The sequence below is a fragment of the Tasmannia lanceolata genome, unplaced genomic scaffold (assembly GCF_043159265.1).
Source record: "Tasmannia lanceolata isolate RefF3 unplaced genomic scaffold, GAP_Taslan_0.1 ptg000007l, whole genome shotgun sequence".
NCBI classification, from domain to species: Eukaryota; Viridiplantae; Streptophyta; class Magnoliopsida; order Canellales; family Winteraceae; genus Tasmannia; species Tasmannia lanceolata.
In genome coordinates this window covers 2,590,690-2,658,480 of record NW_027518684.1, presented here as the reverse complement: position 1 = coordinate 2,658,480, position 67,791 = coordinate 2,590,690, and the positions used below count along the sequence as shown (strand labels likewise).

The 67,791-nt window shown below is 38.3% G+C and overlaps 6 protein-coding genes and 1 non-coding gene across 15 annotated transcripts in view; 4 read left to right on the top strand and 3 right to left on the bottom strand.

Annotated features, from left to right (window-relative positions):
* Positions 1 to 14,679, bottom strand: part of LOC143881414 (Mitochondrial substrate carrier family protein) — a 14,925-nt gene extending 246 nt beyond the window's left edge. Inside the window, exons 1-10 of one of the 5 annotated variants that reach the window (XM_077384464.1) lie at positions 14,528 to 14,679; positions 13,728 to 13,844; positions 10,763 to 10,824; positions 10,424 to 10,660; positions 10,182 to 10,352; positions 9,948 to 9,997; positions 9,655 to 9,787; positions 8,041 to 8,078; positions 1,510 to 1,614; positions 790 to 1,123 (exon numbers count right to left, since the gene is read on the bottom strand). In XM_077384464.1, the coding sequence (XP_077240579.1) occupies positions 1,518 to 1,614; positions 8,041 to 8,078; positions 9,655 to 9,787; positions 9,948 to 9,997; positions 10,182 to 10,352; positions 10,424 to 10,660; positions 10,763 to 10,824; positions 13,728 to 13,844; positions 14,528 to 14,552 (930 nt within the window). In that variant the 5' untranslated portion in view covers positions 14,553 to 14,679 and the 3' untranslated portion in view covers positions 790 to 1,123; positions 1,510 to 1,517. Of the gene's footprint in view, positions 1 to 789; positions 1,124 to 1,509; positions 1,615 to 8,040; positions 8,079 to 9,654; positions 9,821 to 9,947; positions 9,998 to 10,181; positions 10,353 to 10,423; positions 10,661 to 10,762; positions 10,825 to 13,727; positions 13,845 to 14,527 lie in introns of those variants that run through there. The other 4 variants (XR_013251937.1, XM_077384465.1, XM_077384466.1 and 1 more) reach the window with 4 other exon arrangements.
* Positions 14,680 to 16,550: 1,871 nt separating this feature from the next.
* LOC143881413 (protein BONZAI 3-like) lies at positions 16,551 to 35,799 on the bottom strand. Of its 2 annotated transcripts, XM_077384462.1 has the most exons (16): positions 35,387 to 35,799; positions 31,706 to 31,753; positions 30,125 to 30,273; positions 29,935 to 29,983; positions 25,550 to 25,606; positions 23,426 to 23,605; positions 22,988 to 23,122; positions 22,804 to 22,865; positions 22,607 to 22,703; positions 22,403 to 22,517; positions 22,194 to 22,270; positions 21,927 to 22,064; positions 18,843 to 19,007; positions 18,649 to 18,762; positions 18,343 to 18,439; positions 16,551 to 17,053 (listed from the first exon to the last, which is right to left on the bottom strand). In XM_077384462.1, the coding sequence occupies exons 1-16, from the start codon at positions 35,528 to 35,530 to the stop codon at positions 16,935 to 16,937; spliced, it is 1,746 nt and encodes a 581-aa protein (XP_077240577.1). In that variant the 5' UTR covers positions 35,531 to 35,799; the 3' UTR covers positions 16,551 to 16,934. The 2 variants fall into 2 exon arrangements, with proteins under 2 accessions (XP_077240577.1, XP_077240578.1); XM_077384463.1 differs by lacking the exon at positions 30,125 to 30,273 and having other exon boundaries at positions 35,387 to 35,797.
* Positions 35,800 to 40,243: 4,444 nt separating this feature from the next.
* LOC143881412 (C2H2 and C2HC zinc fingers superfamily protein) lies at positions 40,244 to 48,092 on the top strand. Of its 2 annotated transcripts, XM_077384460.1 has the most exons (7): positions 40,244 to 40,359; positions 40,447 to 40,477; positions 40,605 to 40,647; positions 42,688 to 42,729; positions 42,821 to 43,091; positions 47,234 to 47,592; positions 47,770 to 48,092. In XM_077384460.1, exons 2-6 carry the CDS (start codon positions 40,470 to 40,472, stop codon positions 47,572 to 47,574), a joined length of 705 nt encoding a protein of 234 aa, XP_077240575.1. In that variant the 5' UTR covers positions 40,244 to 40,359; positions 40,447 to 40,469; the 3' UTR covers positions 47,575 to 47,592; positions 47,770 to 48,092. The 2 variants fall into 2 exon arrangements, with proteins under 2 accessions (XP_077240575.1, XP_077240574.1); XM_077384459.1 differs by having other exon boundaries at positions 40,342 to 40,477.
* A 1,436-nt stretch (positions 48,093 to 49,528) lies between these two features.
* Positions 49,529 to 51,563, top strand: CP33 (chloroplast RNA-binding protein 33). Its single transcript, XM_077384458.1, has 4 exons — positions 49,529 to 50,283; positions 50,354 to 50,455; positions 50,757 to 51,065; positions 51,146 to 51,563. The coding sequence occupies exons 1-4, from the start codon at positions 49,927 to 49,929 to the stop codon at positions 51,254 to 51,256; spliced, it is 879 nt and encodes a 292-aa protein (XP_077240573.1). The 5' UTR covers positions 49,529 to 49,926; the 3' UTR covers positions 51,257 to 51,563.
* Positions 51,564 to 54,031: 2,468 nt separating this feature from the next.
* LOC143881409 (uncharacterized) lies at positions 54,032 to 61,775 on the bottom strand. 3 transcript variants are annotated; one of them, XM_077384457.1, is made up of 11 exons: positions 61,681 to 61,775; positions 61,430 to 61,536; positions 60,668 to 60,715; positions 60,335 to 60,589; positions 59,041 to 59,097; positions 56,567 to 58,926; positions 56,133 to 56,402; positions 55,901 to 55,981; positions 54,696 to 54,807; positions 54,525 to 54,591; positions 54,032 to 54,403 (listed from the first exon to the last, which is right to left on the bottom strand). In XM_077384457.1, the coding sequence occupies exons 2-11, from the start codon at positions 61,494 to 61,496 to the stop codon at positions 54,304 to 54,306; spliced, it is 3,417 nt and encodes a 1,138-aa protein (XP_077240572.1). In that variant the 5' UTR covers positions 61,497 to 61,536; positions 61,681 to 61,775; the 3' UTR covers positions 54,032 to 54,303. The 3 variants fall into 3 exon arrangements, with proteins under 3 accessions (XP_077240572.1, XP_077240570.1, XP_077240571.1); XM_077384455.1 differs by having other exon boundaries at positions 60,335 to 60,715; XM_077384456.1 differs by having other exon boundaries at positions 60,335 to 60,715; positions 61,430 to 61,528; positions 61,681 to 61,773.
* A 131-nt stretch (positions 61,776 to 61,906) lies between these two features.
* Positions 61,907 to 61,978, top strand: TRNAP-AGG (transfer RNA proline (anticodon AGG)). Its single transcript has one exon. It is a non-coding gene; the product is annotated as a tRNA-Pro (tRNA).
* A 600-nt stretch (positions 61,979 to 62,578) lies between these two features.
* On the top strand, positions 62,579 to 66,758 carry LOC143880791 (uncharacterized). The gene has a single exon (XM_077383773.1). The coding sequence runs from the start codon at positions 62,686 to 62,688 to the stop codon at positions 66,130 to 66,132; it is 3,447 nt and encodes a 1,148-aa protein (XP_077239888.1). The 5' UTR covers positions 62,579 to 62,685; the 3' UTR covers positions 66,133 to 66,758.
* The last annotated feature ends 1,033 nt before the right edge of the window (positions 66,759 to 67,791 follow it).

Below are 67,791 nucleotides of genomic sequence, written 5' to 3'. Positions count from 1 at the left end.
GGGACTGTATCCCCGATGGGAGAGTCTTAATAGGCTGATTTTGGATACTGATCCTTTTGAAAATGAGTCACTATGGACGAAGATGATCCAATAGTTTATTTCAACCCGATCCAACGATGAAATCTCACATATTCTAACACACATGATATGTGCCACCATGCCTTGTTTTTGTTTTAGGCCTCAACTTTCTAACATTTTCAACGATAACCCTGACTTTTCGACGTAATCAAAGAGACCCCCTTAGTTTTCAATAATGCTTGTTACGTGACGGGGTGACTGAGTGGACAGGAACGAATAAATTGTCAGGGGACCTTTTTGATGGCTTTTGAACTATAGGGTGGAAAGTCAGGGGGTCTACTTCATGGACGGTGAAAAGTCAGGGGTGTCGTTGATGACTTTGAAAAGTCAGGGTTCTCGTTGAAAATGTTAGAAAGTTGAGGGGGTGTATCTGTGTTTCTCCCTAGAATTTTCCTTAGATTGCGGCAAAATCATCTAGAAAGAGAATTGATGTTGGAAATTAAATGATCTGTGATTTGGAAATTGGATTTAAACACTTCAAAATAGGTTTAAGATAATTATTACATTTAACCTTATCTATCATTATCATCCAAACCTCAACAAGATCCCCTCATCAAGCATCTAGTTCATAAGAATAAACAGATAACAAGTTTCAGTTTTTTTTTATTATTAGAGAGCTTTATTCATGAGATCCAGGATTTAAGGATCACGGTGACCAATCTTAATGACACAGACGGCATTTAAACAGTGATAATAAACTAACTTAGCAGATTTAGGAATCAGGATGATCTCCAGGATTTCTTTAAAAACTTGATACAATCTTGCACATTGAAATGTTTCCCTTTAAAAAGAGATTAAATTAGTTGAGGCAATATACCGTGATACATAATGATCTCAAAATTTTCGTAATGAATGATGATGATAACAATGTAACAATAGTTTTACCAAGAGAATGCTACAATATGACCCACCATACCTTACTGCGTGGTGACTCGCTTTCTCCACAATCTCCACCGTACATATACCGGGGCTGTGGTGATCCACCACGTTGTTGGGTCACAAAAAGTCATGCAGATCAAACTATCTCAGCTGCTAGATCAATGGCCTGTGACAATTTTAGAGAAAAAATTAGCAACCAGATGAGTAAGATCCAAGATATGATTCACCCACCACAACAATCATGATGAGGACTGCGAGTCTAAATGAAATATAATGGGGGATTATTTTACCCTTAGCATGGTGGAAAGAGTTTGGGTGTTTGGGCCGATAAAAGGGACAATTGGGTGATGGATTGGGTGTTTAGGGAGAGGTTGAACAATTTACTCTGATTTTCAGGGATATTGAAATATTAAGGGTGTTATGGGATTTCAATATCCCACCAACCGTGGTTAAAATAATCCCTTCCCCTCTCTGCCCTATCCAGGGTAAAGTAATCCCCCAAGATAACAGACCCAGTAGGAATTTGAAAATAGTCTGGTAAATAGAATAGACCTTGAGGACTAAATCGCCTTCAGTCCAGCCAATTCCCGCAGCTTTTCGCAGACAACAAAGGTGATTGTGGTTTGCGGACCTAATCTTGCAAAGATAGCTAAACCCCTGATAAATTATTTAGAATGTTACTATTTGGGTTCAATAATCAAAATGTAAAACAAATAGTGCATCAGTCTTCAATTTTCAGTAAGTCACAGTTCATGATACAAAAGCAAATTCTTAGATACATGGTACTGTACATGCATATACATGTAATTTACGCTAAAGTTGGGTTCTCATCCAGAGATTGTGCTGAACTATAGTAAAATCTTCCCCTACACTATCCCTCATGGCTGGGGTTAAACCCCCACGACTTCCCTCCCACTCTAATCTCATTTTCTTTCCCCTGTTTCCCGCTTGCTTCACTTCACTTCTTGGTTCTCAGCTCCCAGCTGTGAACGCCTTATACAATCCCTTCTCTTTTCCCATGATCCTTATCCTATTTCCCCTTTTTCATCTCTCCACATTTACCTCTCTCTTTCTTGGCTCAAATCAGCCACCTCTTTCATTCATCTTTCCACTCTCTCTTTCTCCTCTCGGACATCACCTGCAATAAACAACCAAGGCACGAAGCCTGGCAGGCTCATTCTCAGCTATGGTTTTCTTTCTTCCTATTTCAGTATTTTATACCCTGAACCCATATGCATCTTCCCCTTTGATTCCTTCCATCATTCGTTTCTTTTTCCCCCCAGGATGTCATTTCTTGCCGATTTGTGTAGTTGGATTATTCCCAAGTCATTTCAGGAGAATTTTATAGAGCAACAAAGTGCTTGTACTTCAATTTGGTAGCACATAAGAGCATATGGACAACTAGAAGTGATGAATAACAGCTTAGAGAATTTGTTGGAATGTTTAGGTAGCAAGGAACATCATCCATGAAACTTAATTCTACTTGAGTAGAGTTCACATACTACAGTTCCTATTGGGAAAGTTGCCTTATTTCCCATAGTTGGTGGAAAGGCAGAAAAGGAAAAAATAAAAACCTAGGGTTTAGGTTTTTGGGAGAACCTAAGTATAAAAGGGAAACTCATTTCTTCTCTTGCGTGAGTGGCTGCAAGAGGCTTGGGGTGTGTTGACTACTTCAAGGGGGAGAGAAAAAGAGAAAGAAAGAGTAGGCAAGAGCAGTGTTTAAAAACGCGGATGCGACGCGGAATGCGGCCGAAGAAAAACCTAGTCGACTCGACGCGGACGCGGCCAAGAACGCGGTTGACGCGGCTGAGTCATAATTTAAATTAAAAAATTAAATATGTGAAACGGACGGTTTGGATCATCCAATGGTATCGGCAGTACAATATTTTTCAGAAAAACTCTTGAGAGTATATGTGACCTATCAAATGGACGGTATGGATTATCCTATTGTATGGGTAGACAACAGTCGTGCACTTTTAGGAAAAAAATTGGACTATACACCATCCACAGATCCAAACCGTCCATTTCATAAGCCATAACATTAATGGGTTGTGCGTCATTTTTTTTTTAATTTCGCAATGTATTAAAGAAGGAAGGTTGACTGCTTGACTTACTTGCTGGCCATTCTTTCTCCTAAAAACGAGCACGTGTCCCTAAAAAGTGGGGAAGAGGAAAATATAAAGGGAGAAAATTAAGTAGGTGTTGAAAAGAGAGCTGAAAATACAGCTGTCACAGCTTTGTTTTCCAAATCTGACGGACACATTATTTTTTTCAATGATATCCTCTCTCTTCTTTAGCGATATCCTCTCTTCTTTCGCTGTTTTTTTTCTTTTCCAAGCTTTAATGGCGGATTTTTTTTACTCGGCTCGAACTCGTCCGAGATGGACTGGACTCGCCGAGTCCGTGACTCCACGACTCAGTAACCACCAAACCGCGTCGACTCGGCCGAGTTCCGAGCCGAGTCAACGAGTTTTTAAACACTGGGCAAGAGAGAGAAAGAGAGAGAAGGAGAAAGAGGAAGATCAGCTCCACAAGATTGATGAAAAGTTGAAGAAGACAACGCCATTTTGCTTCTTACTTCGCTTCCTGATTCGTATGACAACTTGGTGACGATTTTATTGTATGGTAAGGATACAATAAAGTTAGAGGAAGTCATGGCAGTGCTCTTGTCGAGTGAGATGCGGAAGAAACATGTTCTTGATGGGAGTTAAGAGCATAGGTTGGTTGTTCATGGTGGGGATCAACAGGAAGGTCGTCGGGCGGGGGATCGGGAAAAGGCAGACCAAGATTATGCTGAACTATAGTAAAATCTTCCCCTACACTATCCCTCATGGCTGGGGTTAAACCCCCACGACTTCCCTCCCACTCTAATCTCATTTTCTTTCCCCTGTTTCCCGCTTGCTTCACTTCACTTCTTGGTTCTCAGCTCCCAGCTGTGAACGCCAATACAATCCCTTCTCTTTTCCCATGATCCTTATCCTATTTCCCCTTTTTCATCTCTCCACATTTACCTCTCTCTTTCTTGGCTCAAATCAGCCACCTCTTTCATTCATCTTTCCACTCTCTCTTTCTCCTCTCGGACATCACCTGCAATAAACGACCAAGGCACGAAGCCTGGCAGGGTCATTCTCAGCTATGGTTTTCTTTCTTCCTATTTCAGTATTTTATACCCTGAACCCATATGCATCCTCCCCTTTGATTCCTTCCATCATTCGTTTCTTTTCCCCCCAGGATGTCATTTCTTACCGATTTGTGTAGTTGGATTATTCCCAAGTCATTTCAGGAGAATTTTATAGAGCAACAAAGTGCTTGTACTTCAATTCGGTAGCAGATAAGAGCATATGGACAACTAGAAGTGATGAATAACAGCTTAGAGAATTTGTTGGAATGTTTAGGTAGCAAGGAACATCATCCATGAAACTTAATTCTACTTGAGTAGAGTTCACATACTACAGTTCCTATTGGGAAAGTTGCCTTATTTCCGATAGTTGGTGGAAAGGCAGAAAAGGAAAAAATAAAAACCTAGGGTTTAGGTTTTTGGGAGAACCCAAGTATAAAAGGGAAACTCATTTCTTCTCTTGCCTGAGTGGCTGCAAGAGGCTTGGGGTGTGTTGACTACTTCAAGGGGGAGAGAAAAAGAGAAAGAAAGAGTAGGCAAGAGAGAGAAAGAGAGAGAAGGAGAAAGAGGAAGATCAGCTCCACAAGGTTGATGAAAAGTTGAAGAAGACAAGGTCATTTTGCTTCTTACTTCGCTTCCTGATTCGTATGACAACTTGGTGACGATTTTATTGTATGGTAAGGATACAATAAAGTTAGAGGAAGTCATGGCAGCGCTCTTGTCGAATGAGATGCGGAAGAAACATGTTCTTGATGGGAGTTAAGAGCATAGGTTGGTTGTTCATGGTGGGGATCAACAGGAAGGTCGTCGGGCGGGGGATCGGAAAAAGGCAGACCAAGATCCGGGGTCAGCGGAAAGGGCATGCAATATTATCGTTGCAAGGAACATGGCCACATCAAGCAGGATTGTCCGAAGCAAGCTGACCAGTTGGACAATGTGCTACGAATACGGTGGTGGCCATAACGGATGAGTAGAGCGAAGAGGTTGGAAACATTCTCACAGTCTCCACAGGCAATTAGACTTCTCCTCATGATGATTGGATTTTAGATTTAGGGTGCTCTATTCATGTATGCTTCAGGAGGAAACATTTTGTTACGTTCCATAAGACAAGGGTAGGTGTGGTGTCCTTGGGTGATGGGTCTACTTGTGACGTCACGGGAGTTGGGACGTTGAAGATCAAGATGTTCGATGGAGTGGTTCGTACTTTGGGTGGTGTGGCGTATGTCCCAAAGATGCGAAGAAATCTAGTGTCACTTGGCCGGTTGGATTCCAGGGGTTGCATATTTTCAGGTGCAAGTGGAGCCATGAAAATCACATTGTTGTATGCTTCTGATGAAAGGAGAGAGGTGTGGTTGATTATATCGTCTAGTCGAAGACACGATGACTAGTGTTCCTAAGATCTCGATGGCTAGATGGAAACAGAGTGATAGCGCATGCCTGTGTAGGGTCTCTTTCGCAGTTAGTACAGAGACAGGTTCCCAGGTTGCACACGATGGTGAGATGGTGAGAGTACCTGTGTTAGGAGGATTGATCGAGATCCCTCTCCAAGGTTGACTATGTGAGTCAACGGGTTGGCGGCTACAGATGTGCATTTGCCTTATTGATCGAATTGGGAAGAGTCAGAACCAGGATGATTCGAGGGTGTGTAGCTCGTACTTCGAAAGGCTGATGGTCGTTTGCGGCCGCATCGGACCGGTGGCGACATCAACGAAAAATCTTCATATGGCTGGGAAATGAGCCAAGGTGGAGATTGTTGGCAAAGTTGCCTTGTTTTCCATAGTTGCTGGGAAGGCAGAAAATGAAAAACTAAAAACCTTGGGTTTTAGGCTTTTGGGAGAACCTAAGTATAAAAGGGAATCTTGTTTCTTCTCCTGTGTGAGTGGCAGCAAGAGGCTTGGGGTGTGTCGGCCACCTCAAGGGGAGAGAGAAAAAGAGAGAGAAAGAGAAGCGAAGAGAATGAAAGAGAGAGGAAGAGGGTTTCTTCTTTGGTTCCTCTCAGGTATCTTCTTGGATTTTCTCTTGGGAATTTTCTCGAGTTTTCTCTTGTGTACGGTCTTGGGTGAGAGAAGCAAGGAAAGGGTTGTGGGTGTGTGGGTTTTGGGTTTAATCCATTGCAATCCTTGTATAATGTTTTCTCGTAGTGGAAGATCATGTTTTTCACCCTTGGATGTAGGATTGGCCGAACCACACAAATCTCAGTGTACATCTCGTGGCTTGATTTATTATTTTTACTTTTCAGTCAATTTTTGCACGGTCAGATCGCATTTGCCAGGCAGATTTTCGGAACAGTTCCATTACCCATGACCCATTTACCAATAGCCCACTACTTTAAACCCAAGCCCAAATCCACTTAAAGAGGCCTTATATCCTATTGGAACTCTACCATCACCCACCACTTATCCTTTTAAAACCACATTTTATATCCTATTGGCTACCCCATATGGCCCACTGCTTAAACCCCCTAAACCGCTCTTATTTCCCTCTCTTTTATCCTATTGGCCAGTCCTATCGCCCACCACTTAAACTACCTTCTCATCTTATTAAAACCTTTCAACCCATTCTTGAACCCTACCTTTTGGAAATCGATAACAAAGAATACCCCCTGGGGATTGTCCCTTCCCTCCTACTCTTATCTCATTTTCTTTCCACTTTTCCCACAACTATGATCCCATCATAGCCATCCATTTGTTTTTCTCTCTTTCCCTCTTTCTTCACTTCATTTCTTAGTTCTTAGCTCACAGTTGTATGCCTTATACAATCCCTTATCTTTTCCCCTTATTCTTCTCATATTTCCCCTCTCTCTCTCTCTCTCTCTCTCTCTCTCTCTCTCTCTCTCTCTGGCATCTCTAGGGCATCACCTACAGTGGACGATCAATGCATGAAGCTCAGCACAACCCACTTCCAAGTACAATTTCCTTTCTTCCTATATTCCTCTACTCTAATCCCATACTCTTCTTCTCCTTTGATTCCTTTCACCATTCTTTTCTTTTCCCCCATATAATTCTCAACCTTTCTCCCCATATTTTTACACTCATTACATAACCTTCCCCTTTACCCATGACCTATCATCACCTTACCCTGATCCCTTTCCTATTACCACTCCCTAGTCAATACTAAATCTTGTTGAGCCATAGTTAGATTTTTTAGGTCTGATTTAGGCTGAAATATCTTCCATTTGATTAATGGATTCAACGGTTATGATTTCTTCCAAAACTCTAGCTGTAATTGGTTATTATATGATGTTTAATCTGGTTTGGGTTACTGCCATTTACATCAGAACACCTTATTCATGCTCCTAAGTTCCCGTAATTCAGCCTGCAAAACACTAGGTTTGCACCATGGATTCTGACAACTTATGATAACTTAATTGAATCGAATTGAATTGAATTATGATAACTTAAGAAAATTACAAGATTGATTCTTATTCCCTGTAGAATATTACAAGGTTGATTATTATTCCCACCAGGATTTGTTTTATAACACAATGGTTGACAATACAAATGTAAATGAATTTGAGTCATAGCACTCTGGCAGAGTAGCAGCATTACACCTCATCAACTTTTTTGTAATCCTTCTATGGCCTAAACAACACGTGCAGCATGTCAACAACCTCAGGAATTGTAATGGCTAGGGGGATCTCTGCCGAGGATAATTCATTGATTATCACAGACGACGATGACATATACATAGCCTGCTTCAGTAGGTTGCATGCCAAGAAACATGACCCATGTTGAAAGATTAAGTCAATGTGGTGGACAAAGGAAAAATGAACAAACTAACGGCAGTTAAATGTCAAGGCATCTGACAATACCATGTCATGAGCTATATAATCCAACTAATTATACTAAATTTGTATATACTAGTATACATCCATATATACATGCATACAAGAGCATTTGTTTTCCTCTGAAAAAAATAATACTAACATTCCATTGTGCAAATTTAAACAAAGAGAAGATTCTCACCCTTTGTAAAGTGCCTGGGGACCTTCTGTACGGACAACCTGAAACCAGAATTAACTATCAGATGAGGAGAACTATGCTTAGTGTGGCATCAGAAGTTTTATCTTTTAATTCTAATTTTGAAGTGCATCAGAAGTTTAATCTCTCTCTCTCTCTCTCTCTCTCTCTCTCTCTCTCTCTCTCTCTCACACACACACACACACACACACACACACACACACATATATCATAGTTTCAAAACTCCCCGCATCATCGTCAACTCGCCCGAGTTGACTCATTTTTATCTTGGCCCAGTTCTTGTCAGAGTTCATGTACTCCTTTGACTCTCCTGAATTATGACCGTGTCAACTGAGTACTTGATCACATTGTACGACACTAAGTCAACTAGGACGCGTTTTGGCCTGCATCTGTGTTTTGAAACACTGGTATATATATATATATATATATATATATATATATATATATATATATAGAGAGAGAGAGAGAGAGAGAAAACGGTTCCAACATATATGGGTAGAGAGTTCTCTACACACTAGCTTAAAATACAGTGGAGGCCCACATTGTTTGGGTGATCCAAGCCATCCATTTTAAAGGCCCTCATATAGATAGGGTGTCTACAAAAAATCAGATCCATAGGATCATCCCAACCCTACGATTTGTGGAGGTAAAATGGATGTCTTTAAACCTTCACAAATTAGTCCATTTTTTGCCTCCACAGTTCGAATGGTTAGAATGATCCTAGGGATCTGATTTTTTGTGGACACCCTATCTATGTGAGGGCCTTAAAAATGGATGGTTTGGATCACCCAAATAATGTGGCCCCCACTGTATTTTAAACTAGTGTGTAGATAACTTATCTACACATATGTGTAGGAACCGTTTTCTCATACCATTATTTGGGTGATCCAAACCATTCATTTTTAAGGCCCTCACATAGATAGGGTGGCCACAAAAAATCAGATCCGTAGGATCATCCTAACCATTCGAACTGTGGAGGCAAAAAATGGACTAATTTGTGAAGGTTTAAAGACATCCATTTTACCTCCACAAATTGTAGGGTTGGGATGATCCTATGGATCTGATTTTTTGTAGACACCCTATCTATGTGAGGGCCTTTAAAATGGATGGCTTGGATCACCCAAACAATGTGGGCCCCCACTGTATTTTAAGCTAGTGTGTAGAGAACTCTCTACACATATGTGTAGGAACCGTTTTCTCTCTCTCTCTCTCTCTCTCTCTCTCTCTCTCTCTCTCTCTCTGTATATATACACAGAGAGAGAGAGAGAGAGAGAGAGAGAGAGAGAGAGAGAGAGAGAGATTATATGATGATAAGGCATACAAACTTGTACTCATCATCCCACCCTTGATATTTGATATCAATAGCACCATGAGTGATGTGTTGATGACTATGTTCTCATTAAAAACGAATGCTGACAATTCAGTGTATGTGCTTAAGGTAGTGGATATTGTAACAGATATAAAGTAAATGCAATAACGCTGAACACGAAAGTAGTTAATAGCATCTGTTACTTGAACATTTGTCTTGGCATTTCAAAACTACCAATATCTCTTAAGTGACTGGTTGCTATCACAGTAACTTTGACATAATTCTTGTACCTGGTATGCACAATGAAATCCATTTTTATAGCTTCCAGCACTTCCGAATTCTCGCTGCATCATGAGACGGGTTTTAATCATGTCCACAGGGGCAGTTACGAGGGTCCCCACAGTCCCTGCTGTGGCACTTGAGCTTCATATACGCATACATTGCAGTTAGTTATCTCTGAAAGGAAGAGCATAATGAGCCATTTGGCAGACTCAGTAATTAAGAATGTCTGAAGATATATCTCTGGTCAATTAAACTCCACGGTGTATCTGAAGAAAAATAAGAGCTAGGAGTTCCACAATACATGAGATGTAGAGGAAAGCCTTCTTCGAGAGGTGTCAACCTAATCAGAGCCTAAACGAGAGAAATGTGGATCAGATTGAAGTAACAGTCAAAACAGAAATTAAAAGAACCAAAGAAAAAAAAAAACTACTTCCGGTAGACTATAGAGATAATGACCCAGCATATAAAAGAACCGAAACAATCCTTCGCTATTCAAAGCGGAAATTAAAATATAACAGTATGTCATGCCCCTGACCTGCTTGGATTCATCATATGTTGCCAGTTGTGATGCAGTCAGAGCGGCAGCTCTGGCCGTTGCAGGGCCCACTCCCTTCCAGAGTGCTTTCATTCCCTCTTCTGATACAATTCTACGCATTTCTCTGATTGAGTCTCCTCTTCCCTTGTTTAAATTCATTTGTAACCGTACCTGTAAGAAAACAACTTTTCTTAGAGTCCAAGAACAAAAGGACACAAGTATACAAGGAAGCATTTTTTAACCTTTAGAACTTCTGTTGGGTTGGTCAATACAGTTGCAATGGCACCAGAGAATGCTCCAGATGCAATTTTCACCAAGATATTAGTGGATCCAAATGTCAAGTCACAGATATACTTGCATGGCTCATACAAGCCCAAACGGAGACCTCCATAAAGAATGGATCTTGTTAGTGCAGGTGCCAATCCCAAATAGAGTGCTCTGGGCCCTTCAATTTTCACCATTTGCGCAAAAAGTTTTCCCTGTACGTTTACAAGGATAGAACATGAAAATAAAATCTGACAGCCACACAATTGGGTAAACGATATCATCTTGATAAGATATCTGAAAGCATCGAGAGATACCATTCCAGTTAATGGACCTCTTTGGCCAAGAAGCTGCATCTGGAGTCTAACTTTGAGAACATCTGCAGTCCAAATTAGAAATGAAATAAGCATTTTCAGAACAGCAAATATGGATTTATGAGGAAAAGAAACCACATACATATGGACATTCACAAAGGATAAGGAGAGAGAAGGCTAGTTCTTGAAGATTGAGACACACTGGGCAGTAGTTGTCAAGACAAATCAACATGGGCATATCTCCTGAAGCAAAATCTTACCATGCGCACTCCACAAGTGAAAATTGCAATTTACAGATTAATTCATTCCTCCACAAATATTTGCATTAAGAAAGATGTCTTGGTGCATCTTTAATCTAGCCACAACAACTATTAGACAAGGCTATGTGCAAAGGCTTATAATGCTCCAAACTTATGCTTGTACAAAATCCATCCAGTTGTAAAGATTGTGAGCTACTGAGCTTTTACCAAATCTCTCCTATTACATAAACTAAGACTCTGAGACATCAAATCTAACCTGTGCAACTAGAAATCTGCACTATCCCAGCTATGATCACTCCTCCAATCCTAGATTGCGAGGTTCAATCCTCTAAAAAAATAGACTGGACATCACATACCATCAACCCCGACCATTTATTAGATTAAGGTTAAAAAAATTCCAAAAGCAATTGTCTAGGGACCGTTCTTCCTCGATGCACATACAACTTCCCATTGAGGATGTAAAGGAACGTTTATCAACCACCTCAATTTCTACTTCACATCATCAAGGAGAAAGATGGCCGACACTCTGATAAGTGGATACAGATTCACATGTCAAGTGCCGACACAGATACAAGGTGTCCGACAAGGCAACCACTAAAAATACAGAAATAGCAACATGCCCGTACACACACATACATATAAAATTACCAATCATTAATCATAACACGTTCGTACACACAATTACATATAAAATTACTAATTATCAATCATAATTTGCAACATGGTAAATGTGTATTCATTTAAAAACTAATAAATCATAGAATTAAGCAACTACATGTGTAAAATAAACCTCAGATAATCATATCACAATGCATTCATCAATCTAATATAGTTCACTTGAGTGTTCAATATGCAAACCGGAAAGACACCAATAAGATAAAATTAATATAATATTGGATGGAGAGTTTGTTTAGGTTTTAGATTTGAGAAGAGAGCTGAGAGATAGCAACACGTAATAATAAAATAAAAATTAATAAAAAAAATTAAGAGTTGTACTAAAAGAAGGGGTAAACACGATATTCAATAATTAAATAGTATTACTTGACATGGTACAAAAACGTGTCGACACACCCACATTAAGTCCAACACTTCTACCGGTATATTTACAAGTGTCAAAAGGAGTGTCAATATGTGTCGACAGGCATGTGTGCAGGAAATTCAAAGCGTCCGCTAAATCATAGCCGGCACTGTATATAAGGTGATGGATACCATCCTTCATAAAAATCAAGGACTTAACTACAAAGATGTTTATTTATAGTGTTATTTGAGTCATTTTAAAGTTAAGGCATACTAATTGAAATTTAGAATATTTTAATAGGAATTTACAGAGCAAGAAATCAACTACTAGCAACCTTATCAGCCTAGACAACCTTGATGTCTTGATCATGTTTTAATTTCCACCGAAACCAACATAAAACGACCAAAATATTTCTTTTTCCATCCCCACCGGATACCAAAACTTGAATGCATACCAAAACCAAAATTGTAAGTGTATGAGTTATATAATTATATTCATATGAATTGCATGTAAAATTAGGTACATGTATTATGTAAAAATGTTTCTATGAATTACATGTGAAATATGAAATGTACTTAATTATCAGACATGTGCGACATAGCATGTCAGTAGGTGTTAAACATAGTTAAACCATTACGGATGGTTGTCTTGCTTATGCAATGGTTTCTAAATGTGTATCTGCAAAAAATTCTATCATCCACATATGTTTTCCTACTTTTATGTGATTTTACATGATTTTCACCAAAGTTTCCAACCGAAATCGGGATTTAAAACCTTGATCTTCATGGACTGGATAACAATGGATGATCCTATAGTTTTCAACACAGCGGATTTAGATGATTAAGATTGGCAACAAGTGAAAAAACATGTTCCTAATGCAGATGAAGGAGACGAAGACATCGATGATGTTGGTGGAGCTATTGGTTTTGATGACGAGGGGAGCTTGTCAATTGAGTATGATGATCTAGTTAAGCACGTAGGAGATGACAGATTTATTGATGTTTTGCACTGAGCGTGATATTAATTAGGGTCATCAAGAGCCAATTTCATGCATATTGCAAAAGTTTTAAGACCAGAAGTAATGAACCAATCATATATGGGTACTCGTCTATTTTCAATTTATTGGCATTTGCATTCCTATTTTTGTTTGTTTACTTCTTGAAACTTCCAATATTTCTAAGCAAAAACTATTTACATATATAGTTTGCCTTCAATGCTAAATCGAAAGGCTTTCTGCTTCCCTTGGATTTTTCAATCTTGGAAGAATAATCAACACCATCAATTAATGCCACTTTAGTAGTTCAATCCCTAGGCAACATAATCCTTAGGCCAGTCGCCCATGCTTCAATTAGAACTTATATACTAACTCCAATCGAAGTTCTTCCGAGCATCCCCAAGAGAGAAAACAAAATGGCTCTCATTGTCGGCAAATAACAATAAGAACGGACCATCAATAATCACTTCCAAGTCAAGACTATGGGTCCAGTTCATTTTGGATTTTGAGAACCGATTTTGAGTCCAAAATTGATTTTTGGACTCAAAATTAAACATAAATTTGAGTCCAATAATCAGTTTTGGACTCACAATGGGTTCTTAAAATCCAAAACAGACAAAGCTGATAATGCCCAGCAGAAGAAGAAAAAACAGTAAGAAAGTAAGAGAAAATTAAAAGTAGAGAAGAAATTAAAACCTAAAGGATGAGTAATGCCGGTTGCAGTAGCAACAGCGATTCCACTGGTTGAGAATTGATAAATAAGATATGACAGCGAAACCCTAGAATCCTTTCCTCTTCCATCCCCAACAGACCCTAAATAATACCCATGTAAACAACATCAAAATATTACAATTTTTCAAAAAAATATATCAATATCTTACTATTTCAAAAAAAAAAAAAACAATATCAATTTCTTCCAATTTGCAACGCATTTCAGTTCACCAAATACTCCAATTGGGCAACACCCAATCACTAGTGATGAATTGATTATCCTAATTGACAATTGAGAGCGAAAACCCAGAACATAATTTTAAAAATAGCAATGCTCTATCGACTTTCCCCCCCCCCCCCCCCCTTTTTTTTTCTTTCTTTAGACACTCTTCGGGTTGCAAGAAAATTCGGGGGAAAAAAAAAAAGTAATTGAAGCAGCCCTATTCAATTTGCATTTAGAGTGACCTTCAATTTATGATGATATCCTTCTAAATTAACCATATCTATATTGTTTCTGTATAACTCGTGGAAACAAAAAAAAATCTCAAGAAAAATATTGCCGTAAGAAAAGTTTTTCTTGCAATCCAAACAGAGCCTTAGGGTTTTTGAGTAATACAACAGAAATCTTTAGGGTGGAATTCAAAGGATAAACCAATTGACATAGAAAGAAAATCCAAAAACCTAACTGAAAAATTCATTTAGAGAGAGAGAGAGAGATTCTGAAAGATTATTTGGATGGATTTGATTGAGGGAATTAAAAAGAAGAAATGTGAGTGGTGGAATACCTGAAGTTAGGGTTTGGCCAGACATATTTTCCTCGTGACAAGTTCCAAGCTAATGGCCTCCCAGTTTTGAAGAGACATTTGGACAAAAGTGGAGTAAAAAATAAATGGAGCTGATAAAATCGCACCCTCTGTAGGATAATTCGCACCACAGACGTGAATTGTAGCAGACTTTAAATGTTTTTTGAATGCAAATCACGTTGCATGGGAGCGAATTATCCAACATGGGGACTAATCTCAGCTACTGACGGAAAAGAAAAATATGTGAATTTTCAGGCTACGCAGGCCCTGTTGGATTCCAAGAAAAACATTTCTGATGGAAAAAAATTTCTTCGGAAATATTTTCTTTCTTTCCACAATTATGAGGGTAATGATATGATTATGGTTAATTTAGAGGGATATTATTGTTAACTGAAGGTCCTTCTACATAAAAGTTGAATGAGTATCTCTGTTGTGTTAAAAAGGGATATGCCAGGGACAATCCCACAAGGCATTTCACTGAGCGTCAGTTCCATGAGAGAGCAGCCACCTCAGATGAATAAGACAAAATCTGAGCCAATGTGGTTGCTCTCTCATGCAACAGACTCTGCGAAATGCCTTCTGCGATGGCCCGTAGCAAATACCTGTTAAAAAGGTAGGAACTTTTACAGATATTTTTCCTTACACCAAAGTTTGGGGGCTGGATTTTATTAGGTGGGGGTTGGTCAGTTCACATCTTCCCAACTACCTTTGGAATTCGGCTTTATTTTATATGCTGTCCACCCACACCTGCCCCTTTTTTATGATGATTTACAGAGATGCAAGATGTAGAATGGAAATAGAAATGAGATTTTTTGCAAGTGTTCGGTAATTATACTCGGGAGTATTTTGCAATACTGTTGCCGCAAAGAAGAGAATGGAATGACATTTTTAAGTAGACCCCACCCTTGACGGAATGACTAAAACTAACCATGGTTAACATTTTGAGAACAGAAATACCCTTTATCACTAGTTTTAAGCAATTTGCAAAGGGATCAGGGTTACGCCATTTTCCACCCCCGCGCCACGTCCGGCCACCACCGCCGGATTTGAGACGATAAGATAAATGGGATTTGAGATGGAATCAATGGCCTGGGATCAAACGGCAGAGATAAAGAAATGAGTAAAGAAATCAGTGGTGATGGGTAGAGGAAACGCCCATTAAAGAAAATAGGTTGAAATGAAACCCTAGAATGTATGGGAATTGTAAGAGGGTTTCATCATCTGTGATGACAACTCGTAAAAGGCTACCACAAAATGGTGGAGCTCGTCGGATTTAATGGAGATTGACCGGAATTAGTTTAGGGATTAAAAGAAATGGGCAAGGGTTGCAAGAAGGATGGTCGGATTTGAGATGGTGGATGAAGGTGGCTGCAAATCTCCCTCTTCTCTTCTTTCAAAACTCTAGAAACCCTCTTCTTCTTCTTGATTTTTGTTGCTTGTAACCCTAACCCAGAACTCTTCTTCTTCCTCTATTTCTTCATGATTCAGACATTACAAAACCCCAAACCATAGAAACTCCCCAATCCGTCTCTCTAACCTTCTCTCTAATTTTCTAGGGTTTCTTCAACAAAATCAGCAAGATCCCCTCTCCCTCTTTGTGCTCTTTCTCAATCTCTCTCTACTCTATCTGCAATTTCTCTCAATGGATCGGCAGGGGTAACGGTTATCGGCCCCGGGTCTTGTGGAGAAGACAATGCTCTTTCTCAATCTCTCTCTACTCACTTTATCACTGGTTTATGTTGATAAGCTTTGAATCAAACCCTTATTTTAAGTTTTAAAGCATGAAAACCCTAATTTCTTGGAGAAGACAAGGGCATAACAGTCATTTCCCCCTTTCCGTCCACTCTCGCGTTAAAAAAACCCATGAAAACCACAGGGGGTGTGTTTGATGACTTTTTAAAGCGGAATATGGCCAAACCACTAGGGGTCTATATGTAATTTTCCCTTAAACATAAAAGGCATGCGAAGCAAATAGCTTACTACATGTGAAGTATATATACCGATATTCATATGAAATGAAAAACTTTCAACTATAGAGAAAAAGAAAGTGTACACCGATATTCCTATGACATGAACAACTGTACAAGAATGCCCACAATACAGCTTTTAACAATGAAAAGAAAAAAAGAAAAAAACTAGAGAGATTTTGCCTTTTGATTTACCAGAAGCAGAAGAAGAATTAGTAGCGGGTTACAAACCGAATATTCAGGACCGTACAAGAATGCCCACAGTACAGCTTTTAACAATGAAAAGAAAAAAAGAAAAAACTTGAGAGATTTAAGCTTTCGTCTTCGGGAATTGCTGTAAAAACATGAAGCAGCAAGTGCAAAGAAAAGTTAGACGCGTGAACTTAAAACCAAACATGTATAGAAGTTCGCAGGTGGGTTGCTCAGCCAGAAGTTTGGGGATTGGTGACGAAGCGTGGCTTGATATCTCTGCTCCGCATGTACGTTAAGAACTGGTTGGGCAGCTCTTCTAAGAGCGACTGAACGATAGAGATCTGTCCACCTGTTGAAGGAAACCCAACAAAAAAAACATGAAGCAAATGAGGGTCCCAGATGAAATAAAGACTGCCAGTATTAGACAAAGCAAACAAAACAATGGGGTAAAGCTACAATGCAATAAGATTGCCCTTGGCTGATAATCGCTCGTCTAGGTGCTCGATCCATTAGATATATAAAAAGGAGTGTTATTCTTTCTTTTTTCTTTCTTTTTTTTTTGAAAATAAAGGTGTGTTATTCTTTATATGCTTGCTCCGTAAAAATCTGTTCTCAATTCTTCTAGGAAAGTGAATGCATCCAAATCCCACTCAATCAACTGCCAATTTGATTTGAGCAGCATGGAATGGTCAATCCCAGAAACCACGCTTGAAGCATGCTTTCAAAGATTACGCAAAAAATTAAAAGCAATAAAGAAGAAATTCTTATTTGTAGCGGTTTTTGTGAGTAGAAATAACACTGTTTAAAAACTCCCTGCGCCGATTGCGATTTGCCTGTGTTGACTCCCTCTTACATCGGGTCGAAGTCTTACCTTATCAAATCATTCAAAATTCCCTTCACCCGAGTTTACACCCTTTTACCATGACCGAGTTCTAATCCGAATCAGCATTTGGAAACATTGAGAAATGGGGAAGTAACTAGAAATATTTGTTATAATTTCCACACTTCTAGAAGGATTATCTAGAAATCAAGAAGTTTTAGATCAATTTGTGAGGCTCATTCTAGCTACATAAGAAATTGTTGATTAATAATAAGATTAAATTAATGACTTTTGGAACTCCATACATTGATTGAATAGTTCACTATTCCTGAATCTCTTAAAAGAGATAAAAAATTATGTATATGCAGAGGTGCATAATAGATCGATATGAGCAGTATGAGCGGCCTATAATAAAACCATAATAGAAGTAAAGGGCAATAGATAAAACAAGAAATATAGAAACACCCAATGTTAGGCAGACTGCACGTAAGGCACATGGGAATGTTTGTGAGACTATCCTTAATTATATTATCTAAAATAATAAAAGGCGAGCCTGCAAAACTATTGCTTTCAATTTTTAAAATATAGTGTGGTTGTTCGTTATACCAATGAATAACAGAGATATGGATTAATCATTAACGACACATCCAAAAGAGTTATGAATGAAGATAATCAAATACAGGTTATAGCCCATGTGGTGTGTGAGACAATTCTTTTATAAATGGGTTTGTGATTGCTGATTCATTTCAAGGGAGTGAATGCATAGTGTAGCATCAATCACAAAAAAGGAAGCGAAAAAGAAGTTCAAAGATACTCACCGTGCACTTCGCGCATTGGAACAAACTGTACAATATCACGTGTAGCTATTCGTCCCGTGGAGCTCTCTAGCCGTTGCCCATTGTCAGCATCCAGGATCTGCTCAATGATATAAAATTCAACCATTAATTGTAACTGACATATATTCTAAAAGGTAGACGAAGGACATTGATGACCTCCGCCCAAAGAACCTTGGTTGACATTTGAAAACCAGCAATTCCTCATCATTACAGAGCCAACGATTTGATCATAGATAACATACAACGGACGGATAGGATGAATGTAAAGAGTAAAGACCATATGCATACCTCCATTGCTTTGAAATCCGCACCTCCTACTCCTACAATAAGGATCGATAATGGTAAATCAGATGCCCTTACAAGAGCATCTTTAGTCTCCTGGAGATCCGTAATAACTCCGTCCTACAAAGATTTCAGATCAATAGCCAAGAAGCCAAAGAGTAAAGTATAAAAAAATGGAGATAGAAGATATCATCGTTTACCGTAATTATAAGCAAGACGAAATACTTGATCTGGTTAGAAGACAGGGAATGGCTAGCAATTTGTGCAGCCTTGTTGATCACTTGTCCAAACAAAGTTGGTCCAGCAAGAGAAACATTATGGAGAGCGCTTGCATAAGCGGACATGATGCCATCTACTCCTTCAACCTATAATGGAAAAGAAAAACGTTAACCAAATACTTGTCCAGAGTCGATAGAAACTGATAGCATTCATGTTAACCAAGGCCAATGCTTAGCTTTTTCACAGAGTGCTTCATGATGTGAGAGAAACTGAAGTGTATTTGGTACAGTTAGATTGAGCCTTGTTGTGCGGGCCCTAAGGATGAGAGAAACAGGAGTATATTTGGTACAGATACCAAGTTTTAAGTTTTTTTAGTTGTCATTCTTGTGAACTTTTAATTTGTGAATAAGATTTTTTTTAAATGGTTTTGATAATAGGCTCATTCAAAAAGAGGAATAAACTAGAGCAAGAGAGAGAGAGAGAGAGAGTTTACATTCTAGTTTTATATAACATATATTCTAGTTTTTTTTTTTTTTTTGGTGAACTGAGAACATATATTCTAGTTTACGTTCTAGATTTGAAGTTCTACCTTTAATTTATAATTACTATTTTTCATGTTAATGTAGGTAACAGTAACACTAAAGTATAGTTGTTGAGCATCCTCATCATGTTAGCATAGATGAGGAGCAAGAAAATGATGATGGAGGTGACGAGGAGGGTGGATATGATGAGGACATCCATTACACGAATGAAGAGGATATAAACATGATAGTATTGAAGACAAAGATATAGATTGTTGATGAGTCTAAGTCCTGTTTTATAGACCTCTGCATTCGTCTTTTCTGTTTGTGATTTTGTGTCTTTTTTTATATGGAAATGTAATAAACTTGTTAATCTCTCCTCTTTGTATAATTTTGTTGGTAAATTGGTAATGGCGGTGTTGATAATTTATTTTCTTACGGGGAATGATGATCATTTTGTAGTATTTTTTGGCATTTCTCATAATTTTTCTATTTTAGTAATATTTTATTCAAAAGAGTAGAAAATTAGTGATGCATAGGCCTCATGCCTCAAGGTTTATGCTTCCCCTCCCAAAAGGGCAGAATGCATCGCCTCACGCCTTCGCCTCTAAAAAACACTGAGAAACATTAAGAAGGATAAAAAGAATGGAGACGAAACATGTGGAGGTTAAGCTAGACAAAACTTTTGTGACCCAAGCATAGCTCAAAAGTTATACCTTTTTTTTTTTTGAATGGTAGCTCAAAAGTTATACTGTAAGGTGTAAGGAAATCTAAAACAAAAAAACAAAACTGAAACTACCCTTGTGGAATCATAGACTAGACTCCTAACACATACTTCCTTCTCACCCTCCACTTGGGTTGTGGTCAAAAAACCTTGATTTTCTTACATCATCCATGATAATTTAGGCTGTGGTGATTAGACTATCCACCCCCGGTCCCGGTGGCCTTTCTTGCATAGGTAATACTAATTCCCTTCAGAGAAATTGTTGCCTGAAACACTCCACATGCTATATAGCCATAATTTTACAATAAAGTTGGTTGAAAGAAACTAAGTTCTATAGATCGTCTTCTGTTTCTGAGTAGCCCCCGTCAAACTGAATGCCCCCTCTGTGTTCATGGCACTGAAAGTGTAAATCACTTATTCTTTTCATGTGCATTCTCTTGTTGGATATGGCGCTCATTCTTATGGAGATTCAACACAAGAAGAAAGCCTAAAAAAGAGTTAGTCCTTGAAGAACAATGGATTCAAGAAAACTTCAAAGGTTCAACCCAATCCTCAATTGCCATCCGTATAGCATTCTGCTCCACTATTTACCATATTTGGTATGAAAGAAACCGCAGGATCCATGGTGACCCCCGCAATCACAAGAGAAGCATTCTCAATTCCATCCTTCTAAACATTAGAACCAAACTCATACACCTCAAGCTCCCAGACCTTTCCAACCCAAGATCATTATCTGTAGCCCATGCTTTTGGTCTATCCTTGCAACCCTTTAACTCAAAACCCAGAACCTGCAAGTGGCAGCTCCCTCTTCTTGATGAACTGAAGTTCAATACCGATGCCTCTCTCTCAGACCCAAATGCAGGCATCGGAGGAATTATTAGAGACAATGAAAGTAACATTTGGGCCACCTTCTCCTTCAGCAAGCTACCTCAATCTATCCATGCTCTTGAGATGGAAGCCATCCTCAAAGGTATTCTAACTGCTGCAGACATTACTAAGGGGAAAATTTGGATCGAATCAGACTCCAAAATGGCAGTGGAGATCATCAACGGCAGTTACACTTGCCCATGGAAGTGTATTCCCATCCTTCAAAGCATTCGTAAATGCTTAATCTCTTTCTCACTTGGAATGTGACACACCTATGGAGGGAGGGTAATATGGTTGCTGATTTTCTTTCAAAATCGGATTGCCCTTACAAAGGTCTCATCCTCCACCCATCACCCTTTCCCGCCAAGATCCGAGATCTCGTTCATGAGGATATAATCTGATCTCTTTTGAATCCTTTTCATGTATTTCTTGTTTGGATTCCTGTTTGCCTATTGGCCCCCTCTTGTAATCTCCTCTTTTTTTAATTGATCTGGTAGGGGTCTGCCTAACCCCAACTTAACTACTAAAAAAAAAAAAAAAGTTGGTTGAAAGAAATGCGTATCATGTTTCTTTGAGCATGCTCTGTTCTATGGAATTTAGAGGCTCGCGAGATTCTAAGGGGTAGAATAAAATTTTATACCTACATTTGCAAATTGCCACTTAGGAACATTAACTAGCTGATGGCAGCCCCTAGAATTTTGATACATGAAATAGTATTTCATGGCATCCAGGAGATAAGAAATGTCCACATAAACAGCTTTTAAAGGAATCTACCAAACATAGACAATTCAGGACAAGCCTGCTACAATTACAAAGTGGTAGAAACTGTGTACAAAGAAAAAGAAAGGACATAAAAAACATGAAAATAGTATGGATGTGGATAAAGAACAGCTCAAAGTTAATTTGAATTTCCATGGTGAGAAAACCAATACAAAATACAATGGCTTGATTACCTCGCAGTCAATAGGACTTCCATTCAAGTTGAAACAATGAGACACCTGCCCATCAATGGGCCTTCCTCCAAAACCCCATGCAGGAAAACGCCTATCAGAATCATAAAATTGTATGACCTCACCAACCTCAAATATGGCCTGTGAGGTATTAACAAAACAATTAGTAGGATTTGAATGCACCCATCACGATATTCAGAAGGTGCTCCAAACAGAAGCCAGCATACAACAACAAGTGCTTAAACCAGCAAGGGATTGTGCAACTTTCACCTGTTGGTAAGCATTCAATCGACCTGAATGATCAATATAATGCAAGGAATCTGGGAGTCGAGGATTTCCATTTGATGCTGGATGGGTACAGAGATTTCAAAGCATCAGCAAAGATGTTTCACGAGTTTTTTTTTGTGTGTGAATGACAAGTTTTACGAGAGTTTTACAAGAAACATATGACCATTTTTAGACCAGCAGAACATATGTACCTGTGAAATCAATCGCAACCATAAAATTGAGCTCAAAGCCACTTGAAATATAATCCAAAAAACTATATTCCACTTTCTCATAAAAACTATCGACAAACAGTTGACCCTTCAACATCTGCATGAAATAACAAAAAAATGAGGTTCAACATGGAAAATTTCTTTCAGAACTGATTAGACCTTCCCTTAAAATATTTTACACATGACCTTCTCGTGGCCCTGAACATGAGATGGTGAAAAGAAATTTGTTCCAGTTTTGTCCTTGTGAAGTGTCTCCAGGTTTGCCACACTTTTCTGAACTTTCCTGTCCAAGAAAATATTAGTCAATGCATATCCTGATCAGGCACAATGCACTGGAAAGATTAGAAAATAAACTAATAAGCCAAGCATTTGTTTGTTATTACCCTATAAGGTCATGATTGCCATTGCTATTGAAATCATAACAATCTATAATTAATGGGTTATCCTGCATGCATGAAAATGAAATAACATTAGGAAGCCAGTCGTAGAAATAACCTGCATTACCAACAAGTGTGCTGCTTTCTGCGCAACTGTGCAATTAAAAATCATAGAAAGCAAAATGCGTGCCTTGCTTCCAAGTTGATGCATGGACAGAGATACGGGCTTCCAAGTGGGATTCAAATTGTTATTCACCACTTCTGTCTTGCAAATTGGAACGGAACCTCCACTCTCCACAATTTTAGATATTCTCAAGAATGGATCCTATGTAATCAGAAAACTCAGTGTAAAGAAACTATATGTTCAAGGATACATGGTTTGAAATCTGAAATTTCAGATTTCGGATTTCAGCCAGGACAGACACCGAATGTACATGAATCCGAAATTTCCCCGAAATTTACAAGATTTCCACCGAAATTACTGAAATTTCCAAAATTTCCACCGAAATTGCTTTCCGAAATTTTACATGATTTCGGCCGAAATTTCGGTTGTGGCCGAAACCGACATTTAAAACCTTGCAATGATAGTGTATCTTCTCAAGAGGAAAACCAGTATAAGAATGTATACACTTTTAGAAAAGAGATCCTTGTTTTCTAAATCAGAGCAGCGGAATATCATCTCTACAACTGTTCTTGAAGAAACTGTTTCTTCTGCATGCACAGTAAGCGTTCCTGCGTTCTTCATCCCTCTATTCCCCTTTCTGTCGTGAAGATTAAGAGTCAAGCTCTTACTATGTTTAGTCACTATCTGCCATTAAGGAAAATAATAATATCATAAGCATAATGTTTGCGTAAACAAGAAACATTCTCCAAAAACCACAAGTGTCAACATCTGAAGAAGAAAAAAAATGCAAGCAATTCCATGCAATAGGAATGGCATGAAAGAATATGATACAGCTGCATGAAGATAAAGGATAAGCCCATTACTAATACATAGCCATAGGGCCTCTTTGGATGCCACCAAGTAGGTTCTTATTTGCAGATAAAATTAATTTTAAGTTTATTTTATTTTTAAAATGGGATATTAAGGCCCCTTTGAAGTCATTAATCATTGCTAAAACTGTTATCACCATTATTTGCAAATAACCATATTTAACTTCAAAACCATTTGAATATATGATTTTCTGCAAATAATTTTTAGAGGTATCCAAAGAGGCCCCTAGTTTTAGTGGGTAGAAAAGAATCCCCCATGCCATCTCCACCATGCATGTTGCCATAGCTGTCAACCGTGACTTGACTCATGACGTGATTTCTTAATTTTATGACTCATGACTCGACTCGTGACTCGTAAGAGTTTTTGACAAGAACAGAAATTTAGTAGAAAAAATATAATTATATATCAAAAGATGAAGGATGTAAAAAATATAACCCAATAGCACATGATAAAGCACCAATCCAAAAATATAAATAACCATATGATTGTAACTTGCATGCACAAAAATAATTAAGTTCTAAGTTCCAACTTCCAAGTTTTCAACCATCAAAACAAGAAAGCCGATGCCCAATTACTCGACACAACTCGTAAGAGTCTTGTTTTTTCAAGGCAACTCCCAGCGACTCATTCCAATTACCAGACGACTTGGACGAGTCTTCAACAGAGGCGACAATCCGCGAGTTACCCATGCGACTCACCTCGAAAGCCCAACAACTCGACTCAACCCGAGAGTTGACTCGTACGACTCGTAAGAGTTTGACAACTATGCATGTTGCAATGTGTAGAGTGATCCATGATAGTGGTATCTTCTTTTTTTCTTTTTTTGGATAGGCAAAAATTAAATAAATCCATATGGCCATCTCCACAATTGGTAGTCTTAGTTTATGCCTCTTCAAAACTTCTCCTTCCTTTTTACTTTACAACATTGTACCAGAGAATGAGGATCAGATCTAGGGCTTGGAGATCACATCAACAAATTTCGAAGATGATTACCCTCTCCTGCCTTTCTTTTTCTTCTTTTCTGAAGACGTCATTTTTTGTGATGCAGTCGTACTACAGAGCTCATCAATCATATGTCTACCCCAGCCATCCCAGATCTCTCCAAGATCTGTTCTCTACCGTTGGTCTTAAATGAGCCATACATTATCAACAGAGAAAGATGCATTTATATCCATTTATTTGAGTGCAAGGAGCCAAAGACATATTGTGGATGCTTTCCATCACAAGGTAAAGCTTATAGAAACATGCATATGCATATGTATGTTGCAAAAAAGATCTATCCTGTGAATACAATATAAGACATGAAGAAAATGAGCTAGTAGCAGCACTACATTTTCTCAGGCAAACACATGTGAAAGAGTTTGCAAGCATGTGAAGTAATGGATGTCGGCTCCCATCTCAAAGAGCTACCCCCACACCACAAACCTCATGCATGCTCATTGTTATAGTATAAAAGATTAAATAACACCATCTCCAACGGCTTAAGCTTTTGGAGTAATTGGTTGCTTCACATGGTGTTAGAGCAAAAGTTCTGGGTTCAAAACTTCATGATATAAAAAATACACATGTAATGGCCAACCCAAAAGAGGGCCCAATGTGCCACATGAAAGCCAACCCTAAAATAAAGGGGCCACATGTGAGGGGGGGTGTTGTATAAAAGGTTAAATAACACCATCTCCAATGGTTTAAGCTTTTGGACTAATTGGTTGCTTCACACTCATCAACGAAGTGTACTCATGAGAGTTTAGAACAACTTACCTCTGACAAAACACAACTAGCTTCTCCAAGGAATTCTTGCTCATTCAACTTAAGCATCTGCAATAGTCAACTTACAATGAGTTTGGACTGTATAATCAACATCTTTAAAAATAACAAACATGCGATCAATATAGATGAGACAATTGCAACCCCAAGATTAAGCCTTCTTAGTAGAATAAATATTAGTCCCTTTGGCAATCCACAATTGCTCACCATTATATCATCGAAGGGAAGTCATGCATTATATAGTGAGGGGTTGGAGAAAACTTGAAAGCATTGTTTTAAATTTCGGATTTCGTATTTTGGTTGGGTCCGAAATCATATAGATTTCGGTTTCGGTTTCAATTTCGGACCGATATTAGGTCATTTGGACCGAAATTGTAATAATTTTGGCCGAGACGACCGAAATTTGAAGAAAAAAAAAAAAAAAACGGTTTCGTTAGGGACAGAAACCGAAACAGAAATTTAAATCCATGCTTATAAGTCACATGTCAAGGTTAAAAAAGTATGCTGAGAAACCAAACTGGTGGAACCAAATCACTAGGATAACCCTGTCTTTATTTCTTTATAGCGTACTTTAACTACCCAATACTCACTATTTGCATTTGAAGAAAAGATTTCAAAGGAAACAGTCCAAAAACAAACACAAAAACGGTTAGGAGGAACCGCATGAGACTTCGTCACCAAACAACAATGGACCCCATTTGTAGTCAAAAATTAATTGCAAGAAGCAATTGTTAGACAATAGGAGGAAAGTTATCTTGAAAGAGAAAAAGAAAGAGTACCTAGAAAGCATTTTTATAAGAAAATATTAAAGAATTTAAATTTTGAATTTACTTTTAGTAATGAGTATTTTATCTTATTCATTAGTTGTGTTTATTGAAGTATATTATATTTTGATTCAGAAAATGATCAAACCACATCTAATACTAATGATTGAGTTAAAATTGGTCCAGATGAACAATATTATGTGTCGAAAAAATGACTCTAGACCAGCAGCAAGGTAGAAGCATCTTATTACTAGTCAAAAGAATAAAAATAAAAAGTGAAAATGACTATAAATATTATACTTTTGATGGAATAAATCTATGTTTTAATACCTTCCAGCATGAATCTATTTACTCACCTATAGTGTATATCTACCTTCACATATCCAACTAGTACTCAAATGATGCAGTGAAATTAGGACTACAGGGTTCCAATCTTCGAACATCACGTAATTAATTGCTCTTATTGATGACCCAAGATGAATACTTTGTAGTGGTGCACTCAGTGACATATAAAAGAATAAGAAAGGCTAGGAGGCTCATAACTGGGAAAGTAACAGTTCCAGCACTTGAGAGTCTTGTGAATGTGCGTCTACACAACGAATTGTTGGATGTAGGGGGTTCCTCTACTTTGTCTAAATAGCCAAATCCAAAAAATTTCAAACTCTTGCTAGTTGTTATCTTTAAATGATGTCAAAATGAACCCAATTATTGCTGTACTGAAAGCCCAACTTTGAATTGTGTGGTAAAAAATTGTTACCGCCATAGCTCTCCTACATGTCAAAGAAGAGGGTTAAGCTAGACTGAAAGTTCTAATCAACTCAAGACTGGATTAGAAATTTGCGTCCTTCAAAGACACTTTTCATTTATGTCTATGCTTAGCTACCATAGTTAGAGATCCTGTGGGTCAGTTCCTTATGCATGGGACATCCTCTTTATTAATAAAGCCTGCATTATTTATGTAGTAAACAATTCTTTGCATAACTATCCTGCATCATTGTCCCCTAGTTAGAGGAATTCCACTCCCATGAGTTCATATTATGAAACCACTGCACTCATGGGTCAGACAAGTAATTCAATTCTACAAATTCAGGATGGCCTGTTAATCTATAACACCACATACCTCGTTTGGCATGTCCACATCTCATGACCACAAGCAACATGAGCAATTCTACCTCCTTTCATCACCATCATGAATTAGTTCACAGTCTTTTAAAAAAATAGACCGGCTCTTGACGTCATCGTGAATTGCACCCATCCATATAGGGTGCAAATCTCTATGAAGTAATCCATCATGAATAAAAACTCACATCTCTGGATACATGTACACATCTAGATACGTGTACACATTGTCATCATGCATCTAGGGTTCCTTCCTCGAACAAGAAAATGGTTTGATTGACATCAAAGGTAAACTGTTATGGGACATCAAGAAGATGGTTCTCAATAACGCAAGATTTGACAACATGAAAACATTTCAATCTCTCATCAAGTAAAGATATAGGTTAGTTGCTCGTCTATCTCTGTAGCTCCTAGATATCATCATGCAACTAAGGTTCCTGCCTCGAACTAGGAAATAAAAAGACCACTAATTGTTTGATCAAATGTGTATTGTTATCGAAAGCAAGAAAATAGTGCGATAGACATCAAAGGTAAATTGTTATAGGACATCAGGAAGATGGTCCTTGATCTCTGTGTTCTTGACCATTAATTCTTTTCTTCCCCAATTGTATGTTAGTAGCATAGTTAGCAAAACATGATACGGCAAAAATATGGGAGGGGAAAAATTCGTGTTTAATATAGTATTGGTCCAAAAAAACAATAAGAAAATGGAAACACAATAAAATGCGTTTAAATTTATTTTTTTCATTGACAAAATATAGTAGGGGAAAAGTTGGAAAGTTGGCCAAAAGAACGCCGTCTGAAACATGTTTTAAACATTTTCCCCCAAAAAAAGGGAGTTTTTTTCACTGTAAAAGTTTTAAACAGACTATTAAATGGCACACTAATAAAACATGTTCTTTTTTTAAAAATGTCGTTTAAAACAGTGCTTTGCTAACTATGATTAGTAGTATGCGCTCCTTATGTTCGATAGCAGGATCTATGCTCCCTATGTTCGATAAACTCTGGCCCAATGATGTATTGCATTGCAGGGGATTTCAATGTAGTTTGTTGGTCAGATAAGAAGTCAAATGCTTTGCCTATTTCTCCAATATGTCTAAATTATCATACTACATATCCGATCTAAATCTCTTAAACCTCCTGCTACAGGGGAAAATATACTTAGTCTAGTGGTGACTCTAATCCTATATTAATATAGAGTCGACATGTATCTGCTTCTTTTTTAATGGGAAGAACTATTCCCCCGATCCTATCAAAGAATTCTCCCTCATCTAATCTCAGATCAGGCCCAAGGTTCAAGGTTTCAGGTCTGGTATGCGCTTCAGTCCTCGCAGAAATGGAAACATGTTAGTTTCGGATGGAAATTTCAATAGAAAATTCTGTAAAATCATGGAAACATATGGAAACACATGCAAATATTGAACATGTAAGATGAAACTTCAAGCTGTGCTAAAATAGGCACAAATAAGGGTTTTAAAACATCAAACACCTAGATCATAATTTAGCACATACCACAATTAACATGTAATTCATATAAATATTTATACAAACACTAAATTTGACATGCAATTCACATAAATATAGTTATGCAACACATACCAGTATAGTATACCACCAATATACTTGCAATTTTGGGTTTGGAATGCATTTCGGTCTGAATAGAAACGGAAATATTTCAGTTGCTTCGTGTCTGTTTCGGTGGAAATTTAAAACCATGACCACGCCCTCATTCTCTTTGATGCTGAAAATGATATGAGGCTCCTGAACCCTTTCAGATTGGAACAAATGTGACCTACCAATCCTAATTTTTGTCCTTTTATTCATAACCGGTGATCACCTAATCAGTTGTAGGGCAGCCCTGGGGTGAGCTTATTCTAAAAATAGAAATCCCTCAAACGGGGCCTCCATAAGTGGAGTAACTTCACTTCAAGCACTTAGCCAGAGGAAATGACAAATTAAAAAATAGGAGAGAAGAAAAGGCTCTCTCTCAGAAGCAGATCACATTTTCTAGTCTAAACTAAAAATAAGTGGGTTAAAATTAACGATGAAGAAGTGATATTTTGGAGACGACGGTCAAGGGCTTTATGGGTTAAAGTTGGCGAACGTAACACTAGTTTTTTCCACTATGATACCTCCTTCCAAGGTAAGAGAAAGCTCTTGAGCAAGCTAGAGGTAAAATGACTGAAATAAACAAACAGAATACAAGCTTCTGCTTTTTTTGAATGGTTACAGAATAAAAGCTCTTGAGAAACCTCTCACTTTTCTCCCACATCTCTTCTCCTTCTTATGTTCACTAACAGAAAACAAGTAATTAAAGTGCAAAATTTATGTAAATAAATGACAAGAAAAAACAGAAAATAGGTCCATTTTCCTAACAATAAACAACATTACAATTGTCACATAAAATCATAAATCAATCCTCAATATCAAATGAATTTCAATTCAGGGTAAGTGTCCATTAAAATCCTACAAAAAATGTATGAAATCAGAGCATACCTTCACTGGTATATTATGATATTTCGTGTCAACATCATACACTTGAAATCTGAAATACAAGGTATGCATATTATGAGTGAACACAAGAAGCTCAAAGGGGGAGATAATTTAAAATGACTGAAATAAGCAAACAATGAAAATAAATTTAGACGAAAAAAAAGTTTCAGCTAGTGGACAATGAGGAGCTTACACTAGTGTCTGAACAATCTCAAAGTGATAAGTGATTGGAAGGTTTGAAATCCAAACAGGATCTAATGTATTCATTATTACTTCGGTACGGCCAATTTCTTCAAGTGCCCCATCTCTTTTCTTTGTAAACATCACTGCCATAGGATCACTCTAAAACAAATTGAAAATCATTAATTGGGACGGGTTTTTTTTCTTCTTTTGAGATGAAGCCATGTGAGACAAGTGAAAGGTGGAAAGGGATGGCAACATGATCAAGCACCATATCCAGTTAAGCATTGACAAGACAAGAACTAAAAACTAAGAAACATTGGAAAAGCATTAAGCAATGAACTCTTAGAAATATTCACGGAAATACCAAATAGCAATTGTGTGGCAATTAATCATACATTCTCTAATAGTTAAAATAAAATTCCATAATAAGATGCTATTATATGATTTGGATGATTGTACCTATAATTACTTATATATGACGCATTTTTCATAATTGAAGCTAGGAAATACGATGCAATGTTTTATCAAAGAATTAGGTCAATGGTTGAAATTTTTTCCTAGGGATGCTGCCATTTTAAGAAAATTAAACTTGCAAGGTCAATGTTACATAAATGTTAATAAATCAACTTCCAATAGATCACTGAGCATCTCATAACAAAAGAAACCACCATCACCATCACCTTTGTTTATTTCAGTCATTTTCAATTGAAACAACAGGGCTGCAGGGGAAGACCCTGTTGTTCCAATTTTTAGCAAGTTTTATTTTTATTTTTGGGATTTTTTTAAAATTATCTATTAAAAAATGACCGGTTGTAGCTTCTTTTCCGAACCGAAGTGTCAAAATGGCTGAAATGATCCGTTCCACTGACCGAAACGAAATGACGAATGAAATGATCGAAAACTAAGGTGATGGTGCTTTCTTTTAAAAAACCCAAAAAACTCAAAAAATGCTAAAAATTGGAACAACGGGGTCATCCCCTGCAACCCAATTCATCATAACATCAAGGTTGTAAACATCCAACATTTACTTAAAGGAAAACCATGAGATAATTTTGGGATTTAATAATATTTGGACATGATGGAAATTATGAATTTTTAAAATTGGAAAATTGTCCCATTGTTTGAAAGTAAGATTTCTTAAATTTCAGACCAAGAAACGAATTTTTGGTTAATAGGGATTTCGCTTCCGGTCTCCACCGAAACCGAAATTTCGGATTTCGGTCGAAATTTAAAACCATGGTAAGGGAAAGAAGATAATAACAAAAGAGGAATTGTGTTCTCTAAAGTCGGATAGAGGAAATATGGATTTGATGTTATAAGGAAAAGGAATTAGAACTTACCAAGTAGAGGGGGAGTATTAAAGCTGTGTGTAACTGTGTATAGGGGCACCCTCATTAAGATAAGGGTACTTTAGTTTTTTCCATTAATAAATATATTAGTATAAATATGGGTTGCATTCCTTGTTTTGATAATTAGTGATGAATGCTTTCTTCTCCCTCTCTCATCCAAAATCTATCCTCTATTTATCACATATACAGAAGTTAAATATGATTTCAATACCAATATACAAGATGGAAAAGTAAAGCAGTACCTTTGAAAGGATGTCAAGATCGCGTAACTTTGAGGCAGATAATGATAACTGTGACACATGCCCACAAGGAAATAAATCGTTATCAGTACATAAAACAACAAATATTAAGCACAGCATGAAATGCGGTTTGAATGGGTGACAAAAAGCATGGAATAAGAAAGGAATCTTTTAATTGACAATAAGATCAAGCCTCCAGCCCAAACTACCTACTCACCGAAGCACAAATTGTATGTAGTAAATCATTCATGATGTTTGAATTAAATTTTTTTTTTTTTTTTTTTTTGTGCACACTAGTGCAATGCATGTATTATAGTTTTGTTATGTGTTATAACAATCAAAATTGTCCCCCTTAAATGCCAACCATCTCAAACATGACCCAATAATGCCTTCCACTTTTTTTTTTTAAGTTCAAGCAATTTTTTTAAAGCTCTTTATTGATGAAAAAAAGGAGGAGCATGGCTCAATAAAAAACCAAAACTGCATAAAAGGAATGAAAACAAAAAATAATAAAATAGTGGCGGACTACAAGATCAGCATTCCTCCACAGACCATTACATTGTTACAATTGGCGAAAAACATCTCTGAAAACTAGTTGCTAACAGACTCCATTTTCACAAGAGCTAGGGAGTAAAATTAGAGCCCTTTTTTTAATGATAACCAATAAATTACAGCAGAGGACCGAGAACGTCAAAATACAACAAAGAACCGAAATACAAGAGAGGAACAACAAAGAAAAAGAAAAACTCAAGGGGGCAGATGGTCAAACAAATTTAGCTCAACATTATTCACTCCTTGTCTAGCTAGACCATCCGCCACTTGATTGGCCGAACGACGACATGATTGAAGGCTAGAGAAAAAAATCCTACCCAATCAAAGATCCCAACAAAAAGGCTATCAAATCTCCATGGATGAGAATGCGAATCTTGAAACCATCTAATAACATTCATAGAATCACCTTCAACCATTTTTTTTTGTTTTTTTTTATCGGTAAGCTGGGGTTAGGCGGACCCCTACCAAAATATTAATTAAAGAAAGATGATACAATAAAAGCAACAAGATCACTCCCCAATCCTTAGAAAAATGAATAAGGAAGGGGACATAACAACCAAGGACATGATACCCTTGAAAACAAAACTTAAAACAACCGAATTCTAGAGCCAGACACCATACGTAAGCCCCTAATGATCCAAGGCTTCTTTCATCTTCTGGCTAAATTCCCTTGCTCTCATGCTCTTCCTTAATTTCTAGAACTTTGGAGGGATCACTATCGTCATCAGCCTCCTTTCCAATCACCTTCAACCATCACATTAAATACTCAATCTCTAGCCAATAGTTTTATTCCTTGATGGACTGCACGGCCCTTCGCCTCCATTGCATCCACTACCCCAATAGGACTGTCAAAAGCCCAAATTATCTCTCCCAATTCATTTCGCAATACCCGTCCAATACCGGCCGGCCCCGGATTACCCAAGCTTGACCCATCAAAATTTAGTTTCAAAAAACCATGACCCGGTGGCGCCCACTCTTTTATTACTTTTTGCTTAATTTTCATACTAGCATGTAACTCTCTCCAACCTTCCCATAAATTAAAAGCTGGGATGAATCTAAATGACGGGAGAGCTTTCACCCAAGATATCACCAAAGCTAACGCTTTAGAAAAAAGAATAGCAGAGATTCTTGAGCTCCCCATAATACTCTCGCATTTCTTTCCTTCCATAGAACCCAAATGGTAAGATTAGACCTTTCAAGGTAAAAAGAAAAAAAAAACTATGTTTTTTTTAAATGGTGGTTAAAAAACTACAAAAAGAATAAACCGGGTTGTGCTAAATCAACACCAAACAAGGGAACATTAAGAAAAAAAAGAGCCGACTCCAAATCTCATTTTTGGTAGGTTAGCTGTGATTGAACCTCTGACCTCAAGGTCGTAGAACAAAGCCCTAACCAATTGAACTAGAGGTTCAACCCATGTCCAAACCAGTGTTTCAGAACGCAGATGCGTATCAAAATATAGCCGAAGAAAATCTCAGTGAAATTGGCACGACGGGGTTGAGTACTCGGTTGATGTGGTCATAACTCATAACTCGAGAGAGTCAAAGGAGTTTTTATTGAGTTTGAAGGGTAAATTGGCACGACGGGGTCGAGTACTTGGTTGATGTGTCCACAATATAATGGAGTCGACTTAGGGGAGCCCATGATGACGCGGGGAGTTTTGAAACTATGACTCCAAACCCATTTTGATGAAAAATTTAATAATAAATAAACCAAGAATCTAACTGATCAAAAAAAAACAAGAATCTAAACATGTTATCATGCGTACACAGGTCATAGATAAAAAAATATTTATGGATAATTTGAATCCCAGAGAGGGTGCTCATGAGAATCAGAACAAATCCTACTAGAAAACAAAAGCAACCAACTTCCAGATCACAAGTCACGGAAAAAAAAAATCACGGCTCAACAAAACCCGTATACATAAGTTCGTCAATTACACCTTAAATACACTTAAGTACGGTGTTTTATTTCTATTTTTCATCTTCTCTTATTAAAGTTTCCTGTTATTCATTACTAACCAAAGCAGTGCCCGTTGTATCATCCAATAATTGGGTTGTTTAATTCACGTCTTATTCCCAAAATTTCAGCCCTTGATCAATATCACAGCTCTGTTTTGGTAATTAACTTTAGGCCCTGTTTGAATTGCAATAAAAACATTTCTGATGGTAAAAAAAATTTCTTAAGCAAAGTTTTCTTTCCATAATTTAGAAGGAAATGGAAGAACAAATCCTACTAGAAAACAAAAGCAACCAACTTCCAGATCACAAGTCGAGGAAAAAAAAATCACAGCCCAACAAAACCTGTATACATAAGTTCATCAATTATGTCTTAAATACACTTAAGTACAGTGTTTTATTTCTATATTGCATCGTTTATTATTCGAGTTTCCTATTCATCACTAACCAAAGCAGTTCAGTTCCCATGGTATCATCCAATACTTGAATTGTTTGATTCACGTCTTATTTCCAAAATTTAGCCCTTGGTCAATAGTACAGCTCCATTTTGGTAATTAACTTTACCATTTCGAAAAAAAAAAAACAGGGCCTTAGTAGGCAAGAACATCTGGAAATTTCACATTTGGGAATTACTAGAACAAACCCAAGACGTTTGGAGATTTCAAATTTGGCTTGAAATTCCCAGAAATCCAATACAAATATCAGTAATATGATAGGTTTAAAAGATTTCTACCGAAATTTAAAAAAATTCCACCTAAATTTAAAAGTTTTCCACCGAATTTAACAAGATTTCGGCCGAAATTTCCACCGAAAACCGAAATAGATACATGTATTTTCCAACCAGCAGAAGAAAAAACAACAGGAACCAAAAGACAGAAAAGGAAAAAAGAGAAAAGCGAAAGACAGAGAAGTCAAGATATGGAGATTGTTTTGTAAAGAGGAAGATTCTTGATTCTAATTTTCTAGGGTTTGAGATTTGTTGAGATTTCACATTTGGCATCAAATTTCCAAAAATCCAAAACAAATATCAGTAATATCCAATACAGATAAGAAAAGTAGAAAGATTCGAACCAATAGAAAACAAAAAGGGGGAATCAACATGGAAAAGCGAAAGAAAGAGAAGTCAAGATATGATGATAATTTTTCTAGGGTTTGAGAGATTTGATTTTATCACCTCGAGTTGTGTGAAGAGGCCATTGAAACCGCGAGATCTGAGGAAGAAATCTACAGCATCGTTGTTTTGTGGGCCCCTCCGTCCTTCGAAGTCCCCACCCACCGCTTGTTGCCCTCCTCTCGTATCCGAAAAACACCCTCCCATTCCAAATCTCACTCGCTATCTTTATCTCTCTCTGTTTTTTCTCCTTCGCATAATAAAATTTTCAGTGGAGGAGTTATTATTATAGATGGATGGGGGGTTGAAGAAGGAGGAGCGTTTTGAAATTTAGGGGCATCTCCCATCTTCCTATTCTTATGGAAACCTCTCTGTCGTTGCTAAGTTTGGTACTTGATAAGAACGGAAATGATATCCGCACTCCGTGTTTTTTATAATATCTTCGCCTCTTTACATTAGAAACTGCTATGGGTGTGGTTTGTTTTTCGGTCCTTCGCATTGTAGAGGAGGGATTTTGATTTTTAATCGAGGGCTATAGGTACAAAATTTGATTCATGCATTACCTTTATCCAAATAATGTGGGCCCCACTGTTTTTTTTTGGGATTCACGTCCACGTCCACGTCCGTCCACCGTATGAATTTTCGATTAGAAGTTTAGAACCTGCCCGAGGACTTTTGACGACAAAGACCCTTCTGCGCCAAACGTCAACAAGGGATTAGTAAACATTTTCAGGAATGCTAAACATGAATGGGGGTGTTCGTTCGGTTATAGACCGAAATTTGATAACCGAACCGAAATTTTTAAAAACTGGACCGAATAGTGGGAGAAAAGAAGGAAAAGGCAAAGTCTCGGTTTGGATAGGAGGGCTAGGATCATCCTATCGAAATGATTTTTTGAGCACAACCTAATTAAGTTATGATCAATCAAATGGACGGTTTTGATCATCCTACGGAGTGCCCATATAGCACTATTTTTTTTTTTGAAAAAATAATGGTTTTTATCATATTTCAGTTATTCTGTTAACAGAATTTTTTATTTTGAGATAACCGAAACCGAATAACCAAATAACCGAATTTCTAAAAAAAAATAAAAGAAAACCGAACCGAACCGACCAAACCAATTCGGTTCGGTTATTCGGTTATAATCGAATAATGAGCACCCCTAACTAGACCATAAATTATTCGTTGCAAAAACCACCCTCAAGGGCACCCTTTAGTTTTAGCATTCCCATATCCTTCCTTTTGACAAAATTAAGGAAATATTAAGGGAAATGATATAATCGCACCTTTTTTTTACTTGGGACATACCCTCTAGCGCTGAGTTCTGTCCTAAGTAAAAAAGGGGACGAATATAGAAAACACTGTCGCTAGAGGGTTGAATGGGGGCGCCCTTGTACCTAATTTGTTGCTTTCAATTTAGCCACAAAAGGTAAAGGGAAATGATATATTTCTTGGAAGAGGAATGATAGAATGAAGTGCGCCCTTGCAAAAATCAGATTCAAGGGCGCAAAACCGTGTTGACTTTGGGGAAATCAACCAACAGGGGCGCCCTTGAATCTGATTTTTGTGAGGGCATCCTTCATTCTATCATTCCTCCTTCTTGGAAACTGGAAAGTAATAATAAGAGGAGCTATTCTATCATTCCAACCGTCCAGTCTGTAGAAATTTCCATAATAATTAAAATATTGTGGTGCTAATGTCATTTCCCTTTAAATATAAAAGAGAAGACGGGTCCGGGTCAAACGGGCGGGGTGAAAATGACCCGTGAAATTTTATGGGTCATTGGGCTTGGACGCACACCTGGCCTGTGCGGACCGGGTCAATTCACGGGTCACCGGGATTTTTGACATTTTTGTGACGGTTTAAAATTTCGGTTTCGGTACCGGTTTCGGACCATGAAATTTTGGTTGAAATCTGGTACAAAACTCAAAACTAATATTTTATTCAATATTAAATTTCGGCTGAAATTATCGAAATTTCGTTCGGTGAAATATTAAATTAATATTAAAAAAAAGATTTTTTTGGGTCAAATTTCTGAAAAACCAAAATTTCGACAGAATTTCGGTCGAAATAAATGACCGTTTCGGTTTTTACCCATTTCGGTGTCGATCTCCGCCGAAATCCGAAATTTCAGAATTGGTCTAAAATTAAAACCATGGTTTTTGTTAAGATTTTGTGTGCAGGGATTTGCTAGCCACCTTCTACGAGGCTACTTCTCGGCCTATCGCACATCCTTTGCTGCAAAGATCGCATAAGTATGATTTGTGGAAAGGTGGCTAGCAATAAATAATAATCATGCGGGTACTAAGTTTGAAATGAAAATATACGGGAAAATGGATGCAGAGTAGAGAAATTACAAAAAAAAAATACAAAAAGAATGTAGTAAAATATGAAAATTACGAAAAAAAGTACAAAGCAAAATCCAAGAATTATGACAACTATGGACAAAATGGCATAAAAAAGAGACAGCTGGCCTTTTAAAAAAAAAACTTATGTGCAAGGGCATATGAGAAGCCAAAATGACGAAAAAGAAGCAGTTAAAAAGGACATAAGTGGGTGTTTGACGGGAATTAAGGCGGGACTCATAAGGCAATAGCTGGAAAGAACATGCCGAAAAATATAGGATTCCCGCTTTTAGTAGTAAGGATTAAAGAATACCTTTTTTCGAGAAAAGTAATTCCTAATTAAATGAGATTACCAAACAACCAAAAGTGAAACTTACGGATAAAGTTTTGCAGAAAAAGAAGAAGAAGAAGAAGAAGAAGAATACTGCGTCATTACAACTTTGTTTTCTCACCATATTTTCTTTTCCGTTTTTTTATTTTATTTTTTGGGTAGGTAAGCTACCTCAACGTTGAGGACCAAAGCATAAGCTACCTCAAGGTTGAGGGCCTTGACCATTTAGCTAGAGGCTCAATCCCAAACTAACCAAACTAACCATCTTTTCTACACTGGGAAGGAAGTTTTATACTTTCTAATGGCCGGAGGAAGTTGCCAAGCCGGCTCATTAATTTCTTAAGAATAGTGGGTCCCACATGCCTGATCCCTTTTAAGACTTGTAGGTCCCACGAGCCATATCAGTGTGGCTTGACGTGCACGATGAGTACAAGCTACGTAAGTTTAGGTTCAAGAAAAGTGCCTCCGTGGAAAGTTAATGCCTTTTTGCTTGGAACAATCCATCTAGGAAATATTGTAGATAAACTATAGGAAAGTGATATATTCACCTCAATTCAATTTCTTCCCCTGGTCACTCCCTTGTAGTGAAAAAGAGTACTCATAAATACACTGGACGGGGGGTGGCCAGGGAAGAAAATGACGCAAATATATCACTTCCCAAATCTATAAATTAATAACCACTCGTAAGCACCACCTGCGTCAGCATGCCCTGCAACTTTGATTTCTAACCATTTTTTCTCCACTGGAAAGAGTGGTGCACTGCTGAGGCAGCTGCTCAAATACTTTTCATTTCTTAGTAAATAGTGGGTCTCCCTCCCACAGGCCTTATCCTTTTTTTAAGATTTGTGTGTCCCACGTTCCGTATCAGTTGGGCTTGACGTGCACGATGGGAGACATACGAGCTACGCGAGTCTTGGTTCAGGACAAATCCGTGAGCCTCTGTTGGGAATAATCCACGCAGGCCTATAATACCACACGTTTTTATATGGTGGAAGCCCGTATTGGCTAATATTTTTCAATAAGTAATGTACACCTTACACCGTAGGATGACCCAACCGTTCATTTGATACATTTCCATAGGATGATCTCAACCCTCTGATCTATAGAGGTTTCCATAAATAAGTTGAGAATCTGCGGGTGGAAATGGTGGGAAATAGAGAATAGAAGAGATGCTTCAAGAGCGTATAGTCCATTATTTTTCTAGTCAATCTATACGGGATATCGTATGGAGAAGAATTTCTAGTCATTGTTGGTATGGAGTATGGAGTATGGACTATATGGGCTATCCACCCCAAATAGAGATTTTATTTGGGTGATCTGCCATTCATTTGTTGAGTGATCCACAACATCTCTTACTCAGATGAGATTTTATATGGTGTAAGCACATATAGTCCATTATTTTTCAAAACGTACTATAAGGGCCGCACCAATATTAGGGGTGCAACTCGAGTCGGGTTGGATACTGTAGAGGCCAACCCTAATCCAATCTGAGATAGCATTCCCTCAACCCTTACCTGACCCAATCTGAGCCTCGGGTTGAGGATGGTGAAACTTAATCCAACCTGCATGTAAATGGGCAGTGATAAATCTACACCCCAAAATGATAAATCGACTCCCCATGTGTCTCTCTCTCTCCTCTTTCTCTCTCTAACCCAGAGGAGAGAGAAAGACACATGGGGAGTCGATTTATCACTCCCCATGTAAATCTCTCAACCCTGACACAATCCATCTAACCCGAAATCGGGTCAGTCTGGGTTTATGTTCACCTAGGGCCAAACAGAAAATGCAAGAAAAAACATAAGCCAAAGAAAATAAAGATAAAATTAGAGAACGTTCGGGTTGGGGTCAAGTCGGGTTGCTAAGGCCTCAATCCGAAACTAAATTTGGCTGGCTTTTCCCAACCCTAACCCAGCCTAACCTGAAATTAAATTGGGTTGGCTTTTCCCAACCCTAACCCAACACAATATGAGGAAATGAGAACCCAACCCGAGCGAAAAATCGGGTTGAACCGGTCGGGTTCGGGTTCAGCCCGACCCAAGTTGCACCCTTGACACCATAGGATGATCCAAATCTAATTTACCCGTCGGTTTCACGCGGCGTATAATTTCTCAACTGAGCCCAACAAATGAACAGTTTAGTCATCTATTTCATAACGGGCCCACTTAGTTTTTTTGGTAAATGATATATTGGCCCCCTTTTCTTCCTTTAGTCACCCACTTGTAATGTAAAAACCTACAAGGGTAGTCATAAATACAGAGTATGGGGCTGGCCCAGAAAACGAAGAGTTTAGGCTAGGGTTTCACAAACTTTTTTCCATTCTCTGCTACTTATTTCGTCGATCATAAAAAAGAAACTCCAAGGTTATTTTCTTCTTCTTTGATTCATTCTCTGCTACTACTTATAAATTTCTTTTTCGAAGCTCTTGAAGGTGATTTTTTGTTCTATAGGAGTTTAACTTTTAAGAGCATCCATGCCTCGGTATGATATTCACACGCTCTCAATATTGATACTTGCATTAGGTTTAAATGTCTGTTTATTGTGGCACTTATCTGAAAGATTTGATGGATTGTTTTTTTTTTGTTTGTTTGTTCTATATTGAATCCAGGTACTATTGCGACTATTGTGATACTTACTTGACACATGACTCCGTGAGTTTATTTTTGGTGATATTAACAATGTAGTTAATATTTTTTCTGCATTGTGTTATTAAAATTACAAAAAAAGAAAAGAAAAGAAGTTGATCTTGTGTAATAATCGCTCATTAAGTTATTTGTCATGCAATGTGGCTATTAAAATGGAAATCAATCCATTTATGTTACAACCATGGTTTAAAATTTCGGTTTCGGTAACCGTTTCGGACCCCATCGAAAACCGAAATTTCGGTCCTAAATTTGGTAATTTGGTTCTAAATTCCGGACCGAATTTCCGGAATTTCGAACCGAAATTTTGTCACACTTTTTAAAAATAAATAAATAATGCCATTTAATCGAAATTTCGGACCGAAATTACCGAAATTTCGGGCCGAAATCCGAAATTGGTAAATGGCGAAAAATGAAATTTAGGAAAATTTCGGTTTCGGTCCCCACTGAAATCGGTCGAAATTTAAAACCATGGTTACAACTTCTTTGTATGCACAATCTACAAAGCACTAGTTTTTGTGCTCGTCTATTTTTCCATTTGGTATGTGCTAGTTTGGTGAACTAATAGGAACAAATGTAGATTAGTGCTTTGTTTGTGAGGATTGGCTATGTATGAAAATGTGGGTGGTGTCTAATTAAGATTAGACTCCACCCACATATTCATACACAGCCAATCTGCACATTTTCATACATAGCCAATCCGCACATTTTAATAAAAATGTAGATTAGTGTTATGTTAGTGCGGAAAATCTCTTTCATTGTTAAGTTTATTGCCCTTTTACGAATTCTTGTTTGTTCCCACCCTCATAAATTTAAAACAAGAATTCGTAGAAGGGCAAAAAAACTTAACAATGAAAGAGATTTTCCTAAACTGATAATACGAGTGGTGCAAGATGAAGTAAACTGCATTGCACTTTCATATGATGACTAGAAACTCTATGAGCTGCTCATATGTTTTTAAATGTACTGGGGTGGGAACAAACATGAATTCGTAGAAGAGAAAAAACTTCACAATGAAAGATATTTTCCTAAACTGTTAATAGGAGGGGTGCAAGATTAAGTAAACTACGTAATTATTTTTAAAAGATATCGAATATATTAAGGAGAAGATACCTGCTAGAATAATTTATGAAACGATTTGGGTTGCACATAGATTTTGCTGCAAAAAGAAAAATCCACAGATTATGAACTGGCATGACAAATGCTTGGTTCAAACTAGGGTAGCATAATATGATAATTGCCAGAAATCTTACCCTGCATTACACAGAGATAGTTGAAATAATACCAATAATAACTGAATTTCACATATCTTTATATCTTCATCTTCATTTGGAAGGATGTTCCTTTTTCAGATATAGCTTCAACAGTGTGCCACTCAAGATGGTCGTAGGCCTTTTCCAGATGTAGCTTCTGTAGTATACTACTTCACATGTTCCTACTGACTGAATCAGTGACATGGTTAGCAGTAACTAGATCGTATAGAATTTTTCGACCCGTAACTAAATCACATGGACTTAGAGCGACTAGATATGCCATTAGCCTTTTAAGATGAATAGATAGAACCTTGGCGGGGGTTGTGCTATATACAAAACACTCATACACATTCCGGCCTTAGACAATACATCCGCTCAGTCGATATCGCTTCTCTGGATGTGAACAAAAGAAATCTCACGGCTCCCTTCAGCCCGGTCATGAAGATTCACAACTCAATGGGAAGAGCATGAAAATCAGCTTCATTAGAATCCATTCTACCAATTGGGACAGAATATGAGTGAAAATCTCTGCCTCTACATCTTTGAAAATCCTACGATTACCTGCATGATCTGGTCTGCCAACCATCCTTATTTGTCGTGATTATGCTTTTTTTTCTTTGAATGTATCAATAATGTTTCCTTTCCCTTTTGTCTAATGCAATGTAGTTTAACTAAAATGAACTGATTTTATTGAATATTCTAGCATTATCACTTGAAACCCACTACTATAATCCAACGTATTTATTGAAAATCGAATTTTTCCATGTTGCTAACTCTTTCCATATTTGTGTTCTAGCCCTCTGTTAGAAAACAGCATAATGCTGGCTACAAACACAAGGTATTATGTTAAATATGTGTAGCCTTTTCGAGTTTCCTTGAAATTTTTTCTTACTATTATGGTTTGGCTGATTTTGTTCATCACTTCATAGGCAAATGTGCGTACCTATTATCAGCAATTTGAGGAGCAACAAACCCAAAGTTTGATTGATCAAAGGGTCAAGGAGCACCTTGGGCAGACTGCAGCATTCCAACAGCAAGTCGGTGCAACTTTTCACCAGCACCTTGCTTCTCTACAATCAAACCCTCTAAGGCCCCGTCTCCCTATCCTTCCACTACCTGGTATTCAGGCACCTATCAATTCGCCATTAATGCCTGGAATGAGGCCCCCTGTTTTACCGCGACCCGTTGCTGGTGTTCCAGGTATATCAAATATGTGGATCTCTTTATTGATATCTATCTTGGTCATAGCTAATCTTGAGGAGAGTGTGGTGCATCCAACAAACACACACGTCCATTCATGCTTAGCCATTTTTTTTGTGCAATAACCAGATTTTTTTGTTTGAATGTAACTAATACTCATGTTCTTCCATGTTTTGGAGTTTTTGTTGCCTGACAAAACTACGCTGGAATACATTAGTGTTCTGAACCAGTTATTAAAAGCACCAAAGATAGCCTAGGTGAGCAACCTGCCTTGGTCATCCAGGCAGACACTCAACTACTAAAACAGTAAAAATGTTATGTTAAGCCTCTTCATAAAACCAATGTAATAGTGATTAAGTCCTGTTAATGTTTAAAATTATAACTAGGCCCTTACTTTTAACTTATTTCCTAACTGCCCATAGGCTTATTAATTCCTTATCTTTCTATTCGCTCCTTTTTCTTGTTTCTCTCTGAAGAGATTTCCTATTCTTTCCCTTTCCCAACCACCATGGCATGCACCTCCATGACAAGCACTGCTGGGCATACGTTTTCCGGTCGAGAGCAGAACATGTCCTTGATTTCTGTCTGTGGCGACTACATGTCCTGCTTCAATTTGCCAGAGGAGTCGACGAATAGTGATCGATTGAATAGTCTTGATGTTTATCCTAGCAGCTATCGGTTGTCCAAATATATCGAAGCTCTTCTAGATCACCATCCCATCATGATAGTATAAGTTGAGGTTTCCAGTTTTGAGAAGCTATGTTGGCATTCTCTGTTTTCTAGACAGGAAGACCGACTGAGCCCGTCATTGTTAATTGTCTTCTTTCATTAGTCTCAATGTAGTCTTCACCGTGTCTTCACGGTTCGCGACCCAGGCATATGTTCGGATTGAGATCGTTGAGTAACAATTTGACTTGCCGCTTAACAATTCATCTTGAATGTCTGATTTTGCTAGAGATTATCATCGATAGCTACACAACATTATCATCTCTGACACACTTGTGTACAAGTCCATTTCTCAGTCGCTATTGTTAAATATGAGCTTGAACTCACTGTACTTGGCTGGTTGAGCCAAAGAAATGATTTGGCGGCAATGGGTCTTACAGGTTACATGATGTGATTGCTTGACAAATCGTGATGTTTATCCAAGAAGCTAATAAGGCTCGCCCAAAAACTATTATGTTACATGGATTCTTTTGAATGGGTGGCGCACCCGTGTCAGATTCCAATACTTTAGGATTACTGCGATACTTCTAGATCTATCTTTTTTTTAATAAATAGTGCTACAAAAAATCTGTTATTGTCACATGTTTGGAGTTTTATCTATTCTAATAGTAAGCTTTTATATGGAAAAAAAACATTATATTTACTTAACCCACCAAAATTCCCAATATATTATGTGTTATAAGTTATAACCATATTATCATGTAAAAGAATTAAAATTAAAATTGGTTAAACTATATTGGTGAATCCACGAATCTTTTTTTCTGAAGGTAGCCAAATCTGACACTTGGTACCCGTGTCAGATTTCGACACTTGTACCCGTGCTCATCCAACATAGCCCAACAATATCGAAGCTTTGCTAGATCGCCATCACATAATGAAAGAATAGAGTTAGGTTTCTACTCTCGAGAAGCTTTCTTGCTGTTCTCTGTTTCCCAGAAAGGAAAACTCATTGTTAATTGTAGTTGACTTATTCTCGACAGTTTGAGTGGCCATTTGGGAGAGAATCATGTAGAGAATATCCCCTTTTGTGGTAGTTTGGGGGATTTGACTAAAAGAGGGAAAATAATTTTTGAGGAGCAGATGAACATTACCAATGAGTGGCTGGCTAGGAGAGAATTTTGGAGTTCATTAGTGAGCGTCGTTCTTTGAAATTTTACGTCTTCTCTGTCATACATTCCTGGAGGAGTTATTTGCTAGATATATTCATCCACCTCAAGATGCATTCAAACTCTATGTTGAGCATGACAATTTGATGTTGAATCGTATATGTGGTGTAATTCATAATACTATGGGTGAAGTTGTTAGGGCTCTTTCAAGCCCAACCGGTGTGAAATATTTGAATTAAGTGGACATTAGAGATTTTATTGCTGGTCTTCGCATATTTGAGGCAGACTTGGTGGGGTCATTATGTGTGGAGGGTGATTCTTCAAATGTAATAGATCGGGAGAGACCTTGCTGGGATCTTGGAGGCTAGCAAATGTCATTAGCAGAGTTTGGGATTTATGTGGAGAAATTGCCACCTTCACATCCATATCCAAAGAAGCACTAGTGAGACGATGGACTTTTGCACAAAGGCAGCAGTGCTTAGCAATATTTTAAAACACGGATGTGGGTCAAAACGCGGCCAAAGCAAATCCTAGTCAACTTGGCACGATGTGATCGAGTACTCAGTTGACGTGGTCATAACTCGGGAGTCAAAAGAGTTTTGATTGACTTTGTAGGGAAAAATGCAGCCTCGGATAATAATGCGGCTAAGGTAAAAGGGAGTCGACTTCGGGGAGTCCACGATGTCATGGGGGAGTTTTGAAACAATGGTGCTTAGTGTCAGCGATGGAATCACCCTCTATGATAGGAAAGGGAGTGGAGTTGTAATGAATTAATAGTATGACATGATATACCTTCCTTACAGGTTCTTTTGGTGGTGGGATTACATCTCTGCTCCTTTTTTTTTTATGGGTGTTTGCCTTCTGTTTACATTATTACGTATCCCTTAAATCATCATCATCATCATTAGGGAAATGATAAATGCGCCCCTTTTCATCACTTGGGACACCCAGCAGCAGTGTATCAATGACTGCAGAGGGGCTGATGTACTTCACGTCAGAAGGATTCAACGGATTTGATTGCCACGTACACTGCAGTTGGGTGTCCCATGTGTTGGAAAGGGGCGCATTTATCATTTCCCTTATTATTATTATTATTATTTTGGGGGAGGGGGGAGGGGATATCATTTTCCTATATTGTAATGCAGTTTAAATCTATGCAAGTATTCTAAACATTGCAACAAATTCTCCTAGAAAGAGAAAAACTCAGCAATATAAAAAGAGAAAAAAAATCCTAACTATATGAGAAGTTAAATCCAAGGTTTTTGGTCATACGCACACAAACAAAAGAGATGAAAAGGAAACAAAGAAATGTGATTCCTATACCCCATACATGTTACTTGTCCATAATCGAATATGTTGAACTGTGCGGGCAACCACAAGCCTAGCCCATTGCAGTTGTCCCACCATTAATTGGATGGTACGGGAACCTTGATCCTAAGGCTTCTTTAGTAGCCATCCAAAACAAGCTAAGTCATTGATTCTTATCAGCATTATCTTACAGATGGGGTGTCCATGTGGACTTGGACCAAGATCATGTACGTCGCCTAATGGGTATCCACCAGATAAATTGTCTTTATCACACATGTATGCTATGTGGGAGCCAACTTTGATCATTAAAATCATATCTAAAAATGATCATTTGGGTATTGATGTCATAAATTTAAGCTCTTGATTCTCACCATCTCTCTATTTTTTTAAGCTCATAAAAACTTTCATAAAAGCACAATTTTTTTTTCCATGTGTTGTCATAATATAAGCTCTTGATTATCATCATCTCTTTTTTTGCCTCGTAAAAACTTTCATAAAAGCACATGTTTTTTTGCATGGATCATATTCACCCGTAGTGCTTGCAGTTTTCTTGTTTTTTTTTTTAAAAGGAAAAGAAAAAAGAATAAGACAGATCTCAGCCAAACAGCCTTGTTTGCCTCTGTTGTTGATGTAGTTAAGATTATTTAATGGCTAATGAATGCACTTCTAAAAATTATCCTTGGCGCTTTCTATTAGTTTTCGTCAGGTTAGAAGATTGGCAAATGGGGTAGCGGATGGGTTAGCTAGAAGGGGGGTTCAGTTGGAAGCTCTTGGGCAATATGATTTTCTTCCGTCTTGATATTTTTTTCTTTTTGATCTTTTTTGTATTTCGTCGGATTTGTCTCCGGTGTGTTCTTTTTGAACCTTTTGTGCTTGACCATCTCGGTCCCCATTCTCTAATGAATATTTTTCCCTTCAAAAAAATAAAAGTAAAAATAAAAATGAATTCACTTCTATTTCTGTTATGCATCAGTCATATTCTCTTTGCGTCGACTATGACAGGTTATGGAGGTGCTCCAACCATGCCATCAATGGGCCCACCTGGTGCCTCTTCCTTTGCGATGCAGGGAAATAGTCTACCTAGGCCACCCATGATGAATCCCCAGACTGCAGTATCTGGGGCTTCGGGGACTCCCTCCTCTAATGGTGCTGCCTCTATGATGATGCCTGGGATGTATCAAACCAACCCAGCAACAAGTGGAGGCTTCGACCCTTTTAATGTTTCTGCCACCTCTGGTTTACAAAGGGCTCCACCATCTGGTGGAGTTACTGCGCCTTCAGCTGCTAATACCACTTCCCAAGATGGTTTTACATATTCTCAAACTTCTGAGGCCAATCATTAGTCCAAAGCTTACTAGAAGGTAAGTCTTCCTTTTTATGCTCTCTGGGTCTGGGTAGAACGGAAAAAATTTACATTGCTTTAAGCTGAAAAACTTTTTCAGGGCAGACTAGTTTCAAGGTTTCAGTCTTTATGGTTTTTCTCCTGATTGATCCTATGAATTTTTTTGATTTTGATGTTACCAATATGTTTGCTGCAGGTTTGAGTGGGACAAACTGGTAATCTCAACTTCAGCCATCGTGTGTGATGCCATTGTTGGATTCTAACTTCAAAGGTTACTTCAATATTTTGAATGAGCAGTGTTGGACTTATCAAATTGGGGTGAGCTCTATCAATATGTTTTCCTTACCTGGACTGCTTCAATTGAAGGAAACATCCTGCACACCATGCATATGTACCATCAAAGGATATCTTTGGCCGTGGTTTTAAGTCTCATAGCATATAAAAGCATATGACCACTTCAGACCTCTTTTGTATTTCAGATTTTCTTTATAGAAATGAGAATTATCCTCTTTTGTGTTCTGCTGCTCTTTTAGATGAACTCTTTCCTGGTTTTTTTATTTGCTTCCATCTCTGTTACCAGGGGCGGAGCCAGGAATTTATACTGGGGGGGGGGGGACTAATTTTCACTTGCGTGCATTGGTCACAAGAGGCGGAGTCAGGAATTTGGTCCATGGGGTGGGGGGGGGGGGGGGGGGGGGGGGGCAGAAAATGGTTGTTATAGCATGTTGGGGCCACACTTTTACACTTTCTGTTTTGATAGATTTCACTCCAAGCATATGGCCTCTTGTTATAGCACGTTGAGGCCCACATGATACGATGGTCCAAACTGTTCATTTGTTGGGTCGCAAATAAATAGGCTGCACCGCATTACTCGTTTCCATAGGATGATCCTAACCGTTCGAGATGATTTAGGAGATGCAACCTATTTACACTGCGGCCCAGCAAATGAATAGTTTGGATCATGGCCAAAAAGTTTAATTTTTTGAAAAAAAAAATATTATGCCTTTTTTTTTATATGAAAATGCCCTTTAATCACTTCTAAAATCATGTTTTGTTTTCTTTAAAACATTTAAGTCTTTAGCATTTCCCATATTAAAAAAATAAAAAATTGCAGCTTCATGGAGATACAAAAAATGTAAAAAAAATAATCATGATTTAAGTACTCAATGGGCATTTTTGTTAGTATCTAATGTACGTTAACATAACATGCAGTAAATTATTAGAAATATCTTGCGAGGCCATGCTTTGACCATTCATTGGTGGGGCCATGGCCCCCCCTCATGCTATATGTGCCTCCGCCACCGTCTGTTACAGTCTTACAGAGCTCAACTCTTTCTGGCCATGTTTTAGAAATCTTTTTGAGCATGTTGTAGCTGCATGATTACATCTTATCGGGTACATTAATCTGGTCAGGGGCTGAATCCAGCCCATTGGTGCCAGTTTCACTTTGATCAGATCTTACCCTCTTGATTCAAAGGTTCTCATTTTGTGTTTTTCTTATAGAAAGTTTAGCCATTGATTTTGGCAGTCATTCTTTCAGCATGAGATCTAATAGATGGAACCCCAAATGAAATCTAGTAGATCAAGGGGCTTGGATTACCCAATCAAGGTGGGGCCGACAATAATAAGCTGTAGGGTACGATTGTCTTTTCATATTATAGGTGGTGTATTTTCCTTTCATCTCTGCTGAGTCTCAGTTGTGTTGAGGAGCTCTCTAGCAAAATTAACAGCGAGACTTGCGAAAATGGGTCTCTTGTCTGTGTTTGCTTACCAGGAAAAGTTTTTTCCTCACTTTTTATTTTCCGTGGGAAAATAATTTTTCCAATCTATGATAATACCTGTTTTTTCACTTTTCCTGCACAAAAACTTGTAAACTGTGTTAACTGTTGTTTCTAACAAACTGAAACTAGCCTTCAATTGAATTTCGTTGGAAGCTTGAAAGCCCTCTGCTCAAACTAGGGTTTGTTTTAGTGTTGCAAGTAGAGTCAACACAGTCGAGTGAATTTTGCAAATCCTTCAGTTAGTGACCAAAATACCCACAGTGGATTGTTTGGGACTCGTAAAAAGACCAAAATGTTGAAAGCAATTGGGTCTTTTTATTTTGTAATTTGCAGGGTGGATTGTTTGGGACTCATAAAAAGACCAAAAGGTCTTATCTGACTGCCATCATCTCTCTCTCTCTCATATTCGTTGAAAGCAGCAAGGAAATGAATGGATGGGAAGAGAGGAAAGGCAAGGGAAAACAGAGAAAGCCAAAAACCAAAAGAATAAGAAATCCCTCTCTCTTTCTTCTTTCCTCCTTTGAGAAATTTGATTCCTATATTGATATCTGCTCTGCTCGCCTGTAGTGCCAATGGCGGCCTCTATTTCCATTTCCCTTCCATTATTTACTCGTCCCCTCTCCCCCTCTAACCTTGCCATTACTACTATTAAATTCACAAAACTCAAACATCTCACTCTCAATTCTAAAACCCTCAACTGCTTCCACTTGCCTTTTCTCCCCTTCTCTCCGCGCACCTGCCGCTCTGCAACTTCAGATGACGAGGGAAGATATCAGGAGGATGAAGAAGAAGAAGATGATGATGATGATGGGGTAATTTCGGGTTCGAACGAAGGGAGTCGACTGTATGTGGGAAATCTACCCTACTCCATGACCTCCTCACAACTCGCCCAAGTCTTCCAGGAGGCCGGCACAGTAGACTCTGTTGAGGTCTCACTCCCTCCCATTTTATTTTTATTTTTTTTCGAAGAAAACCATCTCATGTTTTCAAATTCCACAGGTTGTTTACGATAGGATGACGGATAGGAGCAGAGGATTTGCGTTTGTGACAATGGGTAGCTTTGATGAAGCCAAAGAGGCCATCCGAATGTTCAGCGGATCTGTAAGTAGTACAATACCAAGAATAAGATGATTTTTATGTTGATGAATTAAGCAGAGGCAGATGATTGCCTCCATGTTCGTTCTCCAAAAAAAAAAACAACACCAACATTGCTTTTCTGGATTTTTGCTATAGTATAAAAGATTAAATAACCCCATCTCCAACAGCTTAAGCTCTTTTGGACTAATTGGTTGTTTTTACAGCAAGGTCCGGGGTTCAATACTCTTTGATATTAAAAATCCACATGTAATGGACAACCCAAAAGAGGGGCCACAGCTTAAGGTTTTGGTTGTTTTTGGTGTAGCAAGTTGGGGGTCGGAGCGTGAAGGTGAACTTCCCTGAAGTGCCTCGAGGAGAAGAAAGGGAGGTTATGGGACCCAGAATACGCAGCAGCTACAGAGGCTTCATCGATAGCCCCTACAAGGTCTACGCGGGCAATGTCGGATGGAACGTCACCTCCGATGCCCTCAGGGAGGCTTTTGCTGCCCAATCCGGATTACTCAGTGCCAAGGTCATCTACGAGAGGGACACTGGCCGCTCCAGGGGTTTTGGCTTTGTCACCTTTGCCTCCTCCCAAGAAGCACAGTCCGCCATCGATGCCATGAACGGAGTGGTAATCACAAATCTTACACTCTTTTCCCATTGAATTAAACATCATCCCTTCTTTGTCTTAATACTATTCATGGTAATTAGGAGGTGGAAGGTCGGCCTTTGAGATTAAATCTTGCAGCACAAAGAGGTGCAGCCCCGCAAACAGAAACAGATCCTCAAAGCAGTGCAATGCAATCAACTGTTGGCTACTGATGGAAAAGCAACAAATGACATCTCTTCCTCAGTTGGCATATCAACCATTTACTGCAATGATGCCCATATTGCAAGAAGAAATGTCTGCTGGGGGGGAACTGCAATGTTATAAAAACAGTGTTCATTTGTCTGAAAACACAACAGTAGCTGCGAGCCCAGGAAAATTCTGTCCACTTCTTTACTATACAGGTATGCCCTTTATGAAGGACATCATGGAATTGTGTTGTATAATTGGCGGATATCTCAAATGCTGGTTGGATCGATATTTTTATTTAATGTCTATATGCTTGATGACTGTTTCTGATCATTTCTGTATCACAGTATGAAATGAAAATTGGCAGTTAGGAATTTGTTAAAGTGGGCAAACACCAATGTAATTAAGCAATCAACAATACATCCCAGTCCCTGAGTTTTCACATGGTATCAGAGCAAGATCCTGGGTTCAAACTAAGTAAGCAGCATGCTAAATCCAAGTCTCACACAATATTATTGAACAAGTCGGCCTCACAAATATTTATCTCGGGTAGGGTTTATTTTGGGTTAATCTTAATTATTATTTTTTGGTTATTTTTGGGTTTATATTGAGAAGAAAATTGGAAAAATAAAACATAGAAATTATATAGAAATATAGTGTTTAAGAACAAAATTAGGACAACAAATAATGTGATATTTTTGAAGCAAAAATCAAATATGAAGATGTCTGAATGTTGGTTCAAAATCGTGGGAAAATATTGGTATTTTGCCGTTTTACCAACAGATTTCAAAATTTAAAGATATTTTAAGGGAAAATTACATTTGCACCCTCTCTAGTTTCTGACGCATTCAACTCTAACCCTGACTTTCAAAATGTGACAAGTACACCCTTGAGGTTTCAAAACGTGACAAGTACACCCCCTCCGTCAATTGTCCATCAGTTTAACCTGATGGAAAGACTGAAACTAACCATGGTTAATATTTTGAGGACATAAATTGTTGGGTATATAGTATAACCCATATATGTTCTAATATAAGCCCAATAAGATAATGGACCGGTGTAGTGGGCCTACATGAGCTAGAGTTCATTAACCAGCCATTAACCCTAGTGTATCAAGCATATAAAGGGGCTGGAGGCAACAAACTTGGTATTTCAAACTAGATACCTTGGGTGTAATGCTTCAAGCAACCTCTTGCTTGACCTAACTCCTCTAACAGAAATACCCTCATTTGCAGAGGGATTAGGGTTGCGCCATTTCCTACCGCCACCGTCACACCTCAGGCCACTGCCTTCACCTCCACCACAGAAATGAAACCCCACCCCATGGCTACATCAAACCCACATTTCAAGAAAAAAACATTGATAAAAACAAAAAGAGCCATAAAATATTAGGGTTTATGTGCAAATCATGATAATGGTGTGAATGAAGACAAATAAAACTCCTAAATCGAGCGTTTATGTTGATAAATAAATACGGGTTTGAATCAAACCCTAATTTTCAGTTTTCAAGTCTGAAAACCCTAATTTTCAGTTAGGGAAGATGAGGGCATTTCTGTCATTTCCGCCTCGCCGTCTACTCCGTCACGTTAAAAGAACTTCACAGGGTGTACTTGTCATGTTTTGAAAGTCATGGTTAGAAAGAACTTCACAGGGTGTACTTGTCATGTTTTGAAAGTCATGGTTAGAGTAGAATGTGTCCGAAACTAGAGGGGGTGTATCTGTATTTTTCCCATATTTTAAAAAGGGAAGTGATATATTCGCCTCCTTTTCTTTCCGGGCCAGTCCCTTCTAGTGTATTTATGACTACTTTTTTACATTGAAAGGGGCTGGCCCAAGGAAGAAAGGGGGCCGAATATATCATTTCTACTTTAAAAAATGGTCTAATATATCCGTGACTAAGTGAGCCTTGAAACAAAAAAACATGACCAAACATTGACGAAATTGTAGTTTGCTTGGGAAGCATGACTGAGGGTCGTCCACTGTCCACCATTATGTTAGTCCCAATCCATTGTTAAACTCTGGAAAATGACAAACACACAGTAAGTTCAAATTCCTGTATTAATTTTTTCTAAAGAAAATAATTTTCATGATCCAAAATGAAATCAATGGAAGTCTAGAGCACTCAGCATCAAGATTTCCTTTAGACCATGTTTGGCAACCATGAATTTTTTTCCATGGAATATTAGCTAATGGTGAGGGAAGTGCCGGGGAGGGAGGGAACTGAGAGGGACTCCGTGAGGAGGGAAGAAAAAGGCTGAAAAACAAGAAGACTCCATCAAAATACAATTTATTTTACCCTATTGTTTAGCCACTTCTCACTCTCCTCTTTCATGCTCTTTCAGGTCTCTCCTCCTTCCACCTTCCTTGCCCCTCCCTCACCACTTGATAATGTAATATTCCATGGAATTTTTTTTTTCAAAATTTCATGTTTGCCAAACATGGCCATAGACTCTATTTCTTTTGACGTAAAATTGGTGTAAAACAAATTTTATGTCCACTTTTAAGTAGAAAAACTTGCATAAAATCTGTTTAACACCCATAAAGAGAATCCTACAGGACATAATTGGGAAGAAGAAATCAATGAAAAGTCTAGAGCTAGTGATCACCGGACACATGACAATATGTCCATGCTGTACACCCTTATAACAAAAACAATATCGTTAAAAAGATTTTTTTTTTCTTTTCCAATTCCTTTTTCTTTTGCTTTTTATCTAAGCATAAAGACCCAGATAGAAAGATAAAAATAAAACTCTCATTGGAACTCAAAATAATAATAAAAAAAACTTTTGAAAGAAAAAATAACAGTATGGAATGTGCACGGCAAAATCTTCCATTGGACTAAAGGTATGAGTTCTGTACATATTCTGGGCCCTTCATATCTTTAAACTGAAACACACTGTACATTCATAGTTACAATGAAAGGAAAGTCACCTCCCCATGAACACCTCCCCCCCTTGAACAAGCAAACGCTATTAAGTTACAGAGAAGAAAAAGAACTCAACTCAACTCAACTAAGCCTTTGTCCCAAACTAGTTGGGGTCGGCAACAAAAAAAAAACAACAAAAAGAGAAAACTATGTACGCTTTGCCACAGGATGAAACTGATTTCCGTCTTCATTTCTTAACCATATTGTAGACCGGGTTCTCTTGACATGATCCCGAAACAGACGATGTCTGTGCCATTCATAGCAAAGAGAGATACGGATGGAAAAGGAAGAACAAGTTTATGTTAGAAAAACAAGTACTTTAGAATTTGATACTTGCAAAGATACCTCTGATGATATGCACTACTGACCTCTCATATTCCAGCTTCTGAATAACTATCCCATTCAGTAGAAGCTCTGAACTATATACCTCTGCTCCTGCAAGTTAAAATTTACACCCGTGAAGCGATTATTAGACTTTGAGTGTTCTAAGCATAGTTACCAGAAACTTCCTAGTTGGATGGGTAGATTGGATGATATGCCTTTTTCGAGGAGAGACACACAGGTTGCATGATCTTCTTCACATGAAATGACCAAAAGATCATCTGGAATCTTATCATCCTTCATTACAGATCTCCCAATTCTCTCCATTGCCTGAGTAGCATTTGAATAAAATTCAGCAAACATATGAATAAAACTCAAGCATATTCAATGGGTTTCATCCAAAATTAAATAAATGCGATCATTGAAGACATAACAATAATTAGCGACAGCACCACTCAGCAGTAGGGAGATCCCATAGAAGTATGCTCATGTTCAGCAAAAGGCCCTTGGTTACCTTAAGATTTTTCATCAAAACTGAGCTTAGAAAAAAAGTTTTTTTTTTGTGTGTGTGTGTGTGTTTGGGGGGGGGGGGACACCCTATCCGTCGTCCGATAGCTGAAGATATCTCCAACTTTTGAATACACTGTGGACAAGACGCCAAAATTCCTCTAACGAAAGAGCCTAAAAGAGAGGCCTTGACATACTTAGCCAAGTTCCAAGGGGACTATTTTCTTTTCATTCAATAATCCCAAAGGACCCCTTCGACGTACCAAAAGGTGGGAAAATAGAGGGACACATATTCCATTTACTACCATCGTTTGGCTGTCATTTACTTCTTACATGTCACAACTGTCAGCTGTAAATTTTCCAAATGCAAGCCATTTTGCAGTATTTGACTTTCCTCTCAAATCAAGAGAAGAAGTAAAGAAATTAGAATCTATATTGCTTTCCTTCTATATTCCTTTCCTCATATCAGATGCGTCTTGGAGGGCAGTATAGCTAGAGAAAAAAAAATGTAAACGGGTGGCAGTTAGGATTCTCAACTTTAGGTTCGATGAAATTTCTTGAAATCCAGAGTGGTACAGCGGATTCAGAATGTCTATCTCTAATTTAAAATGTCAATGAGGGCGGGGGTGGTCGCCCTTCTTCAAGGCAATAGCATGTTAATTTTTTTCCTGGGTGATGTTGCAGAAAGTGATTCAGTTAACATGGTTACATGGGATGAGAAGGAAAATCATTTACGTGGCATACTGGAAGACCCACATGAAGAGAATTTGTATATTGTCCGAGGATTGAGAGGTTACTTCACTTCACATCCGCAGGGAGGCAAACAAAACATTCAGATTCTCTTACAAAGGAGGGTGCTTGAGAATGTATACAGTGATTGGGAATTAGAGGGAGAAAAGATTTGGAAGCCACATACCTGGCCTTGAGCTGCCTTAACCAAGCTTGTGATCAGTTCTCTATCAGGTTTTACATTTGGAGTCGCGAAAACCCTTTTACCCTGCAAAAGTTATTCAAGAAGCGTTAAGAGCTAGGAAGAAATTGAACCATTAATTATATACAAGAGATGCATGACCAAAGCAACGCACACACTGATACACATAGCCAACACCAAGCTTATCTGGTTAAGTTTACAAAAGATTTGCAAATACCTGTAAGAGTGGAGTTTGGCATGCACAAGCCAATGTAAATGCCATGTTGAACCCAATCTCCTTTTCCTTCTTGAGATCCCTCAATATGTAATTTTTCTCGTCGATAAAACAACTAGCTTGTCCACAGCTCTCAAGCCACATATGTGTCACCACTGTTTTACCAAGAGCCATTGCTTCTAACATGTTCCTTGTACGCGCAAACTTATCTGCTACGAAGTGTGTAGCATCTCTAGAAGTTGATGCAATTGAAGCTCCAAGTCGTGCCAAAATCTACCAATAAAAAAAAAACCCTCACCACATAAGGTATAACTGCTAGTGACTATAAGAAGCACAGCGAAAAACCCAAAGGCACCACGTTATGTATAACTGCTAGTAACAATAATAATAACAGTGATGTTTCAATCGAAATAGAACAGACAAAAAGAGAAAATGACCTTTTTCTGCTGCTTAATTATGTCTTCACCTAAGTGACGGCTCAACAAAACCCGGACACTGGCCATATCTCTCCTCCTTCGTATGTCTTTCAATGTGGGTGTTGGTGATGCTTTCGGGACATCCAATCTAATAAGCTCTCTTTTGAGGGATGAACTAGAGAAGCCTTTCTTCCCTGATTGTTTTTTAGAGTCATCGCCCGTACAAATAGGAGATACAGTGTTTGATTTACTCACAGGTGTAATAGTGGCTGAACCAGATGGTTGAATTTTTACTTCCAATGATACTTCAAAAGTTGCATTTTCTTCTGCATCTTTAACAGGCGATATAGAAGAACTTGCACCACCTCCCCAACCAGAGATTGTGGGAGTACCAGAGGTAGGTACCATGAAATCTTTAGGGTACATGGTTCTGGACCCTTTCCGCCTTTTAGAAGACTGTGTTTTAGCTTCCAGCACACCATTATTAAGAATGGAGTGGTCATTAAGGTTAGCAGCATTGGCCAAGTCATCTGGCCTACTTCGACGTGTTCTCCTCTTTCTGGGGTAGCTCCAAGCATCTATTGTTAGGAAACTGGTTTTATCCTTCTCTTTATACAGATCCTCGGAACCAGTCACCTTTGATTGAACCATATTAATTTTTTCAGGCTTCCGATTTTGAATGGGGTCTGATCTACATTTTCCTTGAACTATTAATGATTCAGAAGCAGAAACCACGCAATCATTGAATGAAATTTCTGTCCTTTTCAATGTAATCCTTGATGTGGACTGCCTGGTACGGAATGCAACTGGTATAGTAGTCCCACCTTGAATGACTCCATGTCCATTTGACGCCAATGGATTATGACATATATCTACTGCTTTGATACAGGTCTCATTCAATGCCACCTTTGCTTTCCTAGCCTCCACAAGCCCAGAAGATTTTTTGCTTGAACATTCCTTTCCTTTAACAGAATTGTGCTCGTCACAATTCATACTTTCCCTCTTTGATTTTCTTTCAGGTTCTTGCCCGAAATCCTTTGATCTTGAGTCTTTTGTGCGTTTTCTAGAAGAATAGGAACTTTCCTTACTTAACGTGGCACCACGAATGTTCGTTCGCTTGGATTGTCTCATAGTGCCCTCTGAATCAGAAGCAAAAGAAACTCTCTTCCCGAGAACACGCTTTGGACGGGTTTTTTTCTTTTTTGCATCTCCAGTAGACCCTTTAGTCAAGTCTCTTGTTTCTAGATGTGCATCCTTAGATTCATGGTTAGCAGGAGATCCACAAACTAAGGCCTCCATGGCTTCAGCAGCCAATTGAGTATCAATACCAATGTCATATATACCTTGGGAATCTCTCCCAATAGCAGTTGTCTCCAATTGCGACCCCGAAGGCTCTGCAATTAACTGGTCATCTAGATCCTTAATGATGTTCTTCTTTGATTTTGTTTCTGAAATCTGTACTTTGTCATGTTTGATTGATTTGTGCAACATTAGCCTTGAATCTGAATGAGTTAAACCGATTATTTTTTGATGGATTTGAGGGTTTATGTCTCCTTCATTCACTTCAAGCTCATCAACTACACGTCTGGTTCTTTTTAAGTTGGGATGCTTGGGCTTCCTAGGTTGAGTAAGTGATTTTCGAGTATGGTCTCTGCTTTCAAAGAATTCATCCCTTCTTTTACTAAAGAAATCGCCTCCCCTCTCGTCTTCATGATTATCAATCCAGTCAAATATTCCTTCCTTTCCCACTGGACTTCTAAGATCAGCTCTCTTAGCCAAACTTTGAGGCCCTTTCCCACTTGAGACAGGAGGTAATTTCTCTCCAAGGGTTTCTACAGGGTCAACTTCGCCGGATGGCTCCACATCATTAATGGTCAGAAGCTTATCCACAACGTCCAACGCATTGGCTTGTGACTCTTCCCCGGGTTCCTGTGACCGAACATAGCTTAATCCGGCAAAAGTATTATAAAAAAAAACCAATTGAGGCGAGTCTATTCTTTTGAAAGTCCTTTCAATCTTTCTTATTGTTTCTTCGTCATCAGAAGGTGCACCCTCGGCAAAAAGTTTTCTTGCCCTTGAATTTTTTATCCTGCTCCTGGTTTCTTCCCTACATCTGCCCTGCATGTTCTGGTGAGAGTTCTCACTCTCACGGTCTTTTTCCAATTGATATCTTAAACTAGTGATCCCAATATCCTTTCCAATGCCATTGGAAACAGAATGTAGGATACTACTAATGTCTTGCTTTTGCTCTGGTTGACTATTAATCAATGTGGGATTCTGCTCAGTTTTGGTTATTTTAGGAGTGATACTGTGAGCAGCGGGAAGACCAGAAGATCGTAATGATGCTGCACGAACTGAAGTGAAGCTCCTATGTACAGATCCTGAATCAGCAGACACAAGATCTCTAGGTTAACAGAACAGTTTTTTTCCCATTTATGCATGAAGGCGATTATGGTACATTCAACGAGCCAATCCATAAAGTTTCCCAAACATACCAGGATCTGTTCCTGCGGCACGTTCGTAGGTCACTGATGCAGAAGAAATATGATGTCCTACAAAAGGAAATAAGAGGAACGCAATTAAATAAAATGTTCAAGGCGCTGAATACAGACAGATACATACAAATATTGACATATTTCAGGACTCATTATTTGATCACTGGGAAAAAACTGAATTTTCAAATGCGAGACAAAATCCTTTCTAAGAGTGTAAAAACCTTGTATCCTTGGGTGAAGATCGAACCAAGCGTTTTGTTTGGTATCACCTAATGGAAAGGAATATAATGAATCCTTTTTGGCTAAGACTTTCTACCAGGAAATCACTTGATTTTTCTTTGACCTTTTGCAAGATCTGGTGTTTTTAGTCATCATCGCACTTTGTAGCCTTCAAGTGTCCGGTCATGAATGGGAAGATCCTTATCTAGAATCAGCTATAGAAACAAATTATTGTGAAAATGCTATCCAATACAAAGCACCAAAGGAAATGAAACTGGTTTTTGCCTTAGTTCTCCAATGCCAGGGCAAAATAGGTACAGTTTTTTCTTTTAGTTTACTTCATGTCTAGACTGACAGCAGATCTAGCAATTGTTTGAAGAAATCTGACAGGGCAGATGGTGTCAAATCTATAAACGATGTAGTAAGATGCCTTTGAAGCTAATGATTAAAGCATTTTATGGGGTATATGAAGAGCAAGTTATCCAAAGTGATCTCTGAAGCATCCTCGAATCTTCAGAAGAGGCAAATTTTCAGAAGGGTCCATTGAGACATGATGTAGTTTCACTTTAGTGTGATCATGCCTGGTTATATATCTCCATATCAAATTAATGTTTGTAATAACTATTCCGGTGCCGAGGCCTAGGGACATGCGGAATGCAACCTCCTAACAGATGGCTCAAACTCAACTTGAATGAGTCCAGCAAAGAGAATGTGGGGTACAAAGTCGTGTTCACAAAGGAATATGATAAGGGGATCCTCTCTTATCCTGGAAGGGCAGGAATTAAAAATGTCATCGGGATGGCGGTCCTAGCCCCATGGCACAGGATTAGCTTCTTTTCAAGGTTTCTATGGATTGTGGGCGACTCACAAATAGTAATAGGGTGGATCAGTCTCCTCCCTTTGAGGCACTACACTAAATTCCTATAAATGAAACGCTTTCTCTGTTGGTCGCAATCTGATAAATCACTTCTAGAAAGAGCATTCTACTAAAGATGCAAGCCATATCAAGACAGCACAATTGAGATATAAAATGAACAATGAGAATTCTGATTTATCAGTGTTATTGAAGGCTGACCTGAACTGACTTGATCATGCGAGCATGGAGCAGGAACAGATATCATTTTCCCAGAGCTTGTTGCGTCATCTCCAGTTTCCCTGTCACCGTCAAAATCATTTACTTTACAGGGACTAGCTAAATCATCCGGTACCCCGTCACCATCACTCAACACATAAGTTCTATCTGTTCCTTCAGCATCGCTATCAATGCCAATTTCTTTTTCACACTCACCCACACTGCAATCTTGATCTTCTAATACTTGGGTCTCACCACCTAGATCAGTGTCTTCCATCAATAATTCAGTTTCAAAGAAAAAGTCATCTTCAAGTGGAAGAGTCTCATCAGATTTACTTTGCAATGGATAGATCTCGTTGCCATCTCCATCTTTGAAGTCTTCTCCTGCTTATAGAAAAACAGAAAGGAAAACCTAAAATTAAACCAGATTAAAGACTCCAATCGGCTCACCGACAAAAGAAAGTGGTTCACATTTATTGATAGTAACGATAAGGATCTGTGAATTTTGACACCTGTTTTCTTTTTTTTTCTTCCTTATCCTATGTTAGTACCTACATATAATTTTGTAAAGTATGTACTCTGAACAACATTTTCTAAGAATATATTCTCTTATATCTTAGGGACCCTATATCTTATATCAAAATATTTTTCTTTTAAGTATTAGAAATAAGAGATTATAAATCATCAACATAGAAACAATGTCAGTTCCTGATCTGAGCATAGGATATAAGAGATTATTAATTTATGGAGCATTAACTATGAGAGCTCCAACAATAATCTGATATCTTGCTTTCTCATTGAAGGATTTGTAGCTTTATCACAAACATAAAAGATAAAACCTTCCACCCTTCCATCTGCTCTCACCCAATATTGGGTGATTATGGAAAAAAAAAAGTGTCCTGTTTTGGATAATGAGGATTCAATGAAAATTAGGGCATGTGTTAAGATTTACTGAATGGGTTAGGCATGTGTTCAATTTCAATCCTTGCCTGAACCAAATTTCTTCTTTTTTTTTCCAGTTGAAGCAAAAAAAAGGAAAAAAAGAAGGAAAAGTATAATTATCAAGAATAGAAAAGAAGGTGAAACAAAATAAATTACCAGAGGATTCATTGGATATTGAATTGCCCTCTTTTGTATCATCACTCTCATCCCCAATGGAACCCATTTAAGATCACCTCCCGATAAATCTATATTCAGCTGAAAACCTTAAAAAAGGGGAAAAATCAGAAAACCCATAAAAGAAAAACTCATCGTCTTAAAAGATAGATAATAACAGAAAACAAAGAAGCCCATCAGACCTCCAAAAACAGATACCTAAGAAAGCCAATAACAACAAAGGAGAATCGTACCTGAGGTGAATCAGAGATGAGAGTTTTGGATTGATCAGAGTCCTTCAAACGGTTTTCAGAGGGAGAGAGAGAGAGAGAGAGAGAGAGAGAGAGAGAGAGAGAGAGAGTTTGGAGGGAAAAAGAGTAGGGGCTAGAAAATGGTAACTATCGCCATTTGCCATTTTCTGTTACTTCCGCTTCTAATCACTAAATTAATAAACTTTAAAGTAAATTATAGTATGACAAAGGGCATTTGGTCTAGTGGTATGATTCTCGCTTAGGGTGCGAGAGGTCCCGAGTTCAATTCTCGGAATGCCCCTTTTCTCAATACTCTTTTTTCTATTTCTTGATTGATCTGAACCGTTCATTTGATAGGCCTTGTTCTGGCTATCCTATGGCCCCCTTTTTTTAACTGAAGAAAAACTAATACCCTGCTCTCATTCAACAAAAACTAATACCATGTGGGTGTGCCCCACAAAAAAATTCCCAAAACATTGAATAAATTCTTCTTTTCAAAGCTTTGGGAAGACAAATGCCAAATTTATGTATCCTTCTTATAATTGATTAACAAATGAACGGTTTGGATCATCCTATGAAGTAGGCCATACGGTACTTTTGAAAAATATGGGACCATACGACCACACAACCATATAAACTCTCCTCTTTTGGATCGCATCGTTGTCCACACGATGCGATCCTATCCGTTGATCTAACTGACGAGAACACCTTAATGAAAGATCAACGGTCTACATTGTATGTACACGTCACCGCGACTTTCGACTAGCCGTTGTTCTTTACCATTCAAAAAAGGAGCGAGGCGTGTCAATATCATAAAAATGGGCCCCGATAGCAAAGTGCAGAGCCTTTCCGGTTTAAGAAAAAGAAAGAACGAATGAGAGCTGAGAAACTGTCAGTTTAACAAAAGCAGAAAAACTTTGTGTGACAAGCTATACCAGCTTCGATTTCTAGGGTTTCATGAATCATTCCTTCAATTTCTATTGTGTGAAGAACAGTTTGTAGGGTTTCATGATTCCCCCCTCTGATTTCATGAAGATAATGGAGCCCAAAAGGAAAGAGGATTCTTCCTCTAAGCTCTCTGTAGCAAAAGCTTCCTTTCCTCATGAATTGGAAGAAAACCCACCTCTCAACAATAAAATCCGAAAACCCTCTTTGGTAGATGGCAAGTTACAAATCATATTCGATCCGGGCCGGATTCAATCTAGCCTTCAGAAGTGGAAAAACTCTCTCATAGGTAAGATTTATTGCACTCAAATTCCCCATTTAGAATATATTCAAGAAAAAATCTTACTCATTTGGAACCCTAGAGGTGACCTCTCCATCAAATTTTGGGGAAATGATTTTCTGTTATTCACATTTCAAAGAGAGGATGATCTTTTCAATGCGCTCACCAGAGGGCCTTATTACATTTTTCAGACGCAAATACTCGTTTTACAGAGATGGAATCCTGAATTTAATCCTTTTTCGGATAAAATTCATAAAATCCCTATTTGGGTTTGGTTCCCCAAACTGCCAGTGTACTTGTGGGAAGAGTACTATTTGTTTTCGCTCGCTGAGACTATAGGAAAACCTCTGAAAATGGATGATTGCTCGATAGAGAGGGGTCGGGCGAGGGTTTGTGTGGAAATCGATTGTTCAAGCCCGGTCCCGGATGGTGTTTGGATTGGCCCAAAAGATACTGGAAATTGGCAGCCAATTGAATATGAAATTTTGCCGATACTTTGCTCTGTTTGTGACCAACTAGGGCATGATGGTCTGAATTCATCATGCCCTAGTATGGAGAAAAGCACAATGAAGACTAGCTGCGGGTTTGAGAATCACAAGCGAAAGCAACATGTTACTTGTATTGAAATTGGATCCAGTGATGATGATGATGATGATGGGTTTGGTATCGTTCGAAGTTGCAAAAGATCAGAGAGGCGTGGATCATTATCGGGTAAAGACAATCACAGTAACAAAGCATTTCCAACAGGAGATGGTACTGAAACCAGAGAGCCACTCAATGAGTTATCAGGTGATGCAAATGATCAAAGTCATGAAGCATTTCCAAATGAAACTGGAAAGGTGGTCAATGAGGCGAAACAAAGTTCAAGGGCTGGAAAAGAACAAGCGCATAACAAAGACGAGGCGGTCAATGGGACTTTGGGTTCTAAAGATAAAAGAGAAAACGAGGCGAAACAAAGCTCAAGGAAAGGAAAAGAACAAGCAGGGAAATGTAAGGAAAATGGAAAAGAAAGATTGGTAGACAGGAATTTTAATTATCATGCACCTGAATTCCATGACTTTGACAAGGAAAGAGAAGAAATCAAGTTTGAAGTGGGTCAGATCTGGGCAGTTTTTGATGATGGAGATTGCATGCCAAGATACTATGTGTATGTTAGGAAGGTCTTCTCGCCCGGATTCAGGGTGCGTATCAACTGGCTATTTCCGAATTTGAATCCTAAAAACCATGATGAGATTGATTGGTTGGACAAGGGATTGCCTATTGCTTGTGGGAATTTTAAACTCGGCGTCACTGAAGAAACTGAAAAGCGTCTAATGTTCTCCCACTTAGTTTCATGTGAGAAGGATAGAGCTAGAAATGCTTGCCGAATTTATCCAAGAAAGGGCGATGTTTGGGCAATCTTCAAGGACTGGTCTTTTAAATGGAGCTCTGAATCCAACAAGCACGTGCAATATGAGTACGAATATGTACAAGTCCTTTCTGATTATGCCGAGGATACGGGGGTTAAAATTGTGCACTTGGTTAAGGTGAGTGGGTTTGTGAGCCTTTTTCAGTGCAAGGCCAACAAGGAATTGAACTCAGTCCAAGTATCTTCAACTGAACTATTCAGGTTTTCCCATATGATTCCTTATTATAGAATGACTGGACAGGAAAGAGAAGACATACTGAATGGCTCTTTCGAACTTGATCCAGCTTCTTTGCCTCATATCATAGAAGAGAAGCATGTAGATGCTGGGAAGTCCAGTTCTAGTGATGCTGTTCAAAGCCATAATTCCTCTGTTGCAATGTGTTCGGGGGGGATCAACAGCTATCTTGAGCCTAGTTTTCACAAATTTGAAGCAGATAAATCCATTGATAAGTTTCAACCAGGTCAGATTTGGGCGCTATATAGTGACGTTGATGGTATGCCTAAGTACTATGCTCTTATAAAGAAAATTGGTTTGGCAGATTCTGAAATGCAGGTAACAGGGCTTGATCATTGTCCTGAGTCAGAAGAGGAGATGCAGTGGTTCAAGAAGGATCTACCAATTTGCTGTGGAACCTTTAAGCTTCGATCGGGTAAAAACATGACCGTTGAAATTGGGATGTTCTCGCATGTGGTACAAGCAGAGCCCCTTTATGAGAAGAAAAATACATATGAAATATACCCAAGGAAAGGTGAGGTTTGGGCACTAAACAAGAATTGGAGTCCTGGTGCAGACTTGAACAACTGTGAATATGAAATGGTGGAAATACTCAAAGATACTGGTTCTGCGTTGAGAGTTTTGGTTTTGGGAAAAGTGGATGGTTATGAATCTGTTTTTAAAGGATTTGGTCTGAAAAAGGACATGTCGTGGGATGAGCTGTTTAGATTCTCCCATCAGGTTTCCTCTTTCAAGCTAATAGAGGAATGCAGTGGGAAGCTCAGAGGCTATTTGGAACTCGATCCTGCTTCACTGCCTCTTTGCATAGCAGAAAATCATTTAGGTGCTGGGAAGACCAGTTCTAATGATTCCACTAGAAGCCATAATTCCTCTCCTACTTTGTCTTTGAGGGAAATTCACAGGTATCCCGAGCCTGAATTTCACAATTTTGAAGCAGATACACCCAAAGATGAGTTTCGACAGGGTCAGATTTGGGCGCTATATAATGACATCGATGGCATGCCTAAGTACTATGCACAGATTAAAAGAGTTTGTTTGGCAAATTCTGAAATGCAGGTAGCATGGCTTGAGCCTTGTCCTGTGACGGAAGAGGAGATCCGGTGGTTCGAGGAGGATCTACCCATATGCTGTGGAACTTTTAAGCTCCAAAGAGGTAAAACTATAACCTTTGCAATTGAGACATTCTCGCATGTTGTACACGCAGAGCCCGTTTCTAAGAGCACATATAAAATCTCTCCGAGGAAAGGTGAGGTTTGGGCAGTATACAAGAATTGGAGTACTGGTGGAGCCCTTCCTGACCTTGAAAACTTTGAATACGAAATGGTGGAAGTACTCAAAGATACTGGTTCTGGGTTGAGAGTTTCGGTTTTGGAAAAGGTAGATGGTTATAAATCTGTTTTTAAAGGAATTGGTCTGGAAAAGGACATACCACCGAATGAGTTGCTGAGATTCTCCCATCAGGTTTCTGCTTTCCGGCTAACAAAGGAATGCAGTGGGAATCTCAGAGGTTATTTGGAACTCAATCCTGCTTCAGTGCCAACTATTTTCTTTCATAAAACCTCAAATCTGAAAAGAGAACGCATGTGATGAATCATAAGAAAGACTACATGCTTGTCTTGCGTGACTGTGTCTTCTACACACAAAGTTGATGTGATTCCATCAACTTGGCTTCTAAAATATAGCTTTAACCATGATCTTTATGTTCTGTTTTGGATGTTTAAAATAGAAAGAGCAGTAAAAGGCAGCAAATTGTGGGATTCGTATCTTTTTGCTAGTGGGTTTTGTCTTTGGATGTGTGACAGAACAATGTAGACCTTTAATGAGGGGATCAACATATCGATTTATAATGAAATCTTTTGCTTTTTTGGGTTGTGATCCCTACTGTTTGAGAAACCTGATGTCAATTTTCGCATTCTAGGCAACGTACCTGGCTGGGAGGACATTCTCTTACTTTCCAAGGTGAACTTCAGTCTCCTTGTCCGTAACCTTGATGTTTATCTAGTGTCTGTAATCATGGATGTAGTTTTCTTATTGAAACAGAGTCCCCTGGAAAAGTATCCAAGCATTCTATTTTTGATTTCTTGTACTTTTCAGTATGATACTATGTAATATACTGGTTTGACCCTGAATTATTATCAGGTGTGGCCAGACTCTGTCATTAATCATCTGCTTTATGAATTCAAAGTTTCTGATTCTATATGCTTGAAAATATTGCCTTGAAGCCTTTTTCTTCTGATTCGGTTTGGTGTTGTAATAAGGGTTGTTTGATTCAAACTTGTTCATTCTTTAATAATAAAGGGTTGATTTTATCCCTGATAGTTTACAGGCAGCATCCATGTACACTGTCCTTTTGCTTTCTGCACCCATTTATCATACTCTGTTACATTTGGCTCTGCTTCTTTCGACATAATGGGCGTAAAACAAATTTTACAACCATTTTAAAGTGGAAAATGGGCGTAAATTTTGTCTTACACTCCCTAATTGTTTATTTTTTTCCTTGAACGTAAGTATTGATTGTTTGTTCTAGCAAACCAGTGTAACCAAAGCTGAATTTTTAGACCCCAAGATCAGGATTTTTTTAGTGGTTAAGTTTTGCATTCACCGAGTTGGAATTTTCGATATAAGTGATTGTTTCTTTCAACATCAAATGGGCGTAAAACAAATTTTACACACATTTTAAGTGGAAAAATGGTTTTCCATTCACTTAGTTGGAATTTTCGATATAAGTGATTGTGTCTTTTGATATAAAATGGATGTCCAACAAATTTTACACCCATTTTTAGGTGGAAAAATGGGCGTAAATTTTGTAAATTTTGTTTTGCGCCCATTTACGGGAAAAGAAGCAGATCCTAATTGTTTTTTTTTTCCTCGAACAAAATTATTGATTGTTTTTTGTTCTAGCGTTCCAGTGTAACCAAAGCTGAACTTGTTCTACCGTTAAGGTTAGGATTTGTTTTAGAGGTTAGTTTTGCATTCATTGTTTTGGAATTTTCTATATAAGTGAGTATTTAGAACTGCCTGATTACATCTCTGTTCTCTGCTATCATTACAACTATGTTCGTGCTTCCTTGAATGGGTAGCAGAGATTTAATTTGAATGATTGGTCTGAGGTCTTATTCTTTTACCCTGAATTTTGTTGTTGTCCTTATTTCTTCTCTGTTCATTGTACTGTGTGTCTAGTTGAATGGCATTCTTTTTTCATAATTGTGCACCACCTGTGAACTTGTTGCTTGAATGCATTGTTTA

What these genes read in the sequence shown, in the direction of transcription:
- LOC143881413 (XM_077384462.1), bottom strand. Translation starts at nt 35,530, where the DNA reads ATGGGAGGGTGTTTTTCGGATACGAGAGGAGGGCAACAAGCGGTGGGT. An exon ending in ATCATAATATACCAGTGAAG is followed by an intron (nt 25,607 to 29,934) that starts GTATGCTCTGAT and finishes TGACTATTGCAG; the next exon opens with ATGCTTAAGTTGAATGAGCA. An exon ending in ATGTTCAGGGCCACGAGAAG is followed by an intron (nt 22,518 to 22,606) that starts GTCATGTGTAAA and finishes TATTTCATGCAG; the next exon opens with ATGTTGAAGGGTCAACTGTT.
- LOC143881412 (XM_077384460.1), top strand. An exon ending in CTTACTTGACACATGACTCC is followed by an intron (nt 40,648 to 42,687) that starts GTGAGTTTATTT and finishes TTTGTGTTCTAG; the next exon opens with CCCTCTGTTAGAAAACAGCA. An exon ending in ACCCGTTGCTGGTGTTCCAG is followed by an intron (nt 43,092 to 47,233) that starts GTATATCAAATA and finishes CGACTATGACAG; the next exon opens with GTTATGGAGGTGCTCCAACC.
- CP33 (XM_077384458.1), top strand. Translation starts at nt 49,927, where the DNA reads ATGGCGGCCTCTATTTCCATTTCCCTTCCATTATTTACTCGTCCCCTC. An exon ending in GCACAGTAGACTCTGTTGAG is followed by an intron (nt 50,284 to 50,353) that starts GTCTCACTCCCT and finishes CAAATTCCACAG; the next exon opens with GTTGTTTACGATAGGATGAC. An exon ending in TCCGAATGTTCAGCGGATCT is followed by an intron (nt 50,456 to 50,756) that starts GTAAGTAGTACA and finishes TTTTTGGTGTAG; the next exon opens with CAAGTTGGGGGTCGGAGCGT.
- LOC143881409 (XM_077384455.1), bottom strand. Translation starts at nt 61,496, where the DNA reads ATGGGTTCCATTGGGGATGAGAGTGATGATACAAAAGAGGGCAATTCA. An exon ending in TAATTAAGCAGCAGAAAAAG is followed by an intron (nt 56,403 to 56,566) that starts GTCATTTTCTCT and finishes TTTTATTGGTAG; the next exon opens with ATTTTGGCACGACTTGGAGC. An exon ending in CAGAAGCTGGAATATGAGAG is followed by an intron (nt 54,404 to 54,524) that starts GTCAGTAGTGCA and finishes TGAATGGCACAG; the next exon opens with ACATCGTCTGTTTCGGGATC.
- LOC143880791 (XM_077383773.1), top strand. Translation starts at nt 62,686, where the DNA reads ATGATTCCCCCCTCTGATTTCATGAAGATAATGGAGCCCAAAAGGAAA.